Source organism: Haemaphysalis longicornis, unplaced genomic scaffold (genome assembly GCF_048455015.1).
Source record: "Haemaphysalis longicornis isolate Haplotype H1 unplaced genomic scaffold, Haemaphysalis longicornis Haplotype H1 scaffold_9, whole genome shotgun sequence".
Taxonomy (NCBI): domain Eukaryota; kingdom Metazoa; phylum Arthropoda; class Arachnida; order Ixodida; family Ixodidae; genus Haemaphysalis; species Haemaphysalis longicornis.
In genome coordinates this window covers 101084267-101156115 of record NW_027526460.1, presented here as the reverse complement: position 1 = coordinate 101156115, position 71849 = coordinate 101084267, and the positions used below count along the sequence as shown (strand labels likewise).

At 47.0% G+C, this 71849-nt stretch overlaps 2 protein-coding genes across 2 annotated transcripts; one reads left to right on the top strand and one right to left on the bottom strand.

Annotated features, from left to right (window-relative positions):
- The first annotated feature begins 2926 nt into the window (after positions 1 to 2926).
- On the top strand, positions 2927 to 16699 carry LOC144153068 (putative glutamate receptor). Its single transcript, XM_077684714.1, has 5 exons — positions 2927 to 3057; positions 6709 to 6926; positions 10250 to 10405; positions 15541 to 15671; positions 15955 to 16699. Exons 1-5 carry the CDS (start codon positions 2931 to 2933, stop codon positions 16172 to 16174), a joined length of 852 nt encoding a protein of 283 aa, XP_077540840.1. The 5' UTR covers positions 2927 to 2930; the 3' UTR covers positions 16175 to 16699.
- An 18538-nt stretch (positions 16700 to 35237) lies between these two features.
- LOC144152080 (protein trapped in endoderm-1-like) lies at positions 35238 to 68741 on the bottom strand. The gene is made up of 5 exons (XM_077683289.1): positions 68560 to 68741; positions 64462 to 64832; positions 59373 to 59643; positions 45847 to 46019; positions 35238 to 35612 (listed from the first exon to the last, which is right to left on the bottom strand). Exons 1-5 carry the CDS (start codon positions 68560 to 68562, stop codon positions 35423 to 35425), a joined length of 1008 nt encoding a protein of 335 aa, XP_077539415.1. The 5' UTR covers positions 68563 to 68741; the 3' UTR covers positions 35238 to 35422.
- Positions 68742 to 71849: the final 3108 nt, after the last annotated feature.

The window sequence follows — 71849 nt, the reverse complement described above, 5'->3', positions numbered from 1 at the left end:
TCAAATGAGGAGGTGACGGAGGTATTATATGGGGATCAGTAGCGTCGGTAAATTTCTTCAAAAGGAGCCATTTGGAATTAACAAGGACGTGTAGATATTTGGTTCGCACGTGCCCCTACTGTTTTTTTGTTATATATTTCATACGTGCGGCACAAACGGCAGTAAACTTACTGCAAAAAAGGTTACACGTAAGTGAAGTTACACGTAAAGGTTACACGTATATAATGTGTATGACGCAGACCCATTAAGGCCTTCCTTATGTCATCCACCTGTTTGAGTCCATTGCAGCAGCTTCTAAAGCACTTTTTGAAGTATGTGAAGTCGTTTTCTAGCATGGAGAATAAATAATTAACCTGTGCTGCCATATAATAGATGGTCTTGCAATATCTGATGTACATATTACTGTTCCACGACGATTAGCTAAAGTAAAGGCTCACTGCAATGACGCTTTCATCTTAATTACATTTTTCAAAACCCGAACACTCTTTAAGGCCCTGGGTCGGAAAGGCCACACAGCCCCGAAATGTTTACTCACGAGAGGAAAATTGTGCTTCTTGCTGCATGTTTAAAACTATGTACGCCTGACACAACTTTGGAAAATGTAAAACTGAAGGCAAGGTCGCTGCACAGCTGAGTGAAAAGAAAGAAATTTTCTGAACTGTGAAGGTATATCTTCCATGTACTTCATTCTTAGAGCATATGAACCAGCTCTTAATATAAGTTTTATATTTAGGACGCATAATTGCAACTTTCGGTATTTACACCAGTTGCGTTCCGCGAGGTTCTAGATACGGATACGCTTCCCCCGCGGACATACCTGACGCTCGGTTGAAATAATCTATGTTCTTGTAGCGTTCATGTTGCGGGTTCCAATGCAGTTTACACCATTTGCAGTTGGTAAACTTTACAAAAACAACGAGGACATTCAAACGTAACGAGCACGCGGAAACGTCTTAGCAGTTGTTTTTGGTATTTAAACAAGTCTATAAAAATAATTTCTTCGGGGCTAATGCCATTCGAATTTGCGAAAAATGTAAGTTTCTGAATAAATACACACAAGGTAACTTTATTGGATACCGTTGTTAACTGAACTCAGGGGTACAGTCAGATGTGTAGTGGTGGGCGACTTTAATCGCAGAGAAAAGTTGTTGAGGCGTACATCGCGTGTCATGTTGAAACTCGTAAAGTGCCTGGCCACCATTTACTGTCTCAGTATACGCGTTGTGTCTTACGGCCACTCGAGGAAGCTAGAACGTTGATAATTTGGTCACTTCTGTTCCAGCGCACAGATATAACAATTCCATGCATTGCAAGAAGTTATTCGCGAGACTATGCTGGGTATCCCACTTCGCCTTTGTTCTTCATGCCTGCAACCATCATGGCAGGAAGGAATCGAACCCAAGAGACGAACATGGCCGGCTACCTCCTTACTTTCGACGTTGAAGTAAGTGATCATGGTTTGATCTAGGTTTGTAAGCAATCAAAATTATTTCGCAGCCCATCAATTCCACTATAGAGGGAATTCCATAACGTAGGGGTTATTTCGGAGCATCAAACCCGACAATAAGTTTTACAAGTATTTCCGGAGAAAAAGGTCGTGCGCGTTGTTTAATATTGTTTCAAAAATGATCATACGCGAATAATTTATGGTATTTTTGCACGCCTTCAGCCATCGTATAAACGCAATGCGAAAACGCATATTGCGCTGCACTTATTCTTTTCTTTGACTGAAGTAGTGCACAACTAAACGTGTCATCACTGCTACGCCAGCGAACGTCATGGTGCTAGTAGGATTTCAAGGTGACCTGTACTCAAAACCTTCCCTCTTTTTTCCCAACTTTCTCGGCTTGCAAGGGAGGAAATTCCTGATATTCATGTCTTTTGGCAGACTATCTTTAAGGGGCCATGCAGAAAAAAAAAATACAACTTTGTTTTATTCTAAAGATTTTGTGTTTTATTGTGCCCCCGGTGCTTGTCTGGCAGCAAAGTATGCTTCTATCACTGAGAAAGTATTTCAAGTTAAAATTTTAAGCCTCCCGCCAAACCGTCTTTTTCGTAACGTCTGCAATGACATCACAGGAACCGCTCTGAAGCCAATTGTGGAGCCTTGTTTACCGTTAGTCAATGTAGATGGCGCCACGATACCGAGAAAGGCCGTTTTCTGCCCTTGCTTCGTTTTTGACCGCATTTGTACCTGGCTTGTTTTTATTGAGATACGAAATAACCATTTCGTGAAAAATGGTGTTCGATCGGCAAATATGGTCACGTAGGACACCGTCGCTTACGCTATTCGGCAGGTGTCGTCTGAGAGAACCCCAAAACGCCGCAGTTCTGCGCAGCTAAAACCAGCGTAGTGCGCGCAGTACCAACACCAGTAAGGATCGGTACTTCGAGGTTTACGTGCACGTTCCGAACTTCCATTGTTTACCCCGCCGTTCTTACTGCTATAAAAAGATATGCTCCTAATTTAAGCGCGAATAGCTCATCCGGCAAGCTTATAAGCCCTGCCTAATTTGCATTTGCGTTTTCCGGCCTCATCCAATCGCAGAGCTGCCACATGTGACATCATAGGTTCTGTTGCGGGAAATGAGCCAGTGGGTGGCATGGCCATTATATGTTTTTCTAATTATATAGCTTGTTTGAGCAAAGTTTACGTTAAAAGTGGTGTGAGCATAATTCTAACGAGGCAATCTTTCGAATGGACCAAACTTGTTTTTTTTTCTGCATGGCCCCTTTAAAGGAAGCATTGCCCACCCCCAACTTACCGTTACATAACCACGTGTGACTCTCAGAAAGTTAGCTAGAAATTTCGTCAATGGTTAGGTATAGATAGACATGACTACTGCGTGATTATTTCCTACTTTATGATTACTTTGTGATACGTTCCTATTTACGCCTAGGTTTGGGCCCTACTTCTGCTTTCTCTGGCTATGGTTAGCGTTGTGTCGGTCTGCTTGGATATCGTTGGCACCAAAGTTCAAGAAGGAACGCCTGTCCGTCTAACCAAAGCATGGAATACCCACTTTTGGATGCTCTTCGAAAACATGTTTTGCGGAGGTACGTTAACCAAAAGCTTTTGCATTACCTTTATGCAGCGTGTCCGCAAGATGAAAATAAGAAGCCTGGAAAAGACCAATTGTAATTACGTGATCGTGTTCAGAGGACTCAGTGTTAATTTTCTAAAGTTTTCGTGTTCAGACACTTCGGTTGAATGTCCCAAATCAACAAATGCACCTAGAATGTGAACGTTGAGTCGATAATTAGGTACCACCTCCTCGGCTTTCGTCAAACTTGAACAGTGCTAAAAAGTGCCCGAAAGTAGTCACAGGAGTCCTGCGTACCGGAAAGTACCGGTTAAAAAAAATTGCGAAGCTTCCACTGAGTCGCGCAAGGCTGAGCCACAGCGAAGCTGGAGGAACTTTTTCCATGTAAGTACCGAAGGACACACCACTACGGATTGCATTATGTTTGAAATTGTTTCTTTACGCGTTACGTCATCACTTTTCGCTGTGGTAGTGGAAGTCATCGTCATATCCATCTCTATCGCCGTCTTCCTCATCCATGACTGGCGGGTCCGGATCGTTTTGTCTGCAGGCTTTCAAATTTCTCCCAAAGTGGAACGCGCCAGCACGCGCTAGAACTGGCGACAACCGGCTTGGTAAAGTGGGCGTCTGTAGCGGGAGCTGTCTTGTGCTCTCTCCTTGAAGTTCGGTTTTCTTGGTTTCATTTTTGCGAGAGCCATGCGTAAGCCTGGATGAAGCCGGGCGCTCCTCGTACGGTGCATGTTCACGTGCGCGGTAAACGGCGGAAGTATCTGTGTTAGTGTCCACAGCTCCGCTGTTAAACGTTGCTCAGAAGAGTAGTTAGCTGCGGCCAAATACACTGATGGAACACAAAAATATAACAAAGCCACTGCGTGCAGAAATAATTGCTAATTTCTTCTTAATATCTGGTTAGAAGCAAGGTGCAAAACGTTTCAAATTATGACAATGTTTATTTGCTAACTGAGATGACGAACTTTAAATTGATGAGGTCTAGTTCTGTCCAAAAGATAGGCTCATCCGGGTAGACTACTAAACAAGGTTACAGTGTAACTATTACAAAGTGACCATTTCTTTTTACAACAAACGTTAGAAAGCGAAACCAGATATTTTTGTCCAGCACGGATCGATTCGATCCATCCGTCCGTGTTTTGTTCGTGAAATACAGGGGGGGGGGGGTAGTCCGGGGGGCAGGTTGGCAGTTGGTACATGCCGTTTTGTGCATGTCGGGCTATTGGCCGTAGAAGACGTTACGGACCACCACCTATTCTGAGTAGTCCTGGGTGAGGTGGTATTAGTTGAAAAGACGAAATCGTCTTAACGCGTAGCATTCTTTGGCAAGTACCATCACAGCCAGGACCGTGTTACACCATGCATTTCCATTAAAATTCAGATCTTGCGGAAGCAATACATTCAATCGTTATAATGGCGTGAATAAGGATAATTTACCACACAGAATTCTGCAAAACGAAGTATAAAAATAGAAAAGTAAAAATATTGAAAGGGGGTTTATTGGCTGGTAGATGCAGACGGTCGCAGAGGTCCAGAACCACAGAGAGCGAGAGAGCCGACGAGCGGTCACACCCAAAGCCGCGCAGACCGAGCTTCTTCTTCGTTCGCACGAGCGGCTGGTTGTCTGCTGGCAACATGGCGATGACCGATGGCACATAGCCATTACAAGAGATTGTCCGCAGTTCCTAATTATTGCAGCGCGCTTTACCTCATTACAATATTTTTAAAAAGTGACCTGCAAAATAAGATATGCATCTTAGACGTCTCCCCCAAAATAAAAAATAGACGAAAAAACCTGCAGAAGCATGTTCAAAATACCAATGACAATAGCGAAAATGGCAAACTGTGCAACGCCCTCCATTTCCACAAGAACATTTAGCGGAAGTAACAACTTAAGTGGTATAAGAGCGGAAATGGAAATAATAGGTCAGATAGAATTTTGAACTAGCACCTTTTTCTTATATTAGCGTATATGGAGATTGGTAATTGATTAGGACGAATAAAAAAAACAAAAAGGCAAAATTTTCAGAAAGCGATTCGAAAAAATGACAAATGTGCATCTTATAGTTATCCCCCCCCCCCAAACAAAAGAATAAACGAAATAAGTCCGCAAAAGCACGTTCGAAATACGAATGAAAAAACATGAGAAACGGAGAACGGTGTAACGGCCTACATTTACACAAAAATGCAGATTTGCGAAAGTAACACTTTTAATAGTTATAACAGCGGAAATGCAGATATTTGGTGGAACAGAATTTTGAAAAATCACAATAAAAAAGAATCAGAGAAATATTTCTCCACGAAAATGATGTCACAAAACCAAAAATAAATATCTTATACATTCCGCCACCCAAAACAGCAAGAGTAAATAAAAAGTATAAAAAAACGGTTAGGCTACCAATAAAACATCAAAAATGGCGAACCGTGTGACGCTTGCATTACCACAAAAATGTAGATTTGACGGGTGTGACACTTGTAATCACTATAATAGCGTAAGTGGAGATGTTGGATTGACAGAATTTTGAAAAATCAAAAAGTAAGAGATATAGAAAAAATTTTACTTTCACAAAAGACATCTGTCAAGATCAAAATATGCAATTTAAAAGCTTCCCTCCTATAACGGGATATGAAGTGAAAAAAATCTGCAAAAAAAAGAAACGCTGGATATACGAACAAAAATGCGAAAGTCATTATTGTTATAATTGTATAAAGTGAAAGATTGTTGAATTGCGTAAAGGGAGATATGTGGCCTGAGAGCATTTTGAAAAACCAAAAAGTAGGAAAGGTGAAAGTTTCCACAAAAGTGATCTGGCAAAACCAAGCGTATACACGCATTTAACATTTACGTACATATAGACACATACGCATACATACACATACACATATCTCTTTCCAAACCCAAAGGATAACTTTTACAGAACTGATCTAACAAAATCAAAAATATGCATTTTATACATCTCCCCCCAAAAAAACTGAAGAAAAAGCAGGAATATCAGGAAAATAGCGCTTCTAATACGTATATAATAGCGTAAACGGATGAACTCTGTCCTACGGGTTCCACTTTAAAAAAAAACGCAATTAGCAAAGTAAAGGAACTTTATCACCATAGTGTTTTAAATTTACATCATTGGAAATTTAAAAAAGATCAAAATAGTCCAACGTCTGCCGCTACTCATAGCCATGTTGGGCTGTAAAGAACTCACACTCAATACAAGGCTTTTAGGAATGCTACGCATTAGTGGACTTTTCTCGGAATTTTTGCCTATTTCGTCACTCCGCTGAAAACTGAGCAACAATTATAACCTAAATGGATACACAGTTTATCTAAAGGCAAAACTGTGTATCACTTAAAGAGATATCTCCTCCGTAGAACTACACTTTTGTGCATAAAAAGTTTGTCCTCTCTACTTATCTCTTTTTGGCTGGGCTGCTCCTCTTAGAATGGTAATTACTCAACTAGCTCCATGCTATTAGGCTGTCAAAAGCAATGTTAGCATTTGTACCAGGTGAAAAAGATGTCCGAGGAAATGTTATTTTTCCGCTGTTTGCGTGTGTGCGAATAATTAGAAAATGAAACGTTGGCTTTTGGCATTCCAGAAAGGCATTTTCTTTTGTGCGAGCTCAATGTCTTATCTAGTTACGATCACCTTTGCAGCTTCTGCCCGAACACCGCAAGGGACTGCGCTTCGGGTCCTGAGCGCCACCTGGTGGATTGCCATTGTCGTGCTCATGAACGCGTTTGCAGGTCAAATGAGGGCCTGCCTCATGGTGAAGACGGAGCTTCAAAAAGTCAATACTGTGTCTGACATTGCAGCGAGGCCGTACTTGAAGGTTCACCTCCTCAAAGGCACCGTACTCACCCGCTACTTTGAGGTGATCAATAAGTACACATAAAAAGTATAACAACATTTGTGTAGTTTTATAAAAATCTGTTTTAAAACATTATCCGTTTCTCTCGTATAAGTAGTTCTCCAGTAAACCGTGGCCGTTTGACGCCAAATGGAAAGAAAAATTGGGACTTCATCAGTTACCGCGTCAGAGAGATGTAATTGCGAAAGTCGATGGGACTCCCATCATAAGGATTGGAAATGAAATGATGCGACTGCAGTAAGCTCAAAATACCGGCGATCAGGTAGGGAGCCATTATCTCGGAAAACTATAAAGAAGTTTAGAGGCAAACTAGCCTGACAGTAAAAACCATAAAAACAACTGCAGTTATATTGCAAACAGACTGATTCAATAGTAAGTAAGCAGACCATGCTGTTTCCGCCCGGTTCTGCTATGAGTGCGCGGAGAAATTTTTATGTACATTTAAAGCCGGGCCCTTGTACGTCCTATAAAACGCCAAAAGGGATTCTGTTTGTCATTGGCGCCAACAAAAAAGGAAGGCGCAACTGTTATTTGAGGCATCACGAGGACGCGGGTTCAATTTACGGCCGTGGCGGACGCTTTTCTGATGGAGGCGAAAAGCAAAAACGCCCGTGTGTTCCAGATTTAGGCGCACGTTAAAGATCCTCAGGTGATCAAAATTAATCCGGAGCCCTCCACTACGGCGCGCCTCATCGTCTGCGTTGCGTCGGCGCGTTAAAACCCTTGAGTCAGTCGAATCAACTGTTAGTTCAGGCACAAAGCACGTCTGGGTATCATTTCTAAGGGCTGGCTGCACATTTGGTATGTATGTATTATATGTATGCATGCATGAACGTATGTATGTATGTATGTATGTATGTATGTATGTATGTATGTATGTATGTATGTATGTATGTATGTATGTATGTATGTATGTATGTATGTATGTATGTATGTATGTATGTATGTATGTATGTATGTATGTATGTATGTATGTATGTATGCTAGGAAGTTTTGAATAATTCTTCTGATCCTCCGTAATTATGTAGTGTCGCCAAGCTGGTTCCAGTTCCTCTATACATATTCAAAATTCTTATGTGAGCTGCTCTTTGGCGCGATCGCTCCTGTTAGGATCACGCATCAATTGCATTTACGCAGGGCCTGCGCCTAAAGTAGCTCAAGAACTGAAACCCAACAATGGCCCACTAAAGAAAGAGGCAGGAGCAACCTCTAACAATCTGGCAGTGAAAGTTCGCGCGCATCACGGGAAAATTTTGATCGTTTACGAAACATACCGATTCCCTACCCAAGTACCCAGGTAGTACGGCCTTGGAGCAACGACCACTTGAAATTCGAAGGTCACATACTCTCGAAGACTGAATGTGTTTCAACTCTGGCAGTCTAATCAAGAAGTCTATTAAGGTGTGGCCAGAAGCCGTACCAATAGCAGGTGGTGGGCGTACTCACAAAATGCATCCCCAAAAAACTTAAAGTGGAAACAGCGTGTATATACCAAACATCTGTTGTAGACCAAAAGGAGAAAGAGTCGAAAATCGGAAACAAAGTTGATCAACCAGTTACTACAGAGGTTCATGTCCCAGCGTCATACTATCAGGGTTTACAATGGCGAATGTTATTTGGAGATAGCGGTAGTCCAACAAGCACGGCAACGAACTAGCGGTCCTTATTAAAGAGAAGGGCCCCACGCTTATTACGATTGCACCTCACGCGCGAGGGTAGAAAACAACGTCACGAGGGACAGCTGCTAAGGGCAGTCGCTAACTTGAAATATACCGCAGGCGACTAAATGCTATTGAAGGAAACTGAAGAACACTTCACTTTATACCCTAAACCTCCCTGTTAGGGAAGACTATAAAGCCATAACTGGAAACTCCTGTATTTCAAATTGAGTGAATTTCGCAAACGAAGAGCAAAACGGCAGTGGCCTGGAGTAAATGACACTACCATCGGGCGTGAGGCTTTTGGAGCGGACATCAATACTGCCACGCAGAAAGTTGACCCCACCATGGAGTCCCCTTACATAGATACGAAATTTCTGCACCTGTGACATGCGTGCCGCTGCGTCGTTAAAAAGAGAGGAAGGCAGTCGCATTCGGAAGCTCACTCTGCATGTTAGCCCTGACCGAGGAGGCGGCAAGGTGGAAGGCCGTCACCTTGTACTGGCCAAAGCTAGGTGACGGTGTAGCGAAGATCTTCGACTTTTAGTGCGCCTAAGCATGGCAGGTGTTGAGGAAGGTCGTATATCGAAGAGTAAGGGCAAAAAAAAAAACCAAGGCAAAAACACCATTTTGAAAAAATGTTCAGAAACCAAAGTCAGTCTCCTCAAGGCTCTCCAAAAGCAGTACCTTCCTACCTCTCCTCAGAAGCTGCTTAAGATTACACAGGTATGTCGAATCTAGGTCGTGACAGGGAAAGAGAAATGGTAGATGTGCGCTCCACACTTGCGAAGATGAGAAAGCATGCTCGCCGTCGGAAGACCATATTACTGTACATGTTAGGTAGCCTCGGCCATGACTCAATGTCCTTTCTTACCAAACCTATGGACAGATGTTAGGGGTGGGAGCTATTAATATCACAGCCGAGATGAGATTAGTGTCCAAGGCGGGGAAAGAGCAAAATACCGGGAATATTTACCAGATTTCAGTCCCGTTGCGTATCACCAACTTCATACTGTGCCACCCGCAGAAGGTCACGGGGCACGTGTGAAATACCGTCGTTTATGTACGGCTTCTGGCCGCATACCTCTACAGAAGTCGCATGGCTTGAACTAACAGATAATGCCTTGATGTCAGCCATTAAGCACATCTCTAATGCCTTATCTCGGGATAACAAGAGGGCTTTCGATATCGCTAGTCGCGAGGTCATCTTTGATGACCTCAAGGGCCTTCAATGCAGTGTCCGCGTATACAAATACACACGAGGCTTTCTCTCTAACAGGAAGTTGATCATTGAAGTTGAAGTCGCCTAGTTCCTCACCACCACAGTTGAGGGGAGACACCGAAAGGGGGAGTCTAATCTCTTCCCCTCTTCCACACTGCGCTGACTTGCCTGTCTTCCAAACTAGCAGCCCTACCAAATCAGCATTAGAGCCTTTAGGTCGAGTCCTGGAAAAAATTGGTGAGGGAAAGGCCGGAAGGCCTCAAGTTAGCTGCCGAAATGATGAACAGCATTGTGAACCCACTGTAATAGCGGCAACTGAACACGGGTGTTTATATATCTACTTCGCTGTTAGGTATTTCGATGCTTTCTCTCATTTTGTTATAACATATGATGAGCCACCGTTCTGTTAGAGTTTCTTTCTAACCATTTATTTTTCACACATGCAGTCTAGCAGTAATGCCGCCGAGAGGACTGTTTGGAGAATGATTCGCCGTGACGGGACTGATGCTTACGGTCTGTTCCGCTACTCGGACGAAATGCTCACTGAGATTGCAAAGGAACGAGCGGTCGTGTTACACGGGAGCCTGGTTTTACAATTTCAGGTACGCATCTTGAGTTGAGCGAAAAGAAAGTTCGCTTTTTTTTGTGGAGAAGAGAGTGAAACTGACGCGAGCCATAGAGTTACATTTCGCATCTCTTGCCGCAAACGCACAATTATAAGTAGGAACGATTGTCCTACGTATACCAGAACAGCATTACTGGAGCTAAACACAGTTTGGTTAGAGAGCATAATATTGTGGCAGGCCAACTCACGCTCAAACTTGTGCTTAGTAGCTGTTCTTGAGGAGGTGATCACCAAGCTTCCTAAAAAATCTTTTCAGGTGACTTCTGTGATTAAAAATTCAGGATTTATTTTTTTGCGGTTGCGAATGCAGAACGATGAGTTGCGACTCCAGATTCAGAAGAACCGCATACACACAGGTTTCGCAATTATTCTGAAGCATGATTGCACAAAATCTTGTGCATGTTGAAAGAATAAGGATAAAAACTTGGAGTTAGTGTGGCTCCTCTTGTGTAGAACTGCCCACGGTGTGTGTTTTTAACTATGCAGCTCTTTTTAAATTTGATAAGCTTTGTTCTTGCCCCCGTTGTTGTGAAACATTCCAAGGAAGGGGGCTGCATGTACGCAAACTTCGCTCAAATAAGCTACATAATTAGGAAAAAAGGAAAGGACCATGCGACCCACCAGCTCATTTTCCGCAACAGAACCTATGATGTCACTTGAGAATGCTCTGCGACTGGCGGAGGCCGGCAAAAGCAAACGCATGTTAGGCAGGGCTTACAGTTTGCATAGCGAGCTAAATGCCCGTGAAACATACTGCACATTCTTTTTATGACAAAGAACGGTGGAGTAAACGGTTGAAGTTCCAAACGAACACGCAAGCGTGTGCGCCAATGCGTACGAAACTACCGCCGGCCGAACTCTACCTCTCGCCGTCGCCACCGTAGCGCAGACGAATTTTCGGGTTCGAGGCTCGGGCCAACGAACCGTTCCAGCACGTACAGCCGCGACCTTGCTTGGTATCTAAATCCCTTGACAGGAGGTTGGCCGTCATATCGCCAACCAGCACAGGTAAAAAAATTCCCCGCATTTCCCCGAGGGGAAGAATGTGAAAGTGCGAATGCACGAGTTGAATTTGCGCGGTTCGGTAATGATCGCGAAAGAGAGATCACACATACACACACAACTACAAAGAAAGAGAGATGCATTTATTCACAGACACCTATTTGTGTTGTCGTTGTACTTGATTGCTAGAGCGGATCTCAGCTTTGAAATTTCGTGTCAGTACTCCTTTAAGCGGGTGCATTAGCCCTTCTCACGCCCGATTCTTGGCCAATCCCCCACGTGGGTATGTGCCATGTCAGCGGCCAGGCAGCGCGCGCCCATCTCCCCCCGTTGCCAAGGAAGACGAGGAGATTCCTGGCCAATCCCCCACGTGGGTATGTGCCATGTCAGCGGCCAGGCAGCGCGCGCCCATCTCCCCCCGTTGCCAAGGAAGACGAGGAGCGCGCGCACCCGCAGCTGTTGCTATGCGGACGGCGGCGGACGCTTCAGGCTCGCTTGAGAAGTGCATTCGCACTTAAAATAGAAACGAGGGGAGTAAGGAGCAGCAAGAAGCGACGAGATAGTGCCAGTCGTCGCAGAAGTTTCGAATGGTGTTGGCTTGCTGCTGTCGTTACGAGATCGTTTCCAGTTTACAACCACTGAAAACTTCAGTTTGTTCGAGTACTTTACAATAAAATTTCGTTGCTGAGTTTTGAAAGGCCCATGTAGTACGGGCAAATCGTCGACGGAGTGCGACATCCCCGCCGGTGAGGAGATCTCTTTTGATGTGCTGCCCAACGACGAACCTCGGCGAAGCAAGTGGCTACGTTTTGTGAACTTTGCAAACGGAGGAGAAAGAGAGCTAAAGGAAGTACGAGTGTGCTCGCTTCATTTCCGACGAAGTGATTACGGCAGGGACCTTTACGTTAGCTCACTCCTCAGACATGCTGGCGCTCGTCGCCGACTTCGTCAAATCGCCGTAAGCGCTCTGACCTTGGGGGAATAAATGCCGCACACACCACGCATTGACGCTCGTATCTTTCTGGTCGGAGCAGAGAGCTCGCGCGAACGGCTTTCCATACACGACACCGGCCAACTGGAATAAGTAATTCTGCTACTGAAATTGAATTATTATTAACCGTAATAAAAATACGGCACATACGTACCAGTATGTATTCGTCCGTCGCGACGGGGCGTACGAGGCAACGGTGCCGACGACAGGGCGTTCGTCTGTTGTGGCTATCGCGGAATGGTCGCTCTCCCGTCCACCGCGTATATCACAACTCTTGCCACTCGTGCACTTAGAAAGCATTGAGCGTTCAAGTGGTTTGAGGTTGTTAAATGCAAGCCCGAGCTCCTCGGCGAGAGTTTTGTTCTCCGGATCAGGCCATTCCATGACTAGGGCTGCGGGTGCACTAGGTTTTACTAGTATTTTTAAAATGGCCGCCGTCTCGGTCGACTCCCGCGTGTGGGTGCTATATGGAGTCGACATACTAAGTATCTGTTTCATGGACCGGCTCGTATGACGCCGTTGTTCACGTCACGGAATGTGCAATTTTAGCGGGAGATTTAAAATTTTGGCTTATTTCTCAGTGAATAAAGCATCATTTGCTTCCGGGAAAGCGCTTGGGGTACTATGAAACACCTAATCTTTCGAATAAAACAAACTTTTGTTTTCTCTTCATGGCTCCTTTAAACACCTTATACCGCTGTTTTGTGGGTGCTTCAGGCTTGATAGGCTCTCTTTTGTAAGACATCAAAAAAAATATAACGCGATAAAAACATGCAATTAAAATACGACAGAGAGTTCATACAAAGAACTTATCTACCAGCCACACAGAAAGGAAATTTTCTGCTCGTGCGGCCCACAATAAGTTTATTAAAAGGTGAAGGCGGGTGAGGCTCAATATCCAGTTTCAATCCTGAACCAGCTAAACTTCTCATCTGCACGCAGATGCAATAGACGGTATTTTGCAACACGTATCTCTAACATCACCGTGAGCATTGTTCTAATAACTACACTACCCTTTATTCTTTTCCGAGGCATGCTGTATGCTGATATTTTTACTATCGATGTCGCACAGGATGACAAAAGGAAGCGGCAGTAAGACACTGCTCACCAGAATAGACATACATTATAGTATGGGTTTGACAGTACAGACATTGCAGATTGCTCGTGGTCCTCGAAGCAAATGGCCTGATTGTTATCAACGATAGCCTTTTTTGGCATCCTCAACGTAGAAATTGTAGACTATGCTGTAGCTTCATTGGAATCAGCTAAATATTATACTAGTGAGCATTATCAATAGTTGTTTATCTACCCAATGGAAATTCGTGGTACGTGATTAGTGAGGGAAAAATGAGTGCAGAGGACAAAGATAGTAACGATACGGAGATGCAAAAAGAGGAGAATATAGGTAGGAAGAGGGAAAAAGATAGAAGAATAGTTTACCTAACGGTGGGGATAGAGTGCAGGAACAGCTGTGGGTGAATAAGAGTACGGAGGCGGCCCGAGTGTTTTGGGTAGCAGAAAGCGCCACCTGGATGGGGTGGCTGAAAGGCTCTCGTCTTTCGACGTCATTAGATGTTAAACAGGCAGATAAGCGACCAGTGGCCCCTTGAGTTACCACTTCATAATTTTGACACCGTTTCCCGAACATAGACACTCTTCTCTTGCAATAACACTGAAACGCGGGCTAGTTGGTGAGAATTCATGACTGTTACTTGAACGCACAAAAAACGAGGACTGAACGAAAGTCTGCGCTGGTCTTCGTGCCTTTCGTTCAGTCCTCGGTTTTTGTGCGCTCAAGTTACAGTCATGACTCTTTTCTTGATATTTTAAAACGAGACTATTGTTGGCGGAACTTCTCTGTCCATGTGTATGGCCGGGTGACTGCGCGCCAAGCATTGTGGCCTTCTTCTCTTTTTTTAATTTCCTTGTTTGTAGCCATATAAGAGATCCTTTCCTAGTTTATGTCGGTGAGCCTCAAATGTTAAATAAAACTTCGTGTTTTACCTACCTGAGATATTCTCAAAGAGATGTCCACATTTTAATTTACTAGTATTAAGAGAACAAACCTACAGTAAAAGGGGTGAAAATGAGGTATGTGCAGTTGGGAAACTGACAGCCTGCTTTTAGTGAGCACAAACAATTGGCCTGCATGTGCCGGTTTTCGTCAAATTAGTGAAACCTGTTTCTAAAGCCTCATTAAATGCTGCTGTGTTTTGGAGTTGATAACACAGTTGCCGTTGTGCTGATGTGCAGCAGAATTCAAGGGCGACGCTGACATGGGATGGCCCGGCTTTTGGCTTAGCTGCATGCTCTAAGATCTTACGTAGTCAACTTGTATCCAATGCTCAAACTGCAATGAGTATAAATTGTTTGCTACACCTTAAGATTCACCTTTAAGGTTGCCGAACGTTGAGTCTAGTATAGGATGTCCGGCGGCACGTCACACTATCGGTTCCAACGCCGTCAATCTGTGCCACATAAAAATGCGAACAATTGAATAAAAAATACCTGTAACAAAATTGCTGCGTAACAAGATAATTTACTACGAAAAGGCAAGAATGTGTCCATCTGAAAAATAACAAAATATTCTATTAGGGAAGCGGGCAGTGTGGTCTGCAGGGGTCTCCATTGTATTCACGAAGAAAATGCATGCTTTATTGGGAGCATTCTATGGTGGGCTACAGCTCTTGCTGCGGGCGAGAGTGGTGCTCACAGAGAGCCGCTGTGGACATCCAGTATGATGACCAGCGTGATGAATTGAATTCTAGTGTATCTTTGTACACTATTAACTGTGAATGCACATGGGTTCAAGCATGACCTTTGATACTGAGCTGCAAAGAAAGAGTTGGGACGTGAGACGGTACAGTATCCCTGAAATAAATATGACTTCTCAGGTACTCCCATGAAAATTTGGTTAAGGATGCATGCATTCACCCTTAGCCAGGGCAAGGTACGCACCTTTAGATTTTTTAAATATAAATATGTACTTTGATTAAATATTAGGATATTAAGGCGACAAAATTCCTTGTGTTGTGCCTAAAAGCAAACGGGGAACGCGAAATGCGGTGCTGAAATGAAGGAAAACTGTTTGTTTTAGGAATGTCTGTTTTACTTGCCAGGCGTCCAACTTCTGCAAGAGAACTACAGCCGGGGAGTTTTACTTCGGAACACAGCACATGAACAACTGGATGGTTGTAGCATACATGAACCGGAACATGGACTCTCATCTTAGGTACAGCATAGAAAAAACGTACGTTCCCGTTCTTGCTCCCACCTCACTCTACTGCTTTTAATGAACAAATTACGCGTTTTGATGTGCCTCCCTAAAGACAAAACATTTTTAATTTTGCCAGCGCCAAATGCTGCGGTCATCATCGCACATTATATGATACGGTGCCGTGATAATTTTGAGTTAGAAGTGAGCACGTCACTCCTATTGCCGTGTAAAGTAAACATTCGCGAACTTATTACGCCGATGACGCACGTAGTAGTTTTGGGCGGAATTTTTAGACGCCTTTGTTCTTTCTTTACAGTGTGGTTATCCTCCGGGAGAGTGGCATTGCGGAGCATGTGCAAGTGACGACCATGCCTTCCTTAGACCCCTGCGTCGGGATCGAAGAGGACCAAGGCCTCAAGTTGGGAGACCTGGCCTCCATCCTCTACCTATACGCCGCTTTGTGCGCTTTGAGTGTAGCCGTATTTGTAGCAGAACTGCTCGCGTGCTGGTGCACTTCCCTACGTAATACTAGATGATGCTGAGCGGAAACCAACAGGCTCGTTTTAGGAAATATGTTGCCTATGGCTGTCGTTGACACAGACATCTTGGTGCATACTTTCTAGTGCGAAACAACCAGGCATACTGCTAAAATGCGTCGATGCGTGACATTATCGCGGCTAGGAAGCTTTTCGATAAATAAAAGCTAGTAAGGGAGAAATAAAAGTAGGTAAACCAAAAAGTTTTGTAGGTGGGTCTGCACAGGAATTAGGTAGGAATATCCGAGACCGTGTAAAGAAATAATAAAGAACGTACAACAAACTTGATGTATAGGTAGCATGTGCACTATCCGTTGACTGAAAACATTACGGGAAATTCTTCATCACCCGCTGCACTTGCGGGTGAGAACAGGACAGATTCGCTATTCTTCAGAACAAACCCAGGCGTTAAAGCTGGTAGCTGCGAAAAATTTGTGTTTTTTGGAGAGATGGAGAGCAAATTGCGAGGGAGGAATTTCGCAGTCCGCGCTGCAAGTGAATGGTTTATAAATAAATCAACAACTAAATAAATGAATGCAAAAATAAATATTGAATCGGCTGGTCACGGGCTGGGGATACGGGCCGGTGGGAACGTCGTCGAGTGCTGGTAGCGGCGGGGCTGGGGCTGCCGACGTGGCTCACGCCCCCTCGAAGATTGCCACGATGCCGATGAGGTGTGCAGCTGCGGCCAGCACGGGGAGGGACCCGCACACTCCACCAAAATGTAACGCGGCGGCAGGACAGACGACACGAACGATGAGACAGCCGAACGATCTATTTACAGATTATTTACACGGCGGCCAAGCCAGAGCCCGCGCAGGCTGAGTGCACAGACAGATCTTCGTCGTCGTCGTAGGCTGGGATTACCGAGCCGCGTTACGTTCTCCTCTTCATCGTCTTCTCGTGACAATATGTTGCTGGTTAACTCCTTGATTTAGGAGGAGTAAACATTTATTGAAGTGTATGAGTTCCTTTGTGGGGAGCCTCCTTAGTCCAGGAAGCCTTTGTCCTTGGCTACCTCAAGGGCCCTGTCCACCAGTCGTTGGTGGTCTTGAGGGCGTGAGCTGGTCAGCTGGTCCTCCGACTGCTCCATGGGGGTGTTTTGTAGGGGGTAATGACGATTGACGGTGATTGTCAGCACTGCCACACCATATGGTAAACACTATTGGCCGTGGTTCAGTGCTGACAAGCCAATGGGGATGTTGGTGGGTAGGTAGCATGGAGTAGTGTTTAAAAATATTTATTTACAAGCATTAGCTCCAGATGCTAGGGCACCATCCTGGTGGAAGTCATCCGTAGTCCGGGACACATAGGCGGCGGCAGTCGGTCCGGGTGGACACCAGCTTCCCGGCTGGCCAGAAGAGCCATTCAATGCTCCTAGAATAGGGCTGTATTAGGGGTAACTTCCGGAGTTCGTTGACACTCCCATAGCTGCAGGCAGACGGCATCGAGAGAAAGACCAAAAGACGGGTTGCTTGTATTAGGTTGAGAATATGTCACAGTAAAATAAATAGACTTAGCTTGGCTGCACATCTGGAGTGGCTAAACCTCCGCAAGGGTAGCAGTTGCGCATTGTATGCTTACGAGGCTTTCAGAAGACACTGCCTTTATTTGTATGAGAAGGCTGTATATTTGTACAAATTTTCAGTAATTGTGTCTACTTGTATCAGCCCACTTCTTGCCAGGTTTGGAGGTGCTGATCGAAGCACCTATCTGACCTAACGTACAACGAGGCAATAATCTAATAAGAGACAGGAAGACTCGCGCTGGGGTATATTTAATTACACTCGATTTTGAGTTGGGTGCAGCAGTCAATAAGTTATTTAGCGCTTTCAAGGCCGGTGAAGAATGCGAAGGGGTAATCCACATCTGGGGAAGACTTCCAATTATATAAACCAGCGCAGGACTGACAGCTGCTGCTCCAAGACGACGGAAGAAGTTTTTTGGATGAGCAGCTCTGCACTGAGGGCTCCACCCACAGGACTTTTCTAATTTCTCTCACTGACACACACACTGACTGACTGACTGACTGACTCACTCACTCACTCACTCACTCACTCACTCACTCACTCACTCACTCACTCACTCACTCACTCACTCACTCACTCACTCACTCACTCACTCACTCACTCACTCACTCACTCACTCACTCACTCACTCACTCACTCACTCACTCACTCACTCACTCACTCACTCACTCACTCACTCACTCACTCACTCACTCACTCACTCACTCACTCACTCACTCACTTCAATGCAGCGGGCTACTGACAGAATCCATGCGCCTATAGCCGAAGATACCTAAAGGCACATTCATATTTAGCGGGCAATAAACTTGTACAAGAAGTGTGGGAAGGGAAACACAGCGCTGCTGTTTGTGTTGACCATATTCTTGCACATGTTTTTTCTGTTCTTGTTTCTTCAAAAACGAATATGCACCAATTCGCCCAAGTTGCCATTTGAGACCTAAGTGACAGATCTATCATTTCACATTCCAGTGTGGTGTCAATCAAGGGTGTGAACATCCACCAGCACAAAATACTTGAGGGCCCACGTGCACATGAATAATTGTTTGGCCATTTCAGGTGACGTACTGAGTACAATTCATCATGCATACTTCCAGGGTGGAGTAGTAGGCACCTAGAGATTTCGAAATCTCAAGACAGATTGGATTGCTTAGGCATGCAAGCTTTCTATATCCCCCGGGGTCGTTCCGGGCGCAGGACGTAGAACTGGGAGGCTATATCGCAAGGTACCTAAAGATGGTATTCACTGCAAAGTTTAGCTTTCAATTTCTTCGCTTAGAAACACTGGAAACGGCTACAGACATGATTGAAGCGCTACGGACATGACGCGGCTTGTGCCAGTGTGCCACACGCCGAAAAAAAAAAAAACTGGCGTGCATCGTCTGCCATGTTTCCACCAGATTCTTATGGGTGGTGTCAACAGATAGGCTGTTAATCGCACTCCCATTGGAGTCGAGGCATTACTTTGCGTTCGGTGGGGTAGAGTTTGGAACGTGCAACACACATCATGTGCTTAGCGCGGACAATTACCACCATCCCGCGGAGGCCGACATAATCAGTGACCGCGCACTCACAGGGTTGCCTGCATGCGCGCCTCGCCAGTGAATACAACCTATAGGAAAGCTGTATTGTAGAGCATCAAAAATCTAGGCACTGATCTGGCACAGGGGATTCTTGTCATCTTGCGCAAATGTGCGCAAACTAAAGGAGTTTGTTTTGATACGTTTGACACGAGGAGCACAGCCAAGTGAGCAGTACATCTATGTCCTAGGAAATAGTAATTTCAGAGAGGGGCATCTGTGTTCCATTTTTTCACATTAAATACAGCGATACATCACGTTTGGTAAATGCTACTGCGGAGCGCTTCTCATTAAACAGTAGCAGGTCACGGCTGTTCAGATATTTCATATAGCTATCAGAGGCGTTGCTCGAAAGCTTTTCATTTTCTCGCCCTAAGTCAAGATGCAGGTATTATAAACCTACAGAGAGATAAACCCACACCGTGGAGGACGCATCTGAGAAGCGGATGACGCATATATGCTAAACAGTGTTGTGTTCAGGACGCCATCTTGAGGTACAGGCTGTCTTATGCAGTGGTGTTTCGTGTGACATATCAGTGTCGCGAATCCAAGCCTGGGTTGAGAGCGCAAAAAAGTACCCACCAGCGCAAAAAGTAATAAATTCGGGGGTGTGGGGGGTGTAAGAGGCGGAGTTTAGAAACAGTATGCAGGGCATTAATGCATTTATGTCAAGGGTATGTACATTTCTGGAAACATAAGCGACAATGAACTCAGTGATCTACTGATTTTTGGGAAGATATATCTCCACATTCTCAAATCCATCTGGATAAGGCCCTCAAATTTTAGGGGCCCTACATCTGGAGCTGCAACCGCTCCCCCTCCTCCCTCTACCCTTGCCCCTTCGGCTTCCTGAGTACGTTCGTGCTTTTGGGCGGTTGAATACCCCGGGGTGTTATGAAGGGCATCAAGCCCTCATGTTCACGGATGTTTTGCTTACAGGAAATATACGAAACCACGACACAGCAATGCACTAGCTCAGGTGTAAGGTTTTCCAAGCGGTGAAACTACCAAAAATCACATGAAACCTAATTTCGAATAAAATGAATAACTGATTATTGAGCTAAATACGTACGTACTTCGTCAAACCTTCCAATTATGAGAAAAAACAAAAATCACTGGGTTACGTGTATCCTATTTCGTGCCAAAAAATTAGTACAAGAGCTACATTGAACCTTTGATGAAGCAGCGATATTTTTAACGCATCAGCTGCCGAACAAGCGCAGCAATTGCAGCCATTTCTAGCAAGACTAGTGCCGTCTCATTGAACACAAATACCAACCAACCAACAATGGCAGGGACCTGTAGTTGTTCTTTTCTTCTTCTGAGGCAGTCATAATAAAATAAAAGATGTGGGACAAACCCACAATGTAGAGGTAGTTGGATCATGTTAGCGTCGTGTAGGCTTTGTAATACTGTAATTACCCCCCCCCCCCTTTCCCACGGTATGTTGACAACGTTGAGTTAGTTTTGAGGACTCGTACAAAACGAAAAATCGCGGGAAATGCACTGGTCAATATACATCTTCGGATATGTTTGGCTCTGTGGCTGAGTGACGCTTTGTCAGAATTAGCAAAAGGACCCGAAATTCCCTGAGGAAGCCTTCAGCCAATGTATGTCCTACCTCTGTCGTAAGGATTAACTTTAGGTATCCCTAATCATCACCTCATGTACTTTCACAAAAAGTAAAGTAAAACCTAAAAAGTAAAAAGTAAAAAAAAGTAAAAACCTAAAACGTAAAAACCTAACCTTCAGCCCCACGATTTGCCAAGAAACTGCCAAGTTGTTGTGAGTCAAGCTGCGGGGACCGTGGTTAACGTCGTTGAACCACAAAGCTTTAAGCGAGACCTTACGCAAGGCCCTCGCCTACCTGTGCGCCCTTATTGTTCCCTCTGAGGCTTAAGCAAGAAAAAATGGCAGCATCTCCACTCTGTGGATGATGGCGTGGGTGCAGAGTACGGGGACTCGAAATGACATCCAAGTTGCACCCCGAGTGACATCCGATTTGCGCGCCGACCGCCATTCGATTTAAGCCGTGAGTTGCACCTTGATTATTCCCTAAAGGAAAGTGCAACTCACGCTCAAATCGAGCTTCGCTTGATTTTCGCTTGATGGGGGTGTGCGCATGGATGGACGCGGACGGACATTGGGAGGTCCTAAGGTACTCCGCACCATTACAGGCGAGGTAGTAAGCCGTTGGACTCTCGGGTACTAACTCACGGTAGTAGCCCAATGGGTAAGACGACTGACACTAACTCTCTCTTGTCTACCAGACACAGGCTCGAATCCTGCCGGAGCCTGTGTGATTTTTTGCGATTGTAAATGATATGCGCACGGACGCGGACGGACACTGTGCGGTCCTAAGGTACTCCGCACCTAAAACAATTAAAACCAGTTGCACTCCTGTGAAATCCCGGAAGCAGGGGATATGACTTCGGCGTGCTGGCAGCCACATTACGCGGAGGAGCAAATCACTCACAACTCCACGGCCCCCGAAATTTACGTACTCGTAGCTGACCCACGCTGGCTTGTCAGTTTATCGGTGTATATATGTGGGGTGGTAGTGCGCCATGTGTGCCAGTGCGGGAGCCAAGATCGCGCATCGGACGGCCGTCGCATCGCCGCGGGAGGGCTACTGTGCCCGCAGTAAGAGTCCGAAGGTGGCGGGTCGGTGGTGACCGCATACGGCCGAAATAGTACGGCCCCTCACGACTGTGTACCACAAACTTTTGTTTGGCTACGAGAGTGGTATTTGACGACTTCGGCACGCTGGCGACCACTTCCCGCAAGGGCGGGGACTGTTTATAGTGCCAGTGGCAGCAGTATATACGCACTCGAAGCTCACGTACGGTGTTCTGTAGTTTAACGGTGCATTTATAAGGCAGGAGGTGGACGTACGCCGCGTGCCGAGATCTTGCACTATTCCACCACCTAGGCGTTGGCGTTATCTGTCCGCCCAGCGGGGTACTTTCACCTGGCGTGCGGGCAGCCCCTTCGCCTGGCGTGATGGGCATCATCACTGGACATTATGAGCCCCCAAACAGCTCTGCTGCTAAAATATTAAACCCAGTTCCAAGCAGTGGGAAATCTGCTTAAACAGCGGAGATGCGGGTTGTCTCAACCCTTGAAGTGGCTAGGAAAAAAAAGGCTATGCCGAATATTTTTTGCTGCTATATGTTTTCTTTGAAACACGAAGAGAGAGACCAAAACAAGTGCCGTAACATTTCGTAAAAAAATAAATGAATTAGGGAAACTCAACTATGTTGTTGATCGGGCTGTGAATAGCTTGAAGTAAGGCCTCAGAAACCAACTTTAATTCATGTAGCGTTCTCACGTATGTAGCGTGCGCGCTGCTCTCACTCCCTTGTCACTTGCTACGCTATGTTAGCAGGTGTGGAAAATGAGAAAACAGTGGTTCGCGTCCTTCAGGAACAGAAAAACACCACGATTGTTGACTTAAAACATGGAAACTGCTGTTTGGCGCAAGGCGAAGCGGCCTCTTGTCTCTTTCCGTTCATGCGGCGGAGATCTAAAGCCATGTTCTCGAGTGCGACTACCTAGTGGCTAATGTTATGATCACGTGCTTCATAAGGAACTTTATTTTTTTTCTCTTGGCGCCAAACAGCTGCAAGGTCTGCCAAAGAGCGCTTACAAACGGACGAGGTTCGAGACCTTTTCAAGACTTGCAACATGGACACACAACCCCTTGAGCGGTTTATATTTCATCCAGTGCAAATAATTCCGCCGTGAACAGAAGCCAAGCATTTACTACGCTAAAGTCAAATGTATGCGAAAAGAGAAAAGTACCAACAGAGGAACCTTGATGGCGCCTTGTAAAGCTGAACTAGCATATGACACAAATCGATGCCAGTCTTGTGCTTAGGCCCGTGGTTGCGGACTCTTGGTTTTTTTGATGGAGAGAAGGTGCTGGTAGCTGACAATGAGCGTCTACGCAGTAGTGGACGGGTTCCCACAAAGCGATCACCTGCTGTTGGGTTAGCAGCGTGCACAGTTTCATCACTTCTGTGATCATCACTACGGTGAAGGTGAGAGTCACTTGTACGAAGAAGAACAAACGCAACGCCGTGGTCTTAGGGTATTCCGCAAAGACGTCTCTCTCTGCTGTCCCTTTTTTCATTCGTACCAAGAGAGAGAGAGAGAGAGAGATTGGAAGAGATGGTTGTCCCAAACGTCGGCCAAGAGGTCTTGGACTCTAGCAGCGTCCTCGGCCAGCTGGATGGCTCAGGCTATGTCCGCTGGGTCGGAGCTGACCAACACGGCCTCCCGGTTCTCCGCCTGAGTGATTCTGCGCGAGGTTGTAGCCGCCTGCGGGCAAGCCCATAACATACAGGCTAGGTCTGCCTTTTCCTTACATTTGTGGTATTTGTGTGCATATTACCCTGGGTAGTAGTAGCTGTACGCAACAGGGTTTGGATACGAATTCATCCGGAGTAGTCACTATACGATGGATTGCCTCATATTGAGTGACGGGTGAGCGGGGGTTGGGGGGAACGTGCTCGTTACAGTCGGTAATGATTTTTGATGTCCCTGTAGGACACGTGCCGATCGCTGCCCGACCACCGGAGAGAATGGGCGAAAGTGGTGTTAGGGTCGATGTCTGCTCGGTCTGTGAATGCTCGAGCAGCTGGCTAAGGCGTTGCGCTGCTGAGCACGAGGTCGCGGTTTCGATTCCCGGCCGCGGCGGCCGCTTTTCTGATGGAGGTGAAAAGAAGAAACGCCCGTGTCTACAAGATTTCGGCGCACGTTAAAGATCCCAAGTGGTCAAAATTAACCCGGAGCCCTCCACTACGGCGCGCCTCATCGACTGCGTTGCCTCGGTGCGTTAAACCCTACAATCAATCAATGCTTGAGCAGCATCGCGCGGGACTCGTTCCGGGCCATTGCGGAGTGGGCAGGTGGCAAAGATTTCGCTATTAGCCCAGAATACACGTACGTTTTCCACCTGGAAATATATCCTCTTAGAATTAAAAGGCCTTGATAGCGAAAAAGAATTCAGTGTTTTTGGCTTCAATCGCACGCTGAATATTTCCTCACACTTCAACAGCGACGAAAATACCACAACCGGCACTGCTTACGACGGTAGAAGCGCGTAAAACAACCGGCAGGAAACACGTTCATGCGGCCCGCGCGGAGTTTATTTACCCTTGCGCGGCACTTTCACCATTTTGTAGACTGTGCTAACAGGCGGCTTGCTTCGCTTCTCAACGGATAGACACCAAGATATTCACGAAGCACGTTCCTATTATTTGGTGCTACATGAGGGAAAAAATATAGATTTGCTTACTTCAGAGAAGCTTTTGCAGTATAAACCAGAATTCTATCGAGGTCGACGCCCTCAGTAAATGTCAAACTACACAATTTCTGCCCACATAGCGTCATCAGATCGCGGCATCTTAGCCTTCAACCCAGTGTGGCAGCTATTTCTGGGACTAGCGCCAAATCCTCCCCTGGTGGCGCTCGGCGGGCTAGAGTGAGTTGTAATTGCCATGGCAACACCGGCGCCATACTGAGCTTGGAAGCGTTGCATTTCTTATAATAACACTGCGAGGAGGCACTTAGCGAGTGTGGGGGGAGGGGTGATGATGCCTTTGTCCCCTCGCTTCTCCCCGCCTGCACGAGGCTTGCCCCGCGCCGCCCGCTAGGCCTCGCAGAGACCAGCGCACAGTCAAGCAGACGTACGCCGCTCGGACAGTAAGACGGCAGCCGAAATTGCACCTCAACACTTTATTGATGTTACGAAAGTGTGACCGAACAGTAATGCGACGTGCGGCGAGAAACACTGATGTAAGATACTGTACATAGCAAAAGTTGGCATCAAACACGGTACACGTAGTTGTACAGGTCTTTACACGACACCAACCCTGTAGTTCAGCTTGACTTCGCGCATTACGGACGAGTGTCTCACCTTTTGCTAACACGCAGCAAAAAGACTTTTTGATTGGTCCTTTTGGATGGGGCATCCTTAATTCTGTGGTTCTCCTAACACAGATACAAAATTTCTCCTACTCTACGACGCGTGCGCGAGCCCCATCGCCTACCCTAGCATTCCTCCGGCAGCAGCGGCGACCATTGTCCGGTTGTCGCTCTTGCGCACCTCTAGTCGCGCCGGGGACAGGCAAAGAGGGAAAAAATTGGGGGCGTATCTGCTCCTTTCGTTTCAAATGTCGACGAAAGATGTCGACGAAAGCAAATGCCTCCCTTCGCTTTCTCGCTCACCTCTCATGCTGTTCCTCTTTCGTCGAGCCCCTCCAAAGGTGCGCACGCAAAAGGTTTGCTCAAGTCAATTTAAATTTACCGCGTTCCAGTGCTCCAAGCCAGGTGCCTTGATTCCAGCGCTGCCATACGGCGGAGACGCGCGTAAATCGAGGCGCCCTACTTCCACGTTTATAGAACCACGTTACCCTACTCCACGTGCGTTCCAAGCAGAACTTCCAAACTATCTATGGGAACCTTTCGTAACGGTTGCAGCTTGATTTCTTAAAATGCAGCCAGAAAATATGTGGCGCGGACGACAAGAGGAGACACAGTGATTTTTTTTCTGCAGTGGATGTAGTATTTCATTTCGCAAAAATCAAGCGTTCATGAATTGTTTGATAAAGAAATACTGTAAATATCACTGATGTAATTGATTTTAGGCCTTGTATTAGCGTAATGTCTCGTTCTTGTTCAATGATGTTGACAAGTATGAACATTGACACCGGACGTAGACGCATAGATATAGCTGTGGGTATATAAGACTATTGCGCACATTGTGTTTCACTTTGGTGGGGCAGCTAAACCGAGCAACAGACAGACAGACAGAGAGACAAACAGAAAGACAGACAGACCAAAATTTCTGCGTTTGAGTAGCCCAAGGAAGACTATCGTCTTTAATGCAGCGAGAAGAGGAGGAGAGGTTTGCCAGCTCAGCACCTGTCATTGAATGTAAAAATTGAAATGAAGAGCTGATGTTCGGTTTCGGCTAAATTTTGCAGAACACACTTACGCTGGCGCGCTTTTTCTATCACCGTGATTTTTCTTCGGTTCAGAGGGTTGCTGATCTGCGGGTTAGAAAATTAACTAAGATTAAGATTCGTTTAGGTTCAGGTTCTTTCTCAAGAATTTCGGGGTCTCCTTGGCTGCCAAGTTGCGTAGCTCCTGCCACTTGTTTCCGGGATTGGATTCCTTTTTTTTAATACCGGCTTGGTACAGTGAACAAAAAACAAATCAATGACACATTCCTCAACGCAACATAATGGTAAAACCCCTCCTGCAGCTACGGGTGGCGCGTGTTAAAAGCGTTTCAGGTTAACAAGTTCATCCAAGATGTTAGCCCAGTCAGGGTTCTCGTCTTGCATTTTCATTACATATCTGATGTAAGCAATGATTTCAATAAAATATTCCCTTGCCGGTCGTGCATCCTGGTCTGCATGTCGCCCGGCCATACGAGGTTTCCAGAGAGAGTGCGGGCTCAAGGCCATAAACATGTCAAATGGTATGCCTCCATCACTACGCATTGGAAGGAAACATATCCCGTACAGAGATACCGGCAGTCTTTTTTTAGTGTCCGCTACATTCGTTGCCAATGGGCTCCGCTGCTTACTTTTGTTGGTCACAATTTTCTTTCGTTCGCCGTTCTTTTGCTTCGGCTTCTTTCTTCTGTAACTCCGGGTCGGCTCCCCATCCCTGTCGTTTCGGTGCCGATTCCTTCGCACGCAGTGTCGAATTTGCTCGCCGACGACACTGATATTCTCGGGTGAGCACGCGTTGAAGTTCTCGTAGGGTGGAACCCATGGCGAAAGAGGACGCGTGGCAGCCCGCCCCTGCAATGCAGTTGCGCCTTCTGCGGGTGTGTCTGGGAACCGTATTTTTGCGCGGCAGACAAACCTGTTTCAGAAGCGTGACCCGATTACAGCAGAGGCTGTCGTCAAGGCCGGACCTAGAGCAGCTCTGTTCTTAAAAAAAAAACACCTGGAGAACGAAGACTGAGAGGGGGAGGATGAAGAAGAAGGCTTATAAGGACCCTTTGAGAGCATCTGTTTTCTTGGATTTTCTGCGCCAGCTAAAGCTGGTCGTCAGAGTCCGAGCTGGACAGTGCTCCCTCCCAGTGCTCAGAGAGGAAGGGCAGGGGTTTAGGGGAGATACTTATCCCAACCCCAAATGATATGGTAGAGGGCGCCCGGAGTCTTGCAGAAGCGGCATTGCGGGAAGTACTGGGTTGGGTCCAGAATGTGGGCTCTAGTGTGTGTTGGTTTAGAAAGGTGTTGGTTTTGATGCGTAGAAGGTGGCGTTCTTGTTCTATTGTAACGTTTTTGTGTGGAGCAGGATATATTGTTCACTGCAGGCGGGAGCGCTGCGTGATTTCTTTGGACGACAAGAGGGGATAGACTTTCCACTGCTCGCCGAACGCCTGGATTGCCCATTGTGTAAGCTCTGGGTGTGCTAATGGGCAGCTTCGTTTCCGGGCACATTGGCATGGGCTGGAGGCCAAATAGACCTTACGTTATTTTGGGGAGGAAGCTACAGGATAATTTCTGTGGTGTGCTGTGAGATGAAGCCGTTTGAGAAAGTTGTACACGCTTGTTGGTAGTCCGTAATAATGATCTCCGCAGGCGTTTGGACAATTGCTAGACGATGGGCCCTTCCACTGCCTCTAGCGCATAGATGATAGGATTTGGTGCGCTAAGGAGGGATTGAGTTGTAGTCACAACAGCAGTCATGGCTCTTTTCTCTGTTCTCTGTTTAAGTCATGGCTCTTTTCTCTGTTCTGCTTAAGAAGTTCTCTGTTTAATAAAATAATTCGCAGATCTTGGTGACATCCTCAGATGGGGTTTTACCTGAAACCGCTTTCGTGCTGATTTGTCCGCATAGATCGAGTAAGTCCGTCTCGGTGGCGCGTATGCGTTTCCTAATGAGCACAGCCAGCCCACATCTGAGCTAACTATGAGAGTTATATCACAGCAGAAACATACCTAAAGCACACAAAATCGCTGTACTGAAACCAATAACAGCAGAGACGAACTTCAAAATAGAAAGAACGCGGATTAGAGGTCCCAGTGCCTCAAGTTTACGCGTGATTTATAAAGAAAGCAGTGCGCTGAAAAACGTCCTCGCTTTTAGCGGTGGTGTCTATCAAGAGGAATGCGTAAGCTTACGCCCGCACGTTCTGTGAACACCCGCCGCGGTGGCTCAGTGGCTAAGGCGTTGCGCTGCTGAGCACGAGGTCGCGGGTTCGATTCCCGGCCGCGGCGGCCGCTTTTCTGATGGAGGCGAAAAGCAAAAACGCCCGTGTGTACGAGATTTCGGCGCACGTTAAAGATCCCCAGGTGGTCAAAATTAATCCGGAGCGCTCCAATACGGCGCGCCTCATCGCCTGCGTTGCGTCGGCGCGTTAAACCCCACAATCAATCAATCAACGTTCTGTGAACACTGGAGCCAAAAGCTTCAGCTGATGTGCAGACGGTGTCAGAGGTCGATGCTACCTTAGCATTTGCAAAGGTTTCTACGGTGCGCCGCCGCGGGTTAGTCCTAGACACTACAGAATTCAGGAAGTGTTCAAAACTGTATGTGACGGCCGGATAAATGACGAACGAATGTGCGACTCGAGGCAGTTACAGGCCGCACGGGATGGAGCTCACCGCTTGATTTGTAGACAGTACCAACATTGCACCGGAAAAGACAGAGCGTTCGTACAGTGATTCACGTGCTTCGACATACACAGGCTACCCACGACTAGTCGCCAACAGCTTGATGCAAGGCCAGAACACTGGTAGAAAGGGCGCGCCCCGTTAATGAAACGCTCTTATATACGCCACGTATTTCTAACTTTGCCAGCTTTTCGTCGGTGCCCGGTCCCGACAACGGCTTGAAAATTTTTATTACGTGGCTGAGCTTTAAACTCTTAGCAGCGTCTGGTCTTGCGATTTATACATGTGTTCCGGAGCGCGATCATCATCATCACCAGCCTATCTACGCCCACTGCAGGGCAAAGGCCTCCCCCATTAATCTCCAATTACTCAGGTACCGTGCTATAAAAACAATTACTAATGTTTATACTAAATATTTATAATGTATTCATTATTAATAATAAATAACAATAAATAATGATTTCTCGAAAGTTATGAAATTTCCGGGAACAATTAAAAGTATGCATGCTCACTGTCAGCCTATTAAAGGGACACTGAAGTGATTTGCAAACAATGCGGGATTACGAGCGCAAAATGTAGTCCGGAGTCCCTGGGCCCTGTTTCGACCACTCTGTGCGCGTTTACGCGAATTTATTTAGTAGAAAACAATTCGAAAATGCTGTCCTCCTCTCTTTACGCTCTCCCATTTTCTGTCGCGTTTTCGTGTGTCGTCAGCAGGAGAGGAGCTGACAATTGGCTGCGCTACTGCACGGCTCGCCGACCTTCCGCGACCGGGTCAGTCGGCCCACCGTTTAGTCCGCCGGCCGCCAACGGGTCGTCGCAATTCGCTCGATCAGTTGAAACTAAGCCACAACACGTTTGGGAATGGAAGAATGCGCCTTTATTTACTTCGTTAGTTTGTACACTGTATCTAGCTCCAAGTCAAGGTCGCTTCACACAAGCGCTGCACAAGCGCACATGCGACGCTTCGCTGACTGGTACGCCAGTAGGAAAATATAAGGCCTCTTGAAGGGGGAGAAGAGTGAGCGAAGTCAATATAGGTACTAAGGAAATAAAATCAACTGATATTTTTACCGTACAGCGTAAAACTAGGGTGCGGGAAGCACTTTTTTGCGCTGGGCGAACAAGCAGAGCGGTCAGCAGCACGACTACGCATCTGCGAACGCTTTCCCGTCTACGAAATGCAATTGCTAGACGTGAGCTATTGTGGAAACTCGGAGGACGCTTACTGCACGAGCGCAATAAAACAAATAGTCATCTAAGCTGCTTGAAATACTAAAACTAAATAAAAGTGTAAACTGGTTATACATTATATACCTTATCTTTTCCATCGCCACCAGCGGCCCCATGTGGCCTAGTCGTCTGGGGTGCTAGGTATGTCATCGAAAGTGTTTTGCCAGTCTCAAGTTCGAATCGCCGCGGGTACATGCTTTTTTTTTTTTATGAGTTAACTTTTTTGTTTTTCGCCGTTGTTTTCTATACTGAGTTCACCTTTTTTTGGGCCGTAATGTTCATTGCTCCACGAACTAGTCCACAGAACTCGCGCAGGCTGGCACTGGCGCGCTAGCGAGTTCTCGTTGGCGTGCTGTTGCCATAAGCACCGACTGCTTGCGGGTAATGGGCACAGGCCAGAATCAACAGACCCTTGGCCTGGTGCGAAAACGCTTTTTACGATACAGGCATGAGCGAGGCAAGCTCCAAATATGGGGGAAAAGCGCATGCATTTGAGCGTCTGCGGGGACGCCGAGGGCGTTCATGCACTGCGTAGGCCTCAGATAGTGAATGCTACGATTCCAAGCCGTCCTGGGAGGCTTATCTTATGCATTTTACAGCCGACAACATGGCAGAAGCGCGGTACTACGATAACTGGGATATTGAGAATGCCCATCCAACGACGCCATCGAATGTCAAACATGTTGTTTTACAGACCGAAACCGAAACCGAAACTTGTTTGATTGCTAACCTTTGGCATCGTCCAATCACGGCGCCCCCTCCACCCAACGTCACAGCTTAGTTTGTGCGGGCGCCGCAAACCGCGCTTGGTAGTTTTTCTTCTTTCGCGCTTTGTATAATAATTACCGATTTGTCAACCGGATAAACGATGAAAAGTGTGCTAATTTGAGCCAGTCTACACAGTGCAAGCAAAACCGGGAGCTTGAAAAATTCACTACAGTGTCCCTTTAAGGTATCAGGAACCAACAAAATCCCTTTCATTACGCTGTTTAGTTTACACAAATAGTACAGCCTGATTTTGGTATACTTTTGATGAGCATTGGCATGTGCGAGCTTAAGCGATCTGTCACCGACTGAAGGGCATAATCTTGCCTGTTTAGTTTGGATTTTAAATGACGGGTGAGTCGTTCAAAGTCGAAATTGTCAGTGTCATTCAAACTGCCAGGACTACCACCGATCTGCACGATAATTCTCAACGGTAGTAGAAATTACAGTGTTTACCCTCGAAATATCGGTGCCGCAACTGGTGCCAAGTTTCCTTTTCGTAACAAGGAATTATAATTCGACTGCATCAATAATTGAGCCAAAAACATATTTAATAAGGAGTGTTAAGGGTCATGCGGCAAAAAAAAAAAGAAAAGCCGACATCGTCGGTGGCGTTGACCATGAGTGAAAAATTCCCCGCATTTCCCCGAGGGGAAGAATGCGAAAATGCGAATGCACGAGTTGAATTTGCGCGGTTCGGTAATGTTCGCGAAAGAGAGATCACACACACACACACAACTACAAAGAAAGAAAGATGCATTTATTCACAGACACCTATTTGTGTTGTCGTTGTACTTGATTGCTAGAGCGGATCTCAGCTTTGAAATTTCGGGTCAGTACTCCTTTAAGCGGGTGCATTAGCCCTTCTCACGCCCGATTCTTGGCCAATCCCCCACGTGGGTATGTGCCATGTCAGCGGCCAGGGTGCGCGCGCCCATCTCCACGTGCGCGGACATCGCCGGTGGACGCAGGTTCAGGGTCGCTTAAGAAGTGCATTGCACTTAAAATTCTTCAGCGGTACCTCGCGGCGCCCACTGAAACTCTCGGGCTCTTGGAACGCCTCCCATACAGTCGTTGTTCTAGCGGGAGCGGGAACTTGAAATCGCTTACATGGCGCCCTCAAAGTAAATACCCCGAAAAACACCCGTCCTGATGCAGTGGGTGATGGATGCCCTGCCGTATATCTGCGCCGGGGCCACAAAAAAGTCTTCCTAATCGCCGAATACGATAACGCTGTCGCGTACATGTTTAAATGAACAGAAAAAGTATTTTTATCGAGTGTATTCTTTTTACCCCAAATGAAATGGCTTTACTTTAAACGACTTATTCCGAAACGGTTTTGTGCATAGCGCCCTAGAGCTGCTCAAATCGGAAATTTTCGTTCTACCAGCCGTACGTGTCCCGCCAAAAGGAATCTACAACTATGACAGACAGCCGTGCGGCAACTTCCTTTTATGTGCACGTGAGGTAAAACAGGTATTGAAAAACTTGTCCCCGACTAAAACAACAATTATGTGCAACCTTTCATATTCCTTCCTGCGGTTTTTGGATCACGTGTTGAAATCGACAGAGTTGTTTGGACGTGTAACATAGTGCCACGTTTAGACGATACATGTCATCATCTAGACTTCAGGAATTTTAGTGCAAAAGTAAAATTATTTCCGAATGTATATTATGAAACTCCTTACGGTTGTTCCAGCATATAAAACGCTGGCATTCATATGACCTAGACGACATGCACTTCAATAAATCGGTTGTCTGTCCCTTTAAAGGCGACGATTGAGCATCGTGAAATTTTGCATCATAAAGGTTACCCTATTTATTTAAATATAGCGCGAGGTTTTTTTTCCAAAATGCGTAGTCTTAAAGTCGTACCCCGCCTTATATTCGCTCAATATATAAATATATATATGTATATATATATATATATATATATATATATATATATATATATATATATATATATATATATATATATATATATATATATATATATATATATATCGAGATCATGAGGTTCGATGGGCCAGTATAAAAATAGTGAAAGAAGTCGACTGACACGTTTCCCGTTTTTGTTGCCAACAGTTTCGGAGTTAGAAACTCCTTCTTCAGGGCTGTATTTTAATTTTTCACATTGCGCCTTTATACAAAAACTTCTGTGAGGGAGGGTTACTTCCCTCATCCCTACAGGAGAGGTCGCGGGTGAGGGGTGTTTCAAACAGTTTGAGCAAGTGAGGCATTCCGATTGGCTAGAAAGGTGGAAGGTGAGGGAAGGGGAAAGAACACGGACGAAAAGGCAGCACGAAAAACGTAACAAGAGGCACACAAGCAAATACAAGGTCAAAAACAAGAGTGAGTTGCGCGCTCCGCAAATGGTGTAACAGTAGTCAGCAGGAAAGGAAGAAGAGCAGAAAAAGAAAAGAAAAAAAAAGGGGGGGGGGGGAATGAAGGGAGACGGACATAAGATGGCGGCACAGGCATAGATCTTCGATTCGGTCAAACTGCAAGGTCGCATGCATGCACGGCCCGCCAAGTCAACACATGGTCCCCGCGCCATACTCGGAATTTCCTGTCTCGTTTTCGGTTTTGTTTTATTACTGGTTAAACCTACAGCAGCTCTGGTCTTGGCGCCACTTCGACGGAACCGAGTGGTGCGGCAAAGCCTTGCTACGCGGCCAGCGAGCCGCGGCACAAGTAACACTTGGATTTGGTTTCGTTTGCGGCGCATTCTTCGGCCGTTTGTCTATCAGTGGTGCGGCGGTCATAATTCAGGGCGCCGTGCGTCGGCGGGCCCGCGGGGCGCGCTCACAGATGTTCAAGGTCACTGATGAGACGGTGGTGGTTACCGAACGGGCGGGGAAGGGGGGAGGGGGGGGTTGGGGCGTTCTACCTGTTTGTTTTGCTTGACTTGGTCCCTAAAGCGGGGTTTCCTTTTTTTCCTTTTAACCAGTAATAAAACAAAACCGAAAATGAGACAGGAAATTCCGAGTATGGCGCGGGGACCATGTGTTGACTTGGCGGGCCATGCCTGCATGCGACCTTGCAGTTTGACCGAATCGAAGATCTATGCCTGTGCCGCCATCTTATGTCCGTCTCCCTTCATTCCCCCCCCCTTTTTTTTTTCTTTCTTTTCTTTTTCTGCTCTTCTTCCTTTCCTGCTGACTACTGTTACACCATTTGCGGAGCGCGCAACTCACTCTTGTTTTTGACCTTGTATTTGCTTGTGTGCCTCTTGTTACGTTTTTCGTGCTGCCTTTTCGTCCGTGTTCTTTCCCCTTCCCTCACCTTCCACCTTTCTAGCCAATCGGAATGCCTCACTTGCTCAAACTGTTTGAAACACCCCTCACCCGCGACCTCTCCTGTAGGGATGAGGGAAGTAACCCTCCCTCACAGAAGTTTTTGTATAAAGGCGCAATGTGAAAAATTAAAATACAGCCCTGAAGAAGGAGTTTCTAACTCCGAAACTGTTGGCAACAAAAACGGGAAACGTGTCAGTCGACTTCTTTCACTATATATATATATATATATATATATATATATATATATATATATATATATATATATATATATATATATATATATATATATATATATATATATATATATACGGCGATTTTTTACTCTCCAAACTTCTCTCTCTCATTATAATCGTGACCGCTTTATAACAGAATATATGTGGTATAATATAATCGTAAGCGTTGGGAGTATACCCACTGAACACATCTTCCTTTGAACACTCCGGCCTTAGTTATAAAAACACACCGTATTGTGTGACCAAAGTCGTCTTTCGCCACCCTTTTTGTTGTTTGATTCGTCGTTGTTTGCCTATCTGAGCTTCCAATATTTTATTAAGTACTTACCTCTTGAAGTGCGAGTTTAGTCGCAGGTATTGATGTTTGTAATTGTACCGCGCAGAACCAGCATGCAGAAGTATGTGGTTGGCGTTTCAAAAGCATTTGAGATACTCGCAGGTGGAATTTCAGCTCCATATTCCCGAAAAACATTAGTAGCAGTTTTAAGAAGGCACTTAGCGAACTGATATGCGGCTCCAAGACCATGGAAATTTCTGTGTACCAGGTCATTACCGCGACGTAAGGCATTATATAGCTGGCTAATGTTAAGGCAGGGGCAAGTGGGTTGATGGTTGCGACAAAAGAGAACCGCGGAAGTCAGGTAATACAGAAGAAGCGAGACGCTAGAGCTGACTTACAACGAAATTTCATTTTTACACGTTGCATGCATGCGTTCACAGCCAAGAAATGCTAAAAAGAACCGGAATAACACAATTGGTTAAACGAATTAACATAAAGCCAGCAAATAAAATATGGTTTTATTCTGTTGTATCAAAGTATGATGTTTCACATCATGTTTAATTAAACATTACGGGCAAACCATTTGTACTATGTCAAAAGACATTCATTTGTAGTATTTTTGCGCGCCTAGTATACACTTGACAAAGCAAGTGAACGTTTTTTTAATTAAAGGAGGGAGGTGCAAAGTCTATAGCCTGGTGCTTGTACTGCTTCGTGGTCGTTTCAGGCTTCCAGCGCCAGTTTGGTTCGCCCTGCGAGGGCAGAGAAGTGCTGCGTACGAGCGTCGGTACTGCCGGTTCATCACAGCATACACAAGCGGGTTGATGCAGCAGGACATCCACGACAGAATGGACGCGGTAACATGAAGCGCTGGGTCCCTGCAAGAGAACGAAATTGATTCGATCCCCATGTAGTAAACAGTCGGAAAGCACCAAATCAATGACGGAATCCTAAAATCGCACAATCTCACAACGAAGTCTTGTAAAATATACCAGGAAAATGTGTGTGCAATGGGTTTTTTTTCAGATTTTAGTCCAGGTTTAATACGACAATAAAAAACTATTATCTTCAACTAGGCACCTCGCGGGAGTGCTGTCAATAGAGCTTTCTGTACTACGAACTTCTCCACAGCCCCTGTCGCGGTACACAGCTCTTTTTTTTTCGGAGTAGTGGATGCACATTGTGCAGAATAGAAGTGAGCCTACGGTCTTCGAACCTTGGCGCCGGTGTTTTCCTTGCTTCCAGATGTACCCCAAGCCATGTCGCGCCAGTAGTTACCAAACCCGTTTTCGTAGTATTTAAGTAAGCTATACAGCCTTTCATAAGCCAACTCGACCTGTTCAAAATCGCGTAAAAGATCGCGCAGAAATGCTCCAGCATGTGCGAGTTGAAAGCAAACGCACAAGGAACAGAACTCCCGCTCGTGCTATTCCAAGAAGACCAAGAAACAAAAGGTAAAGAAAAGGAAGCGCACCGCCCCAGGAGAAGGAGAGCGAGCACTGCGATGGCGGGAAAATTGAATCGCATTGAACAAGCGTCGGTTCAGTTCTTCAAGAGAGGAGTGAGACAGAGACGGGAAGAGCGTAAGGGGTGGTAGCAAAAAGCGTAGAATGGCGCCACAGCCTGCAGGACGAATCACTGCTGTGCACATTCGACAGTCTTCACGATGAGTGGTAATACTTTAAGATTTTTTTTTTACTTCTCTGGGGCTGCTAGCAGTCCTAATCAAGCCTCCTTGGAAGTACATCAGGGCTGCCAACCGCAAGCTACTACCATGACAGCCAAATGCGAGGGATCGCATCAATCTACGCTACGATGCAGCAGCAACCGGAGTGTGGGAAAGAGGACAATGATACTCAGTGGTACGAAAGAAAATATACGTGATTTCAGCAGGCGCCTCGCCTGTGCAGTGAAGTTCATTTTACGTCTTGCCGCTGGTATCCAGTGATGTCCAGCACTGGGAAGAAAAATTCCCTTTTCTGGGGTCATAAATTCCCTATTTCGGAGCATTTCCCCCGCAAGTTTTACAAGAATTCCCTCGAAATTTCCCTGCATTCTCATTTTGTAGCTGATAGATCTTTACATGGATTCCTGTTTAGTTTTGGGCGCTGGCTAGCGCCACCTATGCCTACTTCATCCACCTGTGTCTCCGGACGCAGATTCCGTTCAGAGAATCAGCGTATCAGCGTGAATTAAATTTGACTACGTCTGGCGCTAAACAGCATTTGACTATGCATTGCGCGTTTTGTACCAAGCAGAATGCATACTTCGCATGCTAAAGCTTCAAGTTAGAGCTGCCCGTATGAAAGGCAACGAGAGATTGTTGGGTAACTGAGGTAATTTTAGCTCAGCGCCTACACAGCGAACGTCATCACTTGTTGCCAGCAGGTGGACTGTGGCGCACCCGAAATACTTTTTTGTATAGTGCGCAGAAATGCAGGTGAACAGGCTTCAGCCCTGAAGCCGCCACCTCTTCACGCTTTACTAGACTTTTCGCATAGGGTACCCTGATTTATGAACTGGATTGGAAGCGGTCTGAATGCTTGTGGCTTACGCGAGCATGACTGCGATTATTGAACATAAACCCGTTGAAGTGTAAGGAAACATTTTAATAGAAAACGAAGTAATGCATGATGAAAACCAGTCGGTGCACGCCGGAAAGTTCAACGACTTAAATTTCTTAATAACATATACCACGGTAAGACTGGAATAAACAAAGAACTATATTTAAAGACGCCTAGTGACAGGTCCGAACGGCGAGATCATATATATAAAATTAGGGAATATAATTTCCGATTCAATCTGCTTAAATAATCCTTTTTTCCCAACACTATTAACAATCGGAACGCCCTAAACATTCCAATATTCTCACATTATAATTTTTAATAGCCGTTGAAAGAGCATTTTGAGTTGACAAAATAACCCACACATTTGTCATGATGTATTCAACGAGTATTTACTTTGCTCATGTTCATTTTACGGTATTTATTACTGCTTTTGTTATAATGTCTTTTCTACGTTCCTTACAATGCTGTGCTGTAAGTGTTCAGATTTCTGTTGCATGCTGCCATGTGTAATTTTTGTTTGGTTATAATTTGCTGTTTTTCTCTATTTTGGCTCCTGTAACCCCCCTACAACAATGCCCAATGGGCGATGTAGGTACTTGTAATAAATAAATAAATAAATAAATAAATAAATAAATAAATAAATAAATAAATAAATAAATAAATAAATAAATAAATAAATAAATAAATAAATAAATAAATAAATAAATAAATAAATAAATGCGCGGTCTGGTTTACTGAAATTTTTCCTTTTTACTTCAAGACTTCTAAAATTCCCTGCATCTGCTTAAGATTCACTTTTTCCCTTTTGGGCAAAATTACTGCTGAAAATTCTCCGAAAATGAGAAAATTCCCCGCACGGAAAAACACTGGTGGTACCTTGCTCGGCAGATACGGTCGCCAGCCGTACTCACAACTAGCGCTGTCCCTCCAAACGCCTCTCCCACCGGACCTGATGATGCTGGCTGGCACCAGTTATGTGTCGCCTAACTAGGGAGGGCAAGAAATAAACGCCAGCCTCCCAAAAAACAAGAAAGGCCTACATTATGAGCTGATACACCATAAAAGCGCCGAAATAATAAATAAAACGCAGTATACAGCGGCAAACAACGTAATTTTCGAACTGCTTCTTAAAATTCCCGCCCGCTCCATCCCCGCCTCTAGCTCCCTCTAGCAAACCATGAAGGGCGCTCGCAGCGAAGTTAACCACCGCCCTTAAAATAGGTAATGATCTCATTTCACAGAACAGCCACGTAAGTAGGCACGCACTGAGGAAGAGCTGGACATCGTGCAGCCATGCCTACCCCAAGCTTAGCCACGCCGAAGAACAACCTATTAAAAACTATCATTAGGACAGCAGATCAGGAAGCCCTGAACCTCCCGGTTTCTATGGTCTCCGGAAAGTTCCACGGAGTGATTCGTTATAACCTATTGTAGAGAAATCAGCGAACCCACACCGGTAGCACCAAGGCAGCGGCGAAGGAAAAATAGCAATGGGTTATCATATGCAAGATTGGCATCATCTGGCGAAGAAACGACTGGGCACCATGATAGACAAATCACGGATCCAGCGGCTACCGTGTAGAAACTGTCTCCCCGTACCCCCAAAAAAACTTGGATCAAAAACTACACAAGTCCACGAGCGTCAAGCCAGGTTTAAATTCTTTGAAAAAAATTAGCAGTGGCTTAGCTCGGCAATGCCAGGATATACGTAGCGTAGGCTAAGTAAGGTTCAGCTGGTTATTCCTAGGTTTCCTGGTTGTCTAGGATTAGCTCATTATCATGCTTACTGCTGCTAAAACGATTTCCTATCCAATCGAATCCAATCCAATCCAATGCAATCCAGTCCGGTCCAGTTCAGTCCAGTCCAGGCCAGTCACTGCTGCTCGCGCATGCGCAGCAAGGCTATGGTGGCTAGCCACCCTAGCAGGGCCCTCCAGGAGCCACGCGAAATGGCTATCAAGCGGCTTCTGCGCAGTGTCAGACTTAGCTACTGCGCAACGGAGGCGCACAGCTAGGCACGCGCCGGCTCCAGTGCGTCTGCCGCGGCTATGACTTCACTCCTCTGGAATGCGCAGACCAGCGAATGTGCAGGCCCAATTCTCTACACACCCGTACTCCAATTGGATTGGATTTCAATCCAACACAGTCCAATTTAATTCAATGCAATCCAAACCAACCCAAACCAATCCAATCCAATCCAATCCAATACAAGCAAATCCAAGCCAATCCAATCCAAGCCAATCCGATTCGATCCAGATCCGATCTAAACCAATCCAATGATACTCGCCTTGCGCAGAACGGCCCTTCACGGCCCACGCGAAACTGCTCAACCTCGGCCAGGGTAGCTTACGCTACAAAAGTTCCATAGTGATGAAAACACCTATGCACCTACACCGCGATGTACGAAAGTACGAAGGCTGCAATTGTAGTTGGCAATCTTGATGACTGCTTGACCCTCCCACAGACGTGAGCGGAAGCGGAAATGGGAGCCATCCTCTTGGCAATCCAAATAGCGGAATATTGAATAGAAGCATAAACATAACTGCAATGTCTCAAAATGTAATAGAACTGTTGGCAGCAGGCAGAACCAGTAAATGCTTCGAAAGGTTCTACCATCTCTAATGATGAAAGTTCACATCTGTTGGCCGGCGATGACGGTCTGAGGAAAGGAACGAGGCAGCCGACTGACGCAGGCGAATTCACAAACCACGCCTGTTGCGGCCACGACTTCAAAACTCCCCTCCCTAGATATATGAAGTACGTCTGCAGTTCTTGTGCCTGAAAGCACGACCCTTCCCCTTGCTTGAAGGGAGGTGGGTCTCAACGCGGAATAATTGCAAGTCCTACGCATGATTAGCCAACACACATATTGGCTAATCTAGATGGGCGAAGTCAATTGAGGGGAAACATCAGATATTACCTCAAAATTCTCTAATCCTGACCGTATGCTAAAAAGAGGACTCAAATATCCCATATTCCACTTCTGTCGAGGTATGACAAGCAGCTTTGACCAAATCGTTACCCCGAGATCCGCGTGAGCTGATTGAGAGGGTAAGGGAAGGAGCTGCTAGATCTGGAGCTCCAGCCTTAAGCTCCCTATAATATATTAACCCCATTTTCTCAAACTCCCACTATTCTTACTCAACAAAGTTTTTTATCACTCGTTTTCTATAAACGCAGAACCAAAATGTTCAATGCGGCCACGACATTGCAGAATAAACACTTTAAACACTGACTCTGCTGCCTTCACGGTCAATCTGACCGAAAACCCGCCGCCGAAGCCTTTCGTGCCTACATCTTAACCACACTATCGCAGATGGCATGTGTCGTCTCTGTGCCATTGATATTACAAAAAACCTTGGTGTCAATTTTGGCCTCTTCAATAACATTTGCTGTATAAAAGTCATAAAGTGTAAATGCAGCAACTCCGTTCCGCAACGTTTCATAGGTGTCGAAGTAACTCTATCGGGTCCTACATCTTAAGACCTAAACGTAGATGTCATCTGCAACTTTTGTTGCATCTTTTAACTATTGCCCCAAAATCTGCTTCAGCCTGTTATTATGGCATGCATTCTGATTTAGTGTGTCCAGCAGTCTAAGCTGGCCACTGAGCTCAATTTATAGCTCGCTCTAAAAGTCTGGTATCATTTAAAAAGAAGTGAGAGGCGGGGTTGTTATCAAGAATAAAGGAAAACTGTGCTAGGTGCATCTGATTCATATTTAAAGCGCAGACAGACGTAATACAAGAAGTCGACTATACGAGTAGACAACCGATGCGGGAAACACTATGTAAGGCAAAACCAGTGGCTGCTTGAATGTGAGAGTGCATGATCATAAAAATTCGGCAAAAAGAAGTCGAATCCCGTACTTCATTGTAAAGCGCGCGAAGTGCGCCAAACGTTTTGTCGGAATGCGGCAGCGGAGTTTGCGCACAGAGATGAGATGTGCCGACTTATCCTGGCAGCTTACAAAATAAGCAAGTTAGGAGGTGCGTGCATAGCCCATTCGTCGATTACACTACAGGCCAATTAAAAGTTTTTGGAGGCAACACTCGAGGGGTCACGCGGTATGAAAAAATGAAAAAAAAATTGTTATCGTCCTGTGCTTCCCGCATGAATTCTGAATTACGAATTCAGTACAAGTTGCTTCATTCTTGCTTCATTTCAGTACAAGTTGCTTCAAGTTCTGAGTATTGCTTCAGTACAAGTTGCAAGTTCTGAATTCAGTACAAGTTGCTTCATTCTTGCTTCATTCTTGCATCAGTTTTCACAGAATAAACAGTTCATAGAAAGCACTCGTGTTGTTTACTTCTCGTGATGCGTTTATTATCAAAAGCTCTGCTTAAAAACAGGGTTGTGAAAACGTTTTGAGAAGTTTTGTGTTGTGTAGGTGTTTACTATGCCTATACATTTTATTGCAAGGTATTAGGAAATATGTACAAGTTTGGGCCGCTTCGCACCAGGGGTGCGAAGACTGGGAAAACAGTGAAGCTTGCGGCCCCAGCGAGCTTATTCTTCTCTCGGCTAAGTTTATGCGTGGTTACGCTTGAATGCTCAGTCGCGTTTTCTGCGTAATCACCTCGTTAGCCACCCAAATACCAATGACCAATCGGTCATTACATTATGTACAACGTACGCGTGCCCACCAGCTGTACTGTGAAGCCCCAAGAGTAGTTGAGAGCACAGTGGGACAAGCGGTGGCTCAAACGTTTTGAACTTGTTCTGTGGCCACCGTTCGGCTTGCGGGGTCTAGCCCGTGGAACACTCATTAAGAAGTTGATTAGCGTTAACGCTTCTCAGCATTTTGGCTTCTTTCATTTTGGCACTTATTCTTCTCTTTTGCCTGTCAAAACTGACCCAGTCGTCGCAATAAGCGATAGAGCGAGCCACCCCTGAGACGGGTTGCCAAAGCCATGCTTTAGGACTTCTATCTCGCCTCCGACAGGTGGCGGCACGTACTCCGCCCGAGCGCGGCGAGGCAAAGCTAAGGTGGTACCGGCCACGGAGCAAGATATAAAGAGGAGCGCCGACTGTGGTGCAGAAAAAATCTTTTGCTCGGGCCGATAATGTCCACGCGCCGCTGGCCGCCCAGCTTTCCCTTTGCTCTATTCCTCCTTCGTTCGCCCTCTTGTCGCTGTGCCTCTGTACATGGCTCTTCCCTTCTTCGCTCTCCCTAGAGGCATCTTTTCTTTCGCAGCGACGACTGTCTTATGCCTGTCCAACTATGCAGGAGGCATGCGTGCACGCGCGGAATTTAAACACCCGTGCGCGGCCGCAATAGACGGCGCAGATAATCGGGCGCCGCCGTATAAATGGCGAACGCTTATTCCCTATCAGGGAACGTTTATTCTGACATTATGAAGACCCACTAAAAATATTGTACAAACCCAGCAGATGTAAGACGCAACTGAACGACGACGACTTCAGAAGCACCAAAGAACGAGCAAGAGTAATATGGAACGCCACAACATACAGTATAGCGTGATTCTGCTTACGACGAATCGATGCAGCGCAAAGATTATCCTCTGTTGTTAGCCCGCTCTCCGGCCGCGTGCTTAATTATTTAGGCTGCTTCTGCGCACGAACAACGCTTACAAGGGTCGCCCGGAGTCTCCATCGGTAAACGGCAATGATGCACATTTCTGTGCCAATGACTGAATTGGACGGCTGCCCTGTTCTATCAACTATACAAAAGCACTGTCAGCTTGATAAGGAACCCACAAATATCAAACGCAATCTTCATTGTATTTCATCCCGCAACTTACCGCCCGATGTTCTCTGTCGCTCTGCGGTCGTGTTATCTCGTCGACAACACCGCGGACTCCAAATAAAATGCTGCGATTTGTATGGCTGCAATTTTTTGGCCTACCAGGGTTCCCGAAGTTTTTTAAATGCAGAGCATTTCTTAGCCTCGCCTCTTCCTGTGTCGGACAGCGTCCACAGCTCCGCGTCCGCAGCAGGTGCGCCTCTCCTCCTTTCCTTCTCTCTCTCAACAGCAGCTGGCGCGCGCATGCGTGGTAGTCAGCCCGTTCGCTCGGTCGTGGTCTCGGCGTAACAGGTGCGTGATAGCAGCGCGGTTGGGCGTGGAAGGGCGCGAGCTGCTTGCGCATGCGCGCTCTCCCCCCCCGTACTGCTCTCCCTCTACTGCGCGCGCTGCAAATATAAAGCGGCTAGCGGTCGCTCGTGCTTCAGTCACTGCGTTGCTCTTTCTTTCCTTGGTTGAAGCTCGCTCCACCCTAACGCGACTTTACTCTCCTCTCTCTACCCCAAACCAACACCAACGCAACTACGACCCAACTACCCACCCTAACGCGACTTTACGCGGCGTTAACCACCTCCAATGCTCTGCATTTACTCGTGTTCCCCTCGCGGGAAGGCGCAGTAATTTTTTTTCTTTAAGCGGCTGACCAGCAAAACGACCGGCTCGTTAAACCTTTTCTTCCGGCGAGTCATCACCGGACGAATTCAAATATCGCGAAATGAAGGCTTCTGAAAAGACCGCACTGCAGGGACTAGATCTTGATCAGATTGCTACGTCGCGGGCAGTCGCGGGTGATGTTATCGCATTTCTGTTCTTTTCTGATGAGCGTGTAAGTGCCGGCCCGTGTTCTAGGCATACTCTGTTTTGGACGTAAGTTGGAGAACTGCGAGAAAGCTGATGGAAATTTTATAATCGCTAGTGATCAGTTGCAGTTGCTCCTTTCGCCTTTTGTAAAACCTGTTAAAACAAAGCCGAATTGGTATTCACAAATTTACAAAACGGAGACACATTTTCGGCAAGCACTGCGCAAAAGATAGTGTCTCTATAGCAGCCATATGTTTGTATGTGGTCTCTACATTTTGTTTTCCCGCCGTGCAAACCAATCCTTAACGTATCTTTGCCGTACGGCGAATCAATTCCTTCGGTTCCGGGTTACCCAGAAGGTGCTGTCAAACTAGTTAATCAACTGTGCGAAGGAGGCGCGCAATGAACGCGAAGCGGCGCCAAAGCAGGCCCAAAGCAGTCCATGCCCAAAACTACCGTCGCCGAAGCAGACGACAGAGCCGACTGAATGCGTTCCGCCAACGCGCCCGCCGGCGCACGGGGAACGCCGGCCGCTTAGCCGGCCGCCCATGTGCTGCGCCATCTACATTGTGCTCCGCGAGTTATGGACATTAAGAGCCCGCCGGAGAGAGCGGAGTCGGCACCACGGAGCAAGATATGGTCGGCACTCCTGTTTATCTTGCTCCGTGGTACCGGCTCACGCGATAACGTCATGGCACGGTTTCTTGCGCACGTTCGCAGGCCCAACCACGTGTTTAAACGGCATGGCTTTTAAAATAAAATTATGTTTTAGATGCGAAGCATCTCATGCTCGGGGCTGTGTACCTACTTCCCTCGTTGTCGTTGTCCGCCGTCCACCGTCCGCACTCTACTGCACATGCCCGTCTCTTCAGCCCCGTCAGCGTTTGGGCTGACGTCAGCGCAGTCCACTATAAAAAGAAATAGTTAGGCGGCGTCCGGCTTCGATCCCACGACTTTCTGGTCGCAACGGGAGATGCGTGGCACTCTTCCCACTGCTCTACAAACCGAGACGGGAGCATGTGCTACGAACGCGCCTTATGTCCTTCACTCATTCAAATTACGTCAAGAAGCTACTGATACAACGAAGGCACGCGAAGCTGAACGTCAACGGAAACGATGAACTGAAAACTAATGGGAACTTCAGTCGACCCCATGGCTGCTTCGCATACTACTCAGGGTTCCCCTACAGGAAGATGGTGTAATTTTTTACTGGGCTTTTCCTCCCATCATCCCTCCCTAGAGCGACACTTGTTCAAAGCCAATTACGGCTTCTCTTGTTTGCACAACATGTCCGCGTAGAGTCTGCTTCCAAAGGGTGATACACAGCTACACCACCGGTGCGATGATAATATCGCCACTCAACTGAACAGGCGATGTCTGACCTTGATACGACTGATAAAAATGGCCAAAATTTCCAGGCAAGAACTCTTGCGTACATGGGTGACAGAATTCCAAAATAATAACACGCGAATCATAGGCAGTTTGAAAATATGATGAACGGAAACGGTATAGAACATCACAGAAATAATGACTGTTTCACTAAAACCAAGCACCGTCTCAAAAACCTAACCCGCATATGCTTCGTACTTCCGCCGCCACGGTCTTCATTCTTGCTCGGAAACTTAGATATAGGGTTTGGAAGGAAACATCGACTCTTAGTGAAAATGCCATGAAGCGCATCAGTAGGTATTTCTCTGTACGTGGCTATATATTGTTTTACGACAGATTTACAGGATGGCGAGTTTGGTTTTAGTGAGCTTACAATAAGTAAGAAAAGTTGCCAATAAAAGAGTTTGATTATAACAAACACTGTTGTTGGAAAAAAGGTGTTTACTTGTACTTTTAAAATACCCAAACCCAAGCGTCACAGCATGTCTGTCTTAAGCAAATCGGTTGCTAAAGCACCACCAAGTGTGTACAATGGCTCGTTGAGACAGCTTGAAGGGTGAAATTAACTTTTGCTTGAATGGTGGACACTCACGTAAGCTGGGCCTCGAGGAGGTTGGCGACCAGCAGCGGCAGGAAGCAGAGCAAGAAGAGCGCGAATATCGCCACCATGACACGAGTCACACGCAGCTCTTCACGCTGGAGTGGCCCGGGGAGGACGCTCACTGCACCGGCGTGTGAGGCCATCTTGAGGGAGCTCCGATGTACCTGCATTGCCAGCGAATATTACAAAAATTGCAGGAGCACAACATCCACCCACCTCTTGTTCCTCATGTGCTTAGTCCTACAGAGGAACTGTGCGTGGCTGGGTACCAGTATTTTAAACCCCCGTGTGCAGGGGTAATCATTAGCATTCTAGGGACATTATGAACGCGTGCGTGAACGGGGCGTATTATTTGCTTTAAAAATATGCCATCGGCAGGCAACGTATAGTTGAGACTCCAGAAAAGCTGCGTGCCTATGAAGAACTACAGAGGGAACATAGAAGGCAATATGCATGTCTACAAGCCAAGTACGCAGCGCTTCATTCACTTCAGGCTTCAAAAGTGTTAAGAACATTTCTAGAATCCCTTCCAAGTATCCACTGTACGAAAGCCGCGTGTACAAATCTTCACAAAACGTATTTATGATGTTTCAATATTCTTGTTACCAAAGCAGACAAGAAGTGGTCCATCCAGTTTATCTTGGAAGAATTGAGGCTACAGTTCCTTACAACTTCAATCAACCAACCACTGTGGCTAGGCTGTGCATATAATAAACTTTATACAAATCCATAAACTCTTAATCGCGAGAGGATAATTACACTGAAATAATGTGTCGATGCATGATAGTTGGTACTTCATCATGTTATGATAATTACACCGGCTGTGAGGATATGCCTTTGCCGAATTGACTAAACTTGGAATTGTGAATGCTACTGTGTACACATAGCCAAGCACCCTCAAGTGTGATACGAGAATTTCATGACCATGCACGTTGTGTTCATCGCCGAAGATTTGCTTTTAGGTGCGAAGCACCTTAGGACCACACAATGCCCGTCGGCGTCCGTGGATATGGCATTAATCGTAAAAAATCATACAAGCACCAGCAGAATTCGAGCCTGTGTCTGGCAGACCAGACAGAGTCTTACCCATTGGACTACGACCGTGAATTAGTACCCGACAGCCCAACGGCTTACTCCCTCGCCTTCACGGTACGGAGTACCTTAGGACCTTCCAATATCCGTCCGCTTCCATCCGTGCGCACACCATCATCAAGCGAAAATCAAGCGAAATTCAATTTGAGCCGTGAGTTGCAGTTTCATTTAGGGAATAATCAAGGTGCAACTCACGGCTCAAATCGAATGACGGTTGGGGCGCAAATCAGACGTCACTCGGGGCGCAACTTGCAGGTCATTTCGAGTCCCCGTACTCTGCACCCTCGCCATCATCCACGGAGTGGAGATGCTGCCATTTTTATATATCTTTGCCTGCCCGAGGTGTCAGCAACCTGCTGCCATGCCCCGACATTGGTAACGTGCATGCATATTTTTCAGTTCTCCCGCGTCTGATAAGGTCAGCGATATTTTAGCACCTAACTTCATACAGCCACCAAGAAGTGAATTCTATGTTGAGGAACTACAGGAATGAAATTAAACTTTCCGACAATTCCAGAAGTGCGAGTGGGCGAAATATTGGCATTCCGTGGAATTGAAAGGAATTAAATTGCGGAAATTTTTTATTCAACCGAACGAAATCGCAGTGGAGTGGCGCTGCCCACTTCGCAACACTGGTGTGCGTATGCGTGTGTGTGTGTGTGTGTGTCTGCGTGCGTGCGTGCGTGCTTGAAAGACCGTGTGTGGGTGTCTGTGTGCATGTGCGTGCGCGTGGGTGTGTGATTGCGCGTGCGTGCGCGTGTGTGGCGACATTAGATGGTACCAAGTAAGGTGGCGGATAGGTAGGCTCTGTGCTTTCCAGAAGAGTGCCTGCCACTCAAAGAGGCTGCACGAGGATGCATTATTTGGATGGGAGATGTGGCCCGTCACTGGTCGGCGATGGGAGTGGAGCACAAGGCGTCACTGCGGCGGCTACGTAGAGTCATTGTTGTTGTCTTCCTCAAGAAAGCAACTGCGGTATGTAAAACGGCGGGTTTATGCGCCAAGAATACAAGTAAACCTAATTGTATTCGTGAATTAAAATAAATTAAGAAATATAAACTTCCAGTCATAAAGAGTAATGCTTTCGCACTTACCCACGCAGCCAGCCTTAAGTGTCCGTGCGAACCTTCTATTTCGCAATAGTTGTGTTTTCAATCGTTGGCGTCCAATGGAAAACATTTTGCACTCGATTTTTCATAAAGCGCGAGACAGCAGCGCTAGCGAAGGAACTTGCCTTAGAGGAACGAAACCTCCTCTGCTCTTTTCCTGAAACTCGGCACCCTTTCCTGCACCATATAGACTGTGGACTCAGAAGGAGGCTAGCAGAGAGGATTCCACGCAAGCTAGAAACTCTTTACCACCGCTTGCGTCTCAGCGCAGCACTCACGAACTCTTACGGCCATCGCCTCGGTCTAACTGCATATCTCTATAGTGATAATTGTGGGTTTCCCAAAACAGTAGAGCACATCCTTCTAGAGTGTCCGGCATACATCCAAGAAAGAAATCCCCTCGTAGAAAAGATTGAGTGCCTCAAGATCGCATCTATATATTCTAAAGGTCTCCTAGGACCCTGGCCCTCTCCATCGTTCCAGAGAAAAGTGTTGCTTGCCTTATTTGACTATTTGGTGTTCCCGTACAGGGTGGGCACACCCTTTGAACGGTCGCGTGCCATCGCTATTGGGTCAAAGTGCACAACACATAGCTGTTTTCGTTGCCCACACGACTCAGAAATTCGAAATAAATACGATGATTGAAACTTTGTGAGTAAACCGAGTTGTGGTAAAAATTATGGCGCGGTCTTGCTCCAGTAACTTGCTGCGGAGGCCTGCGAGCGACCTAAAATGGCGGTGCCTACCTATACGTCTCTCCGCCCTTGCGACGGACGAGCGTAAACCGAAGCATCCTAGCAAAGAAACCAGCGGAGTGACAAGGCGGCTTTGAAAGACACTGATGACCAGACAGCAGAGATATAGGGAGAGAGAGAGTCGTGAAAGGAAGAACTTGGATCAAGTGGGCGCAGAAAAAGGGTGTTCGGTCATGGCCTTAGTATTGCGTCATATGTGGTTTCGCATTCGTGAGTGGTTCGATGGGAGCTTCAATTTCACGGTCCGCCTTCCACCTGAACTTCGACTTCTCGCGGTTGGCGTGTTGGCGTACTGCTCAGGCGTACTGGCGTACTAAGGTTAACTCCCGTTCACGAGTACTCGCCTGCTTGCTTGGGCCTATTCAGCAAATGGTATGCTCTGAATGCGTGCCTTTGCACGTCAAGCAGCGTCAAATGGGGATTATGAATAAAGAAAGGTCGGGACGACGTGGCGAAGCGGTGTAAAATACGGGAAAATGCCGGTTTATCCACGCCGGGGTCCGTCGTACGAAGCGGACCATGTGCACCTGAGCGTGATATCATCGCGGTTTTTAATGGATTGTTTCTATGGGGAGTTTGCTGGGACCGCGTTGATTTGTCGACAGAAGCGGATCGTCGTAAGTGCGGGGGACGTATCAGGGGGTTTCACTGTTGCATGTAGGCGGAAACATGCCCGCAAAGCTATCTGCTTTCATCTAATAAAGAGCTCTGTCTCTCTCTCTGTCTCTCGCTGTCTCTCTCTCTCTCTCTCTCTCTCTCGATTGTACAGTCAAGTTGGCGAAGTCATACCGACCTGACGGTGAAACGAAGAAATGAAAACGCAGCACTGAAAAAGTAAAAAAAAACCTCTCGATTTTTTTCGGGGGCCGTTTGAACCAGCTCGAACCGGTTCGAACCGAATTGAATGGCGCTCGAAACCTAGCTGAACCCGGAACCGAACCCGAAAGGCGTGAACCCGAAGGCGAACTGAACCGGAAAAAAATCGGGTTGAACAACCTGATCATTGTATAGATACGATATTTGAGTATTCTTTTAATCTTATCATTATCTTAAATATGGTAAGAGTGTTAAATCTATTTGTGTGCATTTTGAAAGGCCAATGTTATCTCCAACGGCGGACTTTTAGTGTACAATCAACTTCTGAACGAAGAGTATGTAAAGGAGTACGCATAAAAGAATATGTTTTTGGGAACGCATGTAGGGTGTACATTATTCACAATATACTTTCCACGGGCATTTTTGAGCCCCCAAACAATTATTACACCTAAACGAGGTACCAAGCCTGCTCAAAATGCCATTCTTAACCTGCCTAAAATATGGATTGAATACGGTCGGTGCCTGTTCTCTTTCCTGGGAACAAAACTGTAAAAACATACCTACCTGCAACCAAATAAACCCAATATTTATCCATCGTTATAACGCCGCATCAAATTTATTTGCTTAAATGAAAACTGTTGGGCAGTGAATATCATACTCTATAGTGAAAACGTGCGAAGCAGTCTGGCGCGGTGAAAAAGTTTGGCACCTGTGTGTGCCGACTTGGCATGTTTCGTTGGGGTTGTTTTTTGGGAATAATGTTGTAATTTATTCGGGAGTAGTCATGTCGGTGTTTGTGATGAAGTTCGGGTTAGCCGAGACACGTGCCAGAAGTCATAAGGGTCGGAGACATGGCATGGATGAAGAATGCGGTGGTTGTATTGTCGGAACGTGAGACACGTGGTGCACGGAACGAAAGGAAAAAAAACAAATAATAAGACTGGAAGAAAGGAAAGAGGACAGCAGTCCTTGTCAGTCCTAGTCGCGCTAGTCCAGTAACCTTAGTCGGGTGCGGCGTCAGCGCCTAATGCCAACCCAACGTGCTCACGTTGCTGCGCAGCGTCCGATGAGGTCCAGTAGCGCCAGGCACGGTAGAAGCGGCAGCAGGCACATGTAGTGGGGGTGGATCCAACGGGTGGTCTGCCCGAAGAGGTTGCGGCCCCCTCCTGGTTGGTCCGACGACTAGGCGACCCGGCGCAAGGCGCGGATGCCCGGCGCAGCGGCAGACACGGGTATCCGGCGCTGTGGCGATGGCCCCGTAGCCCTGGCAAGAGCTGTCGACGTCCCGGCGTGGTAGCACGGGCGCCGTTAAAGGGTTTCTTTGCGATTCCAAGCGCGACCCCGAGCTCGAGCCGATGTCGCCGTTTCGTCCCCCTTCTCGCACTCTCGCTGCCTTCTCATCATCAGCGCGCATGACATCGTGGCACATACCCGCCACGGGGGATTGATTTGGCATCTCGTCACACTACCCCCGGCTTCAGAAAGTTCCTGGGGCGGAGCCGCACACACTTTCAAATGACACCAGTGGGCAAAAGGTGGTGCAGGAAAACAAAACAGAAACACTGTTCGCACAGTCAACAGATTTCGTGAACCGGCAGTAAGCATCGTCTGGACAACACAACACTGCCGAGACGCCAAAACAAGGTTCAACAGGTTGACCTCACAGCACAGATGCTTCTATTCGGCGTGGCCTGTCGGGGCGCTACGGGCTTGTCGTTTTGCTTGACAGCAGACTTTCCGTTACGCACAGGCCAACAGTAGGCATCTTTCTCGAAAGAGCAATGCTCACCTCGATTTTCGGATTTGCCGTCTTGCATGGCTGACAAGTCCTCAGAAATCTTCGGAGGTCGGCGTAAATGGTTGGTCAATAGAACTCCCGGAGGATTCTTTTAGTTGTTTTTAAAAACCGGTGATGATCTGGGACTCCTTCATGGCCCTTCCTCATGACCGCTTCTCTGAAAGGATGTGGAACAACAAGTTGCTGGTTGAAGCGGCCAGATGGTAACGCGTACCGACGGTACAGCAGCCCCTTTTCACAAACAAACTTGCGGGGGTTCTCCTTATCGGAAGACGACTCTGACGCTGCTATCTTCATGCAGTTGGCCAGAGTCTTGTCCAGCTGCTGCTGTTGCCGCATCTCTTTTCTGGTAACCCCGGCGAACATGATGGGACTTGCCGGCCGGTTACGCTGTACCTTCTGATGGACACGGCTGGCGTTCTCGTCGGCCGAAGAAGGATGTGCTTCTCCAACGAGCACCGCTGGAGTTGCTGGATGCCTTGGTTGCTGTGGCTTCCATGCAGGGTTAGGACTGTTGGGATCCCTAATACCAGGTATGTTCCCCAGTATCAGATCATACAGGGGGTCGGCCATGCATTTCGCCAGAACGTGTCCTGTGAAATACGGCGTGTCCACGTAAATGTATGCCTCCTCAAGGCGCCGCGTGGTGTTGTCTACGAACAGGACAGTCGACGCCTGGCCTGTGAGGCAACTGTCTGGAATAAGTTCCCGACGCACGATGACGGTGTTGCAGCCGGTGTCTCGTAGGACGGAAACCAACCGCCCGTATACCTGGCCGGTGGCCACAGGAATGCTGCTTGCCAGGCTTCCTTTTTGGAGCTCGCATTCTTCACCCCCCTGAATGTGTGGGGGCCAGTTTGCGTTTGCCTTTGCCACCAGTGTCCGTATTCGCTCCTCCGCAAGGGGGATTTGCAAAAGTGCAAGCGGAGACCTGTTTCTTATTTGGCGGTTTGGACCGGCAGCTGCCCGTCTTGTGCCCCCGTTTTCCGCAGTTTTCACAGCGAGCAGCCCGGGCTGCTATCCTGCAGTCAGGAGCACAATGTCCGGTTTTGCCACAGATGAAACATGTGGGGCCTCTCTTGGTAGGGGTGTCGACATGGGGCTCTTTCCTTTCATCCCGGAACTTGCCGAGGTTTGAGACAATCTGAGCTTCAAGGAAGCGGTCACATGCTTCGGCGATCTCTTTTGTGGACTTGCATTCCCTCTCCTTGATGAAGATTGCCAGCTGGGAGGAGCAGCACCGTAGAAATTGTTCGGCGATCATCTTGTCGCGTACTGCCTCGTATGTCTTGGGCACCCCAGACGTCTCCAACCACCGGTCGAAATATCCAGAGAGGCGGGAAACAAGCTGGGTTCCGGTTTCTCCGTCCTCAGCTTTGGCCAGGCGGAACTTGTCGTTATACCCTTGAGGGGTAAAACGAAACCGCTGAAGGAGAGCCAGCTTGACCTTCTGGTAGTCCAGCGAATCTTCTGGCGTCATCCTTCCTATCACGGAGAGGGCGTCACCGGTGAGGAAGGTGCTGAGTCCTACGGCCCATTTGTCCTCCGGCCATTTTTGCGCGCGCGCGACCCTCTCAAACCTAAGCAGGTACGCATCAAGGTCATTTCTACGCTCGTCGAACGGAGGTATGAACTTGTGGGGGCTGGCAGAAATCGCTGGTTCAGCCTGAGGCGCGCCTGCAACAGAGCCATCAGCTTGCGGGTTATTTCGCGCGCCTTCCTGAAGCCTTAGGTTAAGCAGCAGGTTCTCGTGCCTAGCACGCTCCAGATCTGCTGCTGCCTTCACAGCCTCACGTTCTGCTGCCCTTTGGTCTCTCAACCGGTCTTGTTCCGCTTTCACCCACTCTCGCAGCTCGGCGTCACGGAGTCCTAGCTCCTTTCCACTTGCTACAAGCTTTTCAACCTCCATGTCGCTTCTCAGGCCGGAACAACTCTGGCGCAAATCTCGTCTTCCTCTTTAGATGTTGTTGAGAGGTCCTGTCGCGGACGCCAGTTGTGATGAACTCAGGGTTCGGCGGTGGGAACCACGAGACGTGCACACGGAGTCAATGACGACAGAGGCCACAACATGAAGGTGAAGCGTAGATGCAATATACTGCAGAGAGCGGGAGCACGGGGATATTAAGAACGGGATGGGAAAAAAAGAACAAAATTGAGAAATAAAAGAATGAAACTCAAATGGAGAGGAAAGCGTGAATAAGTCCTCCCCTGTCGCAGTTTCTTGCCGATTTGCAAGACGTAGCACAAGCGGGAAGCAAAACTAAACAGTCTCACTTATGCAATCCGTTGAGACTCGGTCGCGAATGGCTCAATGGCTTCACGCGGACCGGAACGGAAGGCGAAGCTGCCAGGCGCAGCGAAAACGTCAGGAGAGAGATCCCGGCGCTGCTGCCCGGTGCAGTCGCGGATCCGGTTGGCAACCGGGAGGTACCTGGCGATGTCCCGGCGCGGTCGCACGGGCGCCGTCGATGGGTGTATTCGCAGCTGATGCAGGCGCACCCCGAACGCTCGTCCGCCCAACAGCCCGGTTGTTGTTGTTGTTGTTGTTGCGCCTTTAGGTATGGCACATACCCAATCAGGGGATCGGCCAATCAACAGAGGATGGTTAAAATGAATGGAATTCTTTTCTAATCACGCGACTTTTAGTAAAGATAATTTAGACCGGTTTGAAAAATTTTTGAGGAAAAAGTAAAAATAAAAAAAACCCCGAAAAATCAAAGTGAGGGTGACCAATCGCAATCATAAAGAGAATCGTTTTGAATTTTCAATGTAGCGCAGGAGGGCAGAGCATACATCCCGGCGGCAGAACCCCGTTTCGGATGCCCCGAACGATAGAATAGCCGGCACTGTTAGGGATATCCCCGAACTGTTGAGCGGCACCTCCAGGGACTGACGTCTGACTCGGGAAAAACGTCGGCATGTCAAAAGGAAGTGATCGACAGACTCTTCTTCGTTGCAATAGCTGCACAGAGCTGTTGGCGCCAGACGAGACCTGTGCAAATACCTGTTTAACTTGGGTACTCGACAACATAAGGCTGTAATAATCACCTCTAAGTTGCGTGAAGGGCACCATTCAGGTTTCCATGAAAATTTAAGATGATTGAAATCCCTTAATGATAATAAAACCGATTCTTGCTGTACTTGGAGTTTCAGCATCCTACGGTACCTAGCTGCTGTTATTAAAGGTGTCGGCTCTACGACGTCTACTACAGGCCCAGAAAGTGCTACCCTTGCAAGAGAGTCGGCAGTCTCGTTGTATGTGATCCCTGCATGACCAGGAACCCAAAGAAGGTGAATTTCAGTGAAATGAGGTGGCAGGAGTGACCGAAACGTCCGCAGAAGGGGAGTGTCTTTAGGGGAAGAAAGGGCTAGGCATACAGAAAAAGAATCGGAAATTATCATTGGAGATGTAATTGACACATCAAGCTTTCGTAGCGCCAGGACAATTGCCAGGAATTCCGCAAAGAATATGGGGATAAAATCACGCAGACGAACCGAAAAGGTCCAGTTAAGGGAAAGGGAAAATATTCCGATACCGGATTTTTCTTCTCGTTGAGAGGCATCTGTATAAATTATAGCACCTGGCTGCATAGAGGCCAAATAATCTTCGAGAAGGCGATTGAGTAGCCGGGCTGGTAAAAGTTTAGCATTTTTGGGGAAAATGTTCCGGAAATTGATAGAAAGAGGTGAACTCCTGTCAGTATATGGAATAATCTGATTTATTGCTACACCCAATGGGGAAAGGAAGCTCTGTATCAAAGTGCTTTGTGGACATAAGGACCTGGGCCATTGGTGCACCATAAACGCACTTGGTTGTGCAATAAAAATAAACTGCTCCCTGTTCACCTCAGAGCTATAAGCTCTCAGAAAAGTTTCAACCGTCAGAATCCGGAACCTATTAAGCAGAGGAGGAACGCGCGCTTCCAAGTAAACTACTGCATTTGCTGCATTCTTAGGCAACCCTAAACAGCAGCGAAGAGCCTGGCGCTCCAGAATAACCAGACGATGAAGCTTATACGCGGCGCACCCAGAGAATAACACGCACCCAAACTCTAAAATGGGGCGAACGTACATTCTATATATCATAAGAAGGGTCTCTCTGCGCATGCCCTTCTTCCTATGACTGAGACTTCTCAACATCCCAACAGCACGTGCACCTTTGGCCTCAATGAGGGCAATATGTGGGGTCCAGTCAAGTTCACTGGTGTAAATAATCCCGAGGTACTTTAAAGAAGGAACCTGAGGAATTATGCACTGTCGGTAACTGAGGGTAATGTTAACAGGACCTGAGATTGGAAAAACTAATAAGGAACATTTGTTCACATTGATAGAGAGACAAATACTGTCCAACCACGAGGCAATAATATTCAGATAAGACTGCAATAATTTGTGAAGAGATTGAATGTCAGGTGCTGATGCAAAAAACGCAATATCGTCGGCATATACATATGTAGAAACACCAGAAACCACCGGAATAGCGCTTACAAGGATGTTAAAAAGAACAGGGGAAAGGACCGCCCCTTGCGGTACGCCCCTAGACTGTGGCCGCTGTGAGGAGGTAACATTAAATTTTGCACAACTGAACTGCCTGTCTCTCAGAAATTCACAAATCCAAGCTATGATATACCTTGGGAAGTTTAAGACTTGTAACCGGGACAACAACACAGGGTATTCGACGCTATCAAAAGCTTTTGCTACATCTAGGGTTACTAGGGCCGAAAACTGGTTAGTGCGACGGGCAAGTTTAATCCGGCTTTCAAGGTCCATATGCGCACTCCAAATCGAACACCCAGGGCGGAAACCAATTTGTCTTGGGCTAAAGATTCTAGAACTGGACACCAATTGCATTATGCGCTGCTGCAAAATCCGCTCGATTAATTTAACAACATTAGATGTCAACGCAATAGGCCTAACGTTTTCAATCGAGAGGCCCTGACCAGCATTCTTAAGTACCGGAAGTATTTTGGCGAGACGCCAGACATCGGGGATCCATGCATGTCGAATAGAATAATTGATCATGTTAAGTAAATGATTGGGAGCCTCGTCAAATAATAACTTCAGCATTTCAGTTGTAATGCCATCTGGGCCAGGAGCTGCAGCAGTCAATTTAGTCATGACGTCAGCGAGCTCTGATAGCGTTACCTCTATGAAGTCGTCTACCACGTCTGGCGGAGTAAATGACATCGCTAAGAAGGATGAAAAACGAGCTTGAAGCCCATCAGCTATCGACTCTAGGGACTCTGAGAGTTCACCTGACGATAGCACCACGGAGTCTGTATTATCTGGAGAGGGTACTGCTTTCCGCGATCGAAGAAAGCGAAAAAGCGCACGCTTATTGTTAGGCTTGGAGAGACACAGAGATCGATCTGTGTCATAAGTCTGTTTAGCATTAGAAACAGCGCGTTTGAATACCGCTGAAAAATATTTGTAGTTGCACCAGTTAAGCGGGGATAGGTTATGGCAAAGTTTCTTCCAGGCCGCCTTTCTACGTCTAAAGCAGCGCGAACATTCTTCGTCCCACCAGGGACTCGGCAATACTGACTTCTTCGACATCACTTCAAATAATGACGACTGAGCTGAAGAGGAAAGGGCGGAACAAAGGCCTGTCGCACATTCAGCTTCATTTTGTGTGACCAGAGAGGACAGGGACTCCTTCAGAGAGGTTTGAAACCTTTTATAGTTAACAAAAGAACGGCTCTGGCGGTTAACGGAACAGATGGGACACCCAATGTCAAAAACTATTGGGATGTGGTCACTACTCGACCCGCCATCAACGGTCGACCAAGAAGGCACTGAAACACCTCGAGAAGATATAATTAAATCCAAAACAGATTGCGTTTGTCCCTTATGGTAGGTTGGAGAATCCGAATTTATGCATGTTAAGTTGTTATCTGTAATCCAATCCAACAAGCGATTACCGCAAGAATCCGTCCGGAAGCCCCAAGTAACGTGGTGGGAATTAAAGTCTCCTGCAAAGATAATGGGAGGTACAGCCGAAGCAATAGCCAAATCAAGTGGTTCGGAATCAACGACGCCACTAGGAAAGTACACGTTGGCCAATGAGAAGGGGAGGCAACCAGGTAGCTTTAATTCCAGCACTAAAATTTCACAGTCTGGGCGTTGAAGTTGGAAGGACACCTTCGCGGTGTGGGCAAACTTTGTAGATATCAAACTTAACAGACCGCCACCTCGGGTTGGCCTGTCTAGTCGAAAAGTGCGGTAATTATAAAGTCCAAATTTTTGGTTGCTACTAAGCCAGGTTTCCTGTAGCAAAATTACGTCTGGGGAAAATTGGGAGCACAAACACAGTAAATCCGCAAAGCCTGCCGAAACGGAGCGACAATTCCACTGAACGACTTTTAGAACCCCTATGATTCAGAGAGACCGGCTGCAGCAACTGCAGCTTGTAATATCTGATTCTTGGGCTTTGAAACAGATTTACCTTTCTTGGATTTTGCTTTTGGCTGCACTTCCAGGGTTTCGGTACTAGGTGATCCGGAACGTTTACTAGACTGAAGAACAGTCTCCATAGGCCAAGCCTGAAGCTCCATGTCCGAGTCTGAAGAGGGCGAAAGGGGAGGAATATACTCGTTGTCGGCCGTAGGACCACGAACAGACGAAGTACCAGCCTCAGCGTAAGTAGGATGTTCCGAACCACGCACCGAAGTAGCGAGAGTAGACGAGACTTTAACAGAATCCGAGGCAAGATTAGCTGCTGAGAGCAGCGGACCTTCAGGGACGGTGGAAACTTGCTGGATCACTTGGGGAGAGGAGGTACACAAAAGGGGAGCGGGCTGCAAATGTGGCGCCAGCTGAGTCACCACTGTGCGAGACACGCACTCGATTATGGTGGAAGTTAACTGGGTGATTACTGAAGAGACACCCTTCTCAACAGCCGCTGCTACAACGGAAGCAAAAGCTGGGTCAGCGAGGGAAGACTGTTGGAGCTTGGCAACGGCTTTTTCAACCGCTGCAACAATGGTATTCACTACGGCTGCATCAGCGAGTGATGGAGAGTGTTTGGCCGTAACTCCAGCATAACCATGTGTCCTTTCTTTGACAATTGTAACAGCATCCCCGCGCGAGCAGCGACGCTTACCCATGACCTCAACAACTTGGACTTCTTGAGCTCTCGCAGGGCAATTAGAATAGTCAGCTGGGTGTGCCGCTCCACACAAACAACATTTGGCATCTTGGGCAGTACATAGCTCGACAGAATGGCTCTCACCGCATGCGCGACACCGGGGAGACGATTTGCATGCCTTGGATGTGTGGCCAAAACGCCAACAGTTGTGGCACTGAAGAGGCCGGGGAGAGAGAGGTTCCACACGGTAAATGAGAGGCCATACTTTAATCTCCGATGGACATTGCGTCCCAACAAATGTAGCAATGACAGATTCTGTTGGCACCCTGTTTTTCTCTACAACACGGCTGCAACGGTAAACTGAGGTGACTCCCGCTACCGAAAACTGCTCTAGTACCTCCTGAGGTGTCATCTGAACATCAACACCTCGAACGATGCCCTTCACGCAAGCAAGGTGAGGGGGGATAAATGCACTCACCTGAACAGAGGTAAACATTGTACATTTCAAGAGGTCAGCGACACAGGTCTCGTCTGACGATCGGCACAAGACGCCACCTTTGCCAAACGGTCGCGTTCCTCCTTCTCTTCCTCCTTCTCTGGAGGCGCATACCCATTAGCGGGTGATTGGCCTCCTCTCCTTCCGCTGTTTTCTTTTCTGCTCCTGTTTTCTCCCTGGAGCTCATCACAGTGTTCAATAAAGGTGCCTTCTGCACGATTTTGTGTATTGTATGTGTTCTCCATCCCCGTAATAAACTGCATTGCTGCGCTTTGTGATGATAGGCAGTGAGCCGTTATTAGCATAGGCAAAGAGAAATAGACGTCTCCCTACTGTTTTGAATTCATGTGGTTTGATCACAACTTACCTTGTAATATATGCGGCCATACGAAGCTATGATGCCTAGGCAAGGCACCAGGAACGCCATTGCGAAGAGAAACTGCTTCGGAGAGTGGCCGTCCTTGCTGAGAACCGTGCAGGAGAATGTGGGTTGGTGCAGTCCGAAGCGGCCCCACCAGCCGACCAGCACGGGGACCAGGAGGCCGAAGCCAAGGAGCCAGCATGATGCCACCGCAATGTGCGTCCGATGTCCGGAGAAACAACGGTCGTGCCGGCGGTGGGAACTCACCAGAAGGCCCCTGAAACGTAAAATAGCTGTGTCTCTCAAACTCCACAATTACTTGTCCGTGGCTCAGCTGCTTTCGAAACTTCAACCCTGTACTGTCGGAGTCAACACTGTTCGTGGGGTAATTTCAAGAATGGGAACAACAGCATTTTAGGGGCGAAGAGGGGCTCAGGCTGACGGCGTCTCATGTCGTCATCGTCTCATGTTGTCGTAGGATCATGCAGTCACGGTACAAAAACACCGGGACAGTCATTTTCCAATGCCTCGCGCTAGAATGTTTCACCTCAGTGGGAAAAACGCGTACCAAAGGAACACACCGGGACGCTGGTTTTTCAACGCCTCACGCTTGAACGCTTCGTGCTTCAAAGATACCAGACTTACAGCAAAGCCTTATACCTCTACCCCTCAACAGCCTCACCTCCGTGGGCAAAAACGTCAAGGTGCCAAGAATACACTTATACACTGCATGCTGCACCCCTCCCCAGATTTCACGTTACGGTTTCATCTCCGTGGGCAACAATGCCAAGGCGCCAAGAATACACCTATAGACTGCAGGCCTCGCCCCTCACCAGGTTTCACGTTAGTGGAGATGGCCTGGTATTTTTTTGTCGTGTTTGCAGTCGCCTTATGGCTTCTTTCGGACACTGACATGAAGCGGAAAAGAATGACACAGGGAATTCAAAGTGCGTCGTTTGAAATTTTGTCCTTTCTTTTTAATCGCTTCGCTTACTCAGAACCTCGCCGTTGCGGTACCACGTGAGCAGTCGAGGATTAAACGGCAGCTTCGCCTGCACTTGACTGCTCAACGCCGGCTGGCCCGTTTGTGGGTAATCTTCAGTCAAGCGAACCACTTGACTTGGCGAGGGTTTAATGGCTGCTTCACCGGCTCTTGGTGCCCGCGTCTCGCCACCGATGGCGGGCCGGTTGGGCTGTGTGCCCTAGCGTCACTAAATAAGCTACGCTTAAGAGTACCGCCCCTTCGCGCACCCCGAAGCGCCTGGGGGCCATTTTGTTTCTGGCTTGCAGTGTTTCCATCTCTCCCACCCGGTAATGACGGGCAGAGTGTGACCGGCCGCTCTAGAGTCCGCGCAGCAGAGAGAGAGAGAGAGAGAGAGAGAGAGAAGAGAGGCGCCCCACAACAAAATGGCTGCGCCCAAATGAAAAGAAATATCACTTGGTGCCGACCGACAAATGAAAATACTGGCGGCACAGAACAATGAGAGAAAAGAGTGCCGATGCTCTAAAAGCCTTTATTTATTGACGCTACCCTGCCCATGACCTTCAGCGCAATCAGAATCAGAATCAGAAATGAATGTTTTTTTATTTTCCTCAGAGAAAAACGGGCCTCCGACAAAAAGCTGCCATTGAGTAGCTTGACGAGGCCTGAGGCCATCCACACAAGGTGGCAGCGGTATAACAGCAACATATTATTCAGTCATGAAAAAAATAGCAAATTAGATTTTAAAAATTCACAACAGGAAAATGATTGTTCACAAAAATGGTGTGATCAGTAAAAAAAGCAAAAAAAATACATACGCATAAACGCAAACGTAACAATACAGTAAACTCCCATAATATAAACATAAGTACACGAGCAACATACCCACACACATACAGTCAAACTCGGTTATAGCGATCTGCAATATGCGCCACGATTAGTTCGATATACCCATTAGTTGGAAATAGCCGAACCTGCCTACAAAAAGTTTTTTGTTACGAGTTCGCAATACGCGAGACCCCCTCACCTCCTCCTCCTGCCATCCCCGCATGCACAAGCGAACACTATAAAATATGCCATTACCATACACAAAGCTATCTATTTATTGCAAGCAATAAGGCTACGTTCCCCTGTAACTACCTACTTTCCCAAAAAGCGGTGATTGTTGTTTTTACTTTCGTTGTGGCGATGTCAACTAGCACAACATTCTCTGCATGAGACATCATTTGCATCAGTTGCAGTCCGTGTCCTTCAATATCGAAGCAATATTGGGGGAGCCCATTTGCCGACAGCGCTTCATTAAGCATCGGACGTGTTTCACTCGCGACATCCTCCGCCTCTTCGGTGCTTCCAGCAGTGCCAGTAGCCATGACAACGGTGACAATGTCGGCATCCGAGGGGCTCACAGTGGAGGCCACGTCGTCGTCGACACTCAGGCAATCCTCGAAGGGCACTCACTCCTTTCAGCACAACATCGGGAACGTTGGCGAGCTCTTCTCACAGTTCATCGATGCTTCCATCTTTGTCCGGACTCACGGACTGGGACGGCTTAGTCGTGAGTCAGGCGCGTTGGAAACAGTTACGGAAAGCGCCGGGAATCACGTCGCTCCATGGGAGGCTCAACATCTCAATCGCCGCTCCGACAAAGCGCATTTTGGCGGCAATTCTAGGCGCGCCGAGTTCGATATATCAGATGTTAACTTCGTTATAAGGAATATGATTCGCGTGTATTTTCGTAACTTATCTTTTTTTGTTCGATATATAGCAAAATTCGCTCTATCCGGTTTCGTTATAATCGGGTTTGACTGTATATAGAATTCAAAAGCAAATCGGACAGGTTTTTTTTTTACCTACTAAACGTAAAGCAATGTAACACGCCGAATGTGAACTCACGGCTATCTTCTATCCTTCTAAAATTCTTCTTAAAAAGTGTTCAAATAAATGAAGTTTATTTGTTTTGGGATCATAAAATAAAGTTATGCTAGTGTTCAGGGTGTGAGGTATTAAATATTTTAATATTTGTTGACCGTAGTTGATTTTGATTGTGGGGTTTAACGCGCCGACGCAACGCAGGCGATGAGGCGCGCCGTAGTGGAGGGCTCCGGATTAATTTTGACCACCTGGGGATCTTTAACGTACGCCGAAATCTCGTACACACGGGCGTTTTTGCTTTTCGCCTCCATCAGAAAAGCGGCCGCCACGGCCTGGAATCGAACCCGCGACCTCGTGCTCAGCAGCGCAACGCCTTAGCCACTGAGCCACCGCGGCGGGTCTTGACCGTAGTTTGTGCGAGTTCTGGGAAGAAGGCACTTTCTGTGTTTCGAGTAGTAGCGGCCGGTATGGGTTCTTTTAATGCTGACATTTTGAGAAGCAACTTAGCGCGGAGTGATCTTAGAGTCATGAATAATGAAACAATGATGTACTGAAGCATCATGTGAACGGGAGGACATTTGAAGCGAATGAACAGCGATTTAGTGTGAGCGCAGCGCTCTTCTCCCGTAACGATGCGAATCGCTTTCTTTTGCAGGCTTACAATTGTATTCATGTTAGTGCATGATGCGGTACCCAAAACAAGATGACAATATGTAATGTGAGATTCAAATAATGAATCGTATATCTGCTTTTTATATCATATATTGATGAAAAAACAGATAGAATACGCAAGTCGGCTGACCGTAATGGCGGCATATTTGGCGTCTGCCACAGGAACGGGCTTAGCAGTGTTGTATCCGACAATACAGTAGCCGACCGATTTTTCGGACCTGGAGGGAAAGGAAAAATAGTTAGAATAAAAAAGCAGTCCGGAAAATCCGGGAGTCAGGAAAAAATTACACCATCTTCCCGCGTGGGAACCCTGAGGGGATTCAAAGCCGTGCAATCTGGATCAGCTACTCGCCGCTGGTGTTTCAAAGCGGCTTCTCGTTCTCGAAGCGAGGAATCCGCTGCTCGACGCTGCCGTTTACGTTCGGCGTCGCGAGCTCTCCTCTGTGCAGCCTTGTCTTCGGAGGTGGTCGCGGTTCTGACAGTGTGCTGGCTGGCGCTAGTTGAAGGTGTGCCAACCAGTTCGCTGACGGAATCGTTGGCGTTCATTTCCACTCATCGGACGGCGCAGTACCGAAGAAGCAACTGAGCGGATCGCGGACCGGGTTTATTTGCAGAGGAGAGGGAGTGGAGAGGAGGAGCAGCACGCATGCGCGTGATTGCACAGCTGGTGTGTAGAGAGGAGAGGAGGAGCAGCGCGCGTAGCGCATAGTTGGTGTGGAGAGGAAGAGCAGAGCGCGCTAGCGCACAGGTGGTGTGGAGAGGAGGAGGGGAGAGAGCGGCGTTATCACAGCTGTTGTGGAGAGGGGGAGAGGTGCGGACGCCGGACCTCGGACGACGGAGGGTCGACTAAGAGATGCTTTGCATCTAAAACGGACTTTATTGCATTTAAATAAGACTGAAGTCGCTAATGGTTCTTCGTGTGAGAACATCTGCTTGCATCTCTGCAAGCGTCAGGTTTCCTTCGTGAAGATTGGGCAACAACGCCGATGCGTTGGCAATGCGTTGACGGTTGCGGGGGGTCAGGAGGGTCTTCGTCGGTGTCAGAGTCGCTTTGAGGCAGCGTGGTCACTTCGCGGACGATCTCGTCGTCCGTTTGCTCCGCGCACAACTGTATATTGCTGTACCCTGTAGAAATCTCGAAATGTCGCGAAAGCTCAGACTTGGTTATTACGGTGGGAGTCAAGCCGATCCCCATCCAATCCGAAGCTGGCCAGGTCGTTAGGATTCAAAATGGCGTCACACTGTGGCTCTGCCGCAGAAAATTGCGCCCGAAAAATCAAACTTTTGACTTTATATTGTCCGAAATATCCGTGGTTTATATGCATTACTCCTATGGGACAACTGGTGGTTCCTCGGGAAAGTGCGGAATATCCAGCAAATCCGAATTTTTGGAGTCGGAAAAGAAAATCGGCTACGGTACTTTCTTTACTACCTATCCTCAAAACAAACTTAAAGCCTCGTTTCCCATATTACCTTGCCGTTCGTTGTTTAGTTTTGTAGATCCCGATAGCTGAATCATATCTTTTTTTGCCTACTGCTGGCGCGCCCACTTATTCCGGAAGCACTTACCTGGTGACAGTGATTCCGGTCATAGAGAGAACGGATGTGGCCACGTTGCCATAGAAGAAAAATCCGAACACGGCGCAGCTGGTGTCCCCGAACATCCAGCAACGGCGGAAGTAGCGGGTCGCCGTTAGGGGCAGGTTCACCATGCAGAAGAGTAAGTCGGCGCAGCACAGGCTGAGCACGAACGCCGTGGTCGGTGAGCGCAACTTCCGGTTCCGCCTCAGGGCGAGAAGAGTAAGCGTGTTGCCCGGCACGCCGAGTAGCATGAAAAGCAGGCAGCAGTACCCGGCGAAATATGACAGGTGAAGAGGGTACGCGGTCTGGACCGCCTCGCAGGGCCACCACGGGGAATCGTTGTTTGTCGTGTTGCTGTCCTGCATGAACCGAACCGAGACTTTTGTCACGGGAGGGGCACTTTAAAAAGACGCTGCACCATTTTTTACATTTCTTTATAAATCCTAAATGTTTTCAGAACGTAGCCCACAGGTACATCCGCTACTTCAAATAGGTAGTCTCAAAGAACCTCAGCCGAAAATTACTGCTCTATGCCAATCCGATATTTAAACACTCGCTCAAAAAATTGTGTGACTTTCTCGCCCTTGGCGTTCCCCGAACGCTCGAATTACGTCATTAGAGCAGTGTAGCCGCTATTGGCCGGCGTTGTTTCAGTTGCCGCAATAAAGACATAAAATAGCCCCTAAAATGATGATGAAGTTGAGCTTTAATGGCGCATCAACCTTTCGGTTATAATGCGCCAAACACAAGGTAAGAAATTATCAATGTAAGTTAAAAGTTTTGCTCTAAGTATCATAAATATAGAAATGATTATTTTTAAAAACACTTCCGTGAGGTGACGTAGCTAAAACTGGTGTAAAAAGCCAGTGTCTCTGAAAAATTCAAAAACTTTAGTCAAAGGTACCATTGGTTCATCACCAAGTAAGAGCATTGGGTGTAAGGGTATACAAAAAGTGTATAAAGCCCTAAAATGTCTAATGCGGGCCGCTTCTAGGTATGGACAACTTATTAGGATATGTAGTACAGTAAGAGGTTCTCCGCAGTGCTCGCAAATGGGTTCCTGTTCCTTTTTAAACAGGAAGCCATGCGTCAGCACGGTGTGACCTATACGCAGCCGGCACAAAATAACCTCGAAGAAACGATCTCGGTGTCTACAACTTTTCCATTCAGATACGTAGGGTTTGACTAGATGTAATTTATTTCTGGTTTGTTTATCCCATTCATACAGCCAGTACAACTTAATTTACTTTCGTATGCTGTTTCGAAGGTCCTGGTAGGGAATCTTTAACTCTATTATTTCACGATGCTTGGTCTCATATGCTGCTTTATCAGCGGTTTCATTTTCTGGGATGCCGATATGGCTTGGTACCCAACAAAGGACAGCTCTGACCTCTGCTAATGTAAGGCAGCACAGTCGGTTTTTTAGCTCACCTACAGCTGCATTCTTTGAAGGGACAAGGGAGGTTACAGCATGTATGGCACTCAAAGAATCTGTAAAAATGGCCACTTTTTGACTCCCTTTGCCACTACATCTTCAACAGCTGAGGTTATACCAAGAATTTCCGCAGTAAAAACGCTACTGTCATCAGCAATCCTCTTTGAAATAGCCCCTAAAAAGGCAAAAAAGAAGCCAGAAACGGAAGGCCGATCTGATGCGACGAGATAAAGAAATAAAGTATTACATCCACTGCAGAAAAAAAAATTAACACTGTCGCCTGCTATCGCCCGCGCCACTATAGCTTCTGGCGGCATTTTAGGAAATTAAGCGGAAACAGTTACTAAAGGTTCCACTAGATAGGCTGCACGTTCTGCTTGGAACGCACGTGGAGTAGGGAAACGTGGTTCTATGTACGTTGAAGTAGGGCGCCTCGATTCACGCGCGTCTCCGCCGTACTGCAGCGCTGGCATCGAGGCACCCGGCCCAGAGCAGCGGAACGCGGTAAATTTAAATTGACTTCAGCAAACCTTTAGTGTGTTTACCTTGGGAGGAGCGCGAATCAAGAGGAACAACATGAGAGGTGAGCGGGAAAGCGAAGGGAGGCGTTTACTTGGCAAATGTCGACAGACTATCGTCTTTTGTCGACATTTGCAACGAAAGGAGCAGATACGCGGCCAATTTGTTTTTTTTTTAATTTTTTGCATGCGCTGAATTTGCGCCGCACAGTGTTACGATCCGGAAGATTTGAGTGGGCGCCAAAAGGTGACGCTACGTTCGCCTGCTATGCTTCTCTACATAGTTGCAGGAGATAATCTACTTGATCTTAGTCGTAGATAGCTTCGCTGTAAAAAATTGAGGATCTTAGGCATATGTGGAGTCTACTTAAAGCGAAGCAGTGGGAGTACGTGGAGAAATACGAGACGGAACAAGTAGTATTCAACTGTCTTGATCCCCTGGCGAACTGTTCACCACCGTACCAGTTCTTTACGCGACCAGTGATAAAAGAGAAGACTACAGCAAAGATGGTGTGCACCTTAGACATCTTCCAAAAGGGACGGTAACCAGCAGTTTGCCTGTTTTGGAAGGTCGAAGTTAACGTACAGATGAAAACTAACGGTGTCATCTTGTCGTGGCTGTTGTCGTAACCCCGAATCACCCCTCAGGGAGCACCGAAAGAACCGCAAGGCGAGCTTCTGCCAGCCCGAAATAATGGTTAATTATCAAAAGAAAGAAACTCCAGCAGACGGGTGCGGGGTGAGGCATGAAAAACAATTCGTAAAATGCGCGAAAGGCGTTGTTTACCGAATCCCGTTTCATTGCGGTGGATCCTACGTAGGCCAGATGGGCAGGTGCCTGAACATTCGTCTTCGAGAACACTCGTCTTCCTTGAAGGGGACCCCATGTTCCCATCTATCTGACCATTGTAGGAAGCATGGGTGTGTGCCTCTGTTGGAAAAAACATAAGTCCTGTTTAGGCACCCCGAGCAACGTACACGCGAGGTGGCAGAGGCCTACTTTATCTTTTTGTGCAATAAGAATGGAACTTGTTTTAGCGCCCCATCCGTCGCCCTCCTTAATGAGGAAATCGCCTATCTTGAAGATAGCGTCGAGTGAAAAGGCAGTAAATTTCTTGGATTCGCAATGTTCGGTGCTGATGTTATCGATCTGTTAACATTCGCGCGGATCACCGGGCAATTTGTTGCGGCACATGGGTTTGATGATTTCTTCCCGATTGCTGTTGAATTAAGTCATTTTGTCTGTATGATGCACCACAAGGGTGCGCTGTGTCGAGATTTGTCGTTTTTGGTTTTATTAAACTCAGTTGTTAGTACGCGCTCGTCCTGTGTAGTTCTTCTCTTTGTCCCGCGTTTTTCTGCGCTTTTATTTAGTATGTCTCCATACCAACCTGCCCACTTGTCGGTGCTCCTAAGGTTAATTATCCCGTAAGTTACACGGGAACTGGTTCTCAACTTAAGAAAAGTCTATAAAAACACAAATGAAAAGTTGTGGATTAAGCTATATAGCTTGAATACCACAAGCAAACAAAACAAAAGCTCGTGCCCGATGCACGAATTAGTATCGCTCTGTTAATTGCGAAATAATTACACATGGCATCTGAGGTTAACTGAGCGGGGTTTAAGGAGGCCGTGATTTGATGCTTGCCGCTATGTATGAACTTAATGATTTTCGCACGGTCCGTAACACACAACAAAATTGAGAAATGTCGCGTTCGGTGCACGTTTCAGAAACCAACACCTGGAGTATTTGTCGCCGCGTTTTCTTGCTGTTTACCAGTGATTACTGTTTACGCACTGCTGACAATCACCCCGCGTATTTTAATTTCTATGACACCAAGAGATATTCCGACGCCACAGACAGACAGACAGACAGACAGACAGACAGACCGAGGGAACACGCGCCTCGGGAAGCAATAGCAAACTTAAAAAAAAATATAAACTTAGGTTTGCGCGCAATTTAAAAGGAAAGCAATGCGAGGAAAGACATTCGCAGCCTTGGAGATTGTATTAAACAATGCGTCTGTCGAGAGCGAAACTTAAGCGTGCAGAACGGCTGTCGGTTCGATTTCGTCTGAAACTAAAAAGCCGCAGCTGACGTCCCGATGTTGTCACAAAACGAAGGTGCCTTACCATTTGGGGAGGTATTCCACGGAGTGTGGCCCCGGGATCGTCCCAGACGGGCCTCAAAGAACGAGGTGTTCGGAGGAGTACATGACAATCGGATATATGACAAACGAGCGGATGGCTCGCTACAGTTAGAAACCGGAGCGGATGGCGCTCACCGCTGCTACCTTAAACAAGTCGCGACAACACTGCGCGCTAGTCCAGTGATTCACGCGTGCCGCTGTACACTCGCAATAGCCGCAAATATTCGCCGTCATATTCGCGCGTGATCAGCAACCTCCGAGTAGGCCTGTGCAGCGTGCAGGAATTTTCGGGCAAGCACTTTTAAACGCCAAGTTTTTTTTCACGCAGTGAGCTTGTTTATATGGATTACGAGATTTTATCTCGAAGATTTGTACTGCGGGGCCGAGTTTCTTTCAATGCTCAGTTGCGTCTGATTTCCCAATTTAATCATGTTTGTGACAGGACCGTAATGTAAACAAAGCTGAAGATAAATAAATAAACAGATTATACTGAAAAAGTTCATCGCGAAACTTGGTGACAGCCTGGGGTAACATTTACATGCAGTGACGGATTTATTTAAGCACTCAGTTTCTCTTCATAAACATTTATTCGAGGAAAAAAGACAAATAAGCGCTGGATATATTAAGAAAATCCACTAGAATTATGTCGCATAAAAAAGCAAATGCATCAAATGTCAGAAATGAGAACAGAAGAAACAATAGGACGGTAAATGCGGGTATAAAAGATCTGACAACAGAATAAAAGCATGGAAGACTAGGTAATGAAAAAAATGCATATAATGAATGCATAGGCAGTTTGCTAGTAAACACGTGTCCCCGTAACAAGGAATTTATAACTGTAAAAAATCAGTTCCTGAAGTGAACAAGGGCAACACATTGCGGAGATCGCCCTGGCAAAACACGAGCACGTTAGCCCCAGATGGTGGAAATAAACGTTCATAAAAAAATTCTTCGATGCACCTAAGCCTGCTTACGTGTATTGAAGGTCCGTCCGTATTTGTTAACTTCTTTGCTGCAAGACTGGATTGGTATCGTTTTCTTCGCTTTGGTTTCTTTGTCGGTAGATGCGAACTACTTAGTCCACCTTTATTTCTGCAGCACCGTGTTCGTGTCTGTTATTTTTCTTTTGTTTCCTCGTCTTATGGAGAGAATTACGTCAGCAAACAGGCTGGCTCACGCCGAGGCTTGATTAGATCCAGGGTTCTACACGACTGGTGTGCATCTGTTCTACTCACGTGTGATCACGTTAAGTAGCCCAGATGCACGCATTATTCCGCAACTTTTACGTCTCAAATTCAAACTTTTGTGATTAATTTTGTCAAGCGGGCACATTGGCCCTAGAAAGTCGCCATTCCTAGCCGATCCCTAAGTGTGCGCCCCAAACAAAGGACCAATAACAGCGACAACTTTTGTTCCGCGCTTGCACCGTACTTTGTGATGATGTAAAAGCGCTAGAGAGCATGCAAGGGCACATCCTGCGGGTTTGAATTGGTGTTCCAAAGACAACCTCTACCATCAAAACGCTGGCAGAATGCAGGCGGCTCTCGCCACTTGCTCTAAGCACGCAGGAATTGCTCCGTGTGCGTCTACGGATTGTGGTAAGGGAGCGGGGTCATCCTTTAGCAACAAACTGGGTAAAAAAAGTGCGCCAATTTTTGCGGAAGGTCTATCAACAGCCTTCTCCTCCTGAGCACCCGCCCTGGATGATCCTGCCCGTACCAATCACGACAACTGTGACCTGGACCCCGAGAAAAGGGGCACGCTCCGGCTCCCGCTCTGCAGGTTTTCGCTCTGGACTATATTTGTCGAAAATACAAACTGCACTCCTCTGTACACTGATGTCGATACCGTCATCACGCCCCACCACCAGTGCTATGTTCAGTCACAAAATGTCAAATACGGCTACAGAACTTGCAGCTATGCGGGTGGCTTTCGCTCAACAGCCCGCACGAGAGCGAGCTATCTTCACAGACTACAGGGCTGCACTTCAATGTCTAGCGTCATTTCCAAATGACCAGATTGTTTTTCACATACGCGCCCTAATCTCCAAGCCCTACAAGCGCGCAACTAAATAACAATACAGTGGATTCCTGACCATTGTAGGATAACTAGCAATATGAAGGCGGATATTGCCGCTTCGATTTCGCTTGCATCGGAAGTATCCATACCATCCTCCAGGCAAGATACCCCTGTCCTTGTGTCTTGTGTGGCATGGAACATGCAGCGAGCAATCTGCGTTAACATATCACGTATTTACGCGGCGATATCTGCTATTCATCCATACTGCAAATTCAAAATGCCACCTGGATTTTCCAAGCGGGTAGAAGCAATTCGACGTCGCATGCGGTTGAAATTCGAATACACGCGCAACGTACCCTTTACGTTGAAACGAACTACATCACCAGTCTACCCACACTGATATGTGCGAGAAAACGTCCAGCTCCTGCTCTGTGAATATGCTCGATTTTGTGCACAAAAGGTGTGCTTTGCAGTGTATTTGAGACTGCCGCCTTCGGTGGACACTGAACTCAAGGATGTTGTAGGTCTGTGGGCATGTCCCAAACGTGGTTTACGGGCTACAAAAGCTGTGGTCGTGTACCTGCAACACACAGAACTGGACCACTTGCTGTAAATACCTTAACGCTTTTCTTCGCATCAACTTCTTCAACATCTTCCCCATCATCTTTATCGCGTAACCATCTGGGGTAGCCAGTTAGGCATTTAAGCCCGGCTAACATCGCCAGAGTTCCTTAACGATCGTTCTCCCTCTCTCTGTCTCTCCAGATGTATTAGAGCATTGTTTCTTTGACTGCAAAGATGCTATACTCTTCTGAGTTGTGTTTCAACGGACACTCCAAAAATAGTTTCAATTAGCGCCCAACAGTGTGCGATGCGTTGTAGCTCTCTAAAATCATGTTTCCTTTTGACCTGTTTTTTATTTCTGATGGCTCTGCCTAGTTTATATAATACATGCATGTTAGACGGAAACACAGAGCCGATGGTATTGTCCATGATGCACTCTATTCAAATAATAATTACGCTAGAAGGTTACTCTGACCAAACTTATTTGAGGCTAATACGTACCCTGTTTTACACCGGTATGTATCACTGCCAACTGACTAGCGGAAATTGTTGTCAATGTAGTCTTCGCCGAAGTCCGGATTGCTCGTTTCACCCTGTATATTACCCGCAAAGTTTTTATATAGTTCTCGTATATACGTTTTTTTACATCGAAAGAATGATGGCACAGTTGGTAGAGCCCTGGGCTGCCAG

What these genes read in the sequence shown, in the direction of transcription:
- LOC144153068 (XM_077684714.1), top strand. Translation starts at nt 2,931, where the DNA reads ATGGTTAGCGTTGTGTCGGTCTGCTTGGATATCGTTGGCACCAAAGTT. An exon ending in CGAAAACATGTTTTGCGGAG is followed by an intron (nt 3,058 to 6,708) that starts GTACGTTAACCA and finishes TCACCTTTGCAG; the next exon opens with CTTCTGCCCGAACACCGCAA. An exon ending in GCCTGGTTTTACAATTTCAG is followed by an intron (nt 10,406 to 15,540) that starts GTACGCATCTTG and finishes TTTACTTGCCAG; the next exon opens with GCGTCCAACTTCTGCAAGAG.
- LOC144152080 (XM_077683289.1), bottom strand. An exon ending in ATGGCCGCATATATTACAAG is followed by an intron (nt 46,020 to 59,372) that starts GTAAGTTGTGAT and finishes CTGGCAATGCAG; the next exon opens with GTACATCGGAGCTCCCTCAA. An exon ending in CTCCTCGAGGCCCAGCTTAC is followed by an intron (nt 35,613 to 45,846) that starts GTGAGTGTCCAC and finishes GTTCTCTTGCAG; the next exon opens with GGACCCAGCGCTTCATGTTA.